General features: G+C 33.9%; 6 protein-coding genes across 6 annotated transcripts; 3 read left to right on the top strand and 3 right to left on the bottom strand.

The window, feature by feature from the left end:
* The first annotated feature begins 14,452 nt into the window (after positions 1 to 14,452).
* LOC116109827 lies at positions 14,453 to 19,541 on the top strand. Its single transcript, XM_031396062.1, has 6 exons — positions 14,453 to 15,001; positions 15,317 to 15,537; positions 17,420 to 17,699; positions 17,833 to 17,918; positions 18,008 to 18,099; positions 18,613 to 19,541. Exons 1-6 carry the CDS (start codon positions 14,690 to 14,692, stop codon positions 18,843 to 18,845), a joined length of 1,224 nt encoding a protein of 407 aa, XP_031251922.1. The 5' UTR covers positions 14,453 to 14,689; the 3' UTR covers positions 18,846 to 19,541.
* A 377-nt stretch (positions 19,542 to 19,918) lies between these two features.
* On the bottom strand, positions 19,919 to 22,167 carry LOC116109835 (putative glutamine amidotransferase GAT1_2.1). Its single transcript, XM_031396070.1, has 4 exons — positions 21,957 to 22,167; positions 20,724 to 21,454; positions 20,429 to 20,635; positions 19,919 to 20,318 (listed from the first exon to the last, which is right to left on the bottom strand). The coding sequence occupies exons 1-4, from the start codon at positions 22,045 to 22,047 to the stop codon at positions 20,058 to 20,060; spliced, it is 1,290 nt and encodes a 429-aa protein (XP_031251930.1). The 5' UTR covers positions 22,048 to 22,167; the 3' UTR covers positions 19,919 to 20,057.
* A 3,506-nt stretch (positions 22,168 to 25,673) lies between these two features.
* On the top strand, positions 25,674 to 28,183 carry LOC116109843. Its single transcript, XM_031396081.1, has 3 exons — positions 25,674 to 25,840; positions 25,937 to 26,145; positions 27,709 to 28,183. The coding sequence occupies exons 1-3, from the start codon at positions 25,748 to 25,750 to the stop codon at positions 28,004 to 28,006; spliced, it is 600 nt and encodes a 199-aa protein (XP_031251941.1). The 5' UTR covers positions 25,674 to 25,747; the 3' UTR covers positions 28,007 to 28,183.
* Positions 28,184 to 30,693: 2,510 nt separating this feature from the next.
* On the bottom strand, positions 30,694 to 32,300 carry LOC116109844 (DNA-directed RNA polymerases II, IV and V subunit 12). The gene is made up of 3 exons (XM_031396082.1): positions 32,162 to 32,300; positions 31,969 to 32,061; positions 30,694 to 31,002 (listed from the first exon to the last, which is right to left on the bottom strand). The coding sequence occupies exons 1-3, from the start codon at positions 32,199 to 32,201 to the stop codon at positions 30,980 to 30,982; spliced, it is 156 nt and encodes a 51-aa protein (XP_031251942.1). The 5' UTR covers positions 32,202 to 32,300; the 3' UTR covers positions 30,694 to 30,979.
* A 401-nt stretch (positions 32,301 to 32,701) lies between these two features.
* Positions 32,702 to 33,693, top strand: LOC116109776 (reticulon-like protein B14). Its single transcript, XM_031395998.1, has 5 exons — positions 32,702 to 32,762; positions 32,806 to 32,868; positions 33,085 to 33,290; positions 33,368 to 33,437; positions 33,530 to 33,693. Exons 1-5 carry the CDS (start codon positions 32,702 to 32,704, stop codon positions 33,691 to 33,693), a joined length of 564 nt encoding a protein of 187 aa, XP_031251858.1.
* A 456-nt stretch (positions 33,694 to 34,149) lies between these two features.
* LOC116109775 (transcription factor PHYTOCHROME INTERACTING FACTOR-LIKE 13-like) lies at positions 34,150 to 35,725 on the bottom strand. The gene is made up of 6 exons (XM_031395997.1): positions 35,372 to 35,725; positions 35,192 to 35,281; positions 35,031 to 35,096; positions 34,886 to 34,945; positions 34,375 to 34,779; positions 34,150 to 34,242 (listed from the first exon to the last, which is right to left on the bottom strand). The coding sequence occupies exons 1-6, from the start codon at positions 35,723 to 35,725 to the stop codon at positions 34,150 to 34,152; spliced, it is 1,068 nt and encodes a 355-aa protein (XP_031251857.1).
* Between the last annotated feature and the right edge of the window lie 15,170 nt (positions 35,726 to 50,895).

Genomic DNA, 50,895 nt, shown 5'->3' with positions numbered 1-50,895 from the left:
TGAACGTTTAAAGTTGAGACCGTTCTGAGTGGAATAATCAAAGATTCCAGAAATATGGCCCCCATTCCGGGTAGACAAGGTGAGCACTACCGACCTTATCTCAGAATGAAAGTATGATTCACGTAAACATGTCTACTTTGATGAACAACCAAGAACTAATAAATTAGTCTTAGTTAAAAATAATGTAAAAGCATAATCGGTAATGACACACCACACAAAGAGAGAAATTTACTAATAATCTATTAACATAGATATACAATAGTACAAACAATAACTCGATATCTAACAGAATCTTGAATAAACCTAATAAGAGACTAACGTAGCAATCCATTGCCACAATCCCCTACTTAAATCGTGAATGTTCAAATAGGGAATTGAACATAAAACCGTACATCGATCTATACTATCTACAATTTGCCCGCTACCCACGGATGGGTATTGAAGTTGAAGTTGTTACATGGTCAACCATAAATTAAGGCATTCTAAGTTTAATTTATTTTTCTCTCAACTAATCAAATCCTTATTTTATTAGGACTATTTAAACTTTATATGTATAAGCAACTCTATGTTCCAAAGCCTGGCAACCATAATATAATACAAACAAAACCAAAGGACAAACAAGGTCAAAGCTAATCCGCTAATGACATTACACAGTCTACATTTTCGATTATAATAGAGACTAATTTTCTATTGATCAAATGTTATGACCTCAAGAATAAGGATAAAATAGTGTACACTTGGGTAATAAACAAGTAACATTCAAATGCTCCTAAGGTCAAACTATTGAAGATTTTTATTATTATTATTATTTTATTTTAATAACTGAGGCCTCAACTAATTTTTAAAGGGAGTTATCCAAAAGCAACTCATTGTCATAGCCTCTTGAGTAAATTATAAGCAAAGATATTACCTTTGCGCCCAACAGAAAATCAAACCTGGAACTGTGGATTCTACACATTTGTGATTCCCCTGGTTCGCACTTACGGCCAGGTTACCCATGGTCAAAGATTTTTATTATTAAGTTGTTCCAACTATAAAAGAAACTATATGATATTTTAATTTAATATTGGGTGGACACAGTCTCAATATTTTACAGCCTGTGGTTAGTAATTTAAGCTAAAATTATAATAAAATAATTCCCAATTTGAATATTGATAATAGATGACAATTAATCAATCTATAATCAAGGATCAGAAAACTATATATATATAAAGACAAAATTTTACTATAAATTATAAATACGAAATTACCCAAAAATAAATAAAAAAAGATGAAAGTCTAAATGGGATTCATTGTTCTAAGTTAGTTTACCTATATTGTGTGCTAAATATTTCTTAGTCTATTTTAATAAGAATGTTGTCTACTTAACTTTGATTAATTAGATAAACTCATGGGAGTGTTCAGACTTCAAAGTCAATTAATATTATGAAAATATAATAATAATAATTTCTATTCATCGAAACTATACATTAAAATTTCATTATATTATCCTGCAATCGTACCTTAATTAAACAAAATAAATTGACAGCCGACATCAAACTTGGGGCTTCTAGGAAATCACATGGAACTTGCGACATGGGACCTAAAACTTAATTAATGTGCCTTATTATTATTGTAATTTCTAAGTTGATATTTCGTATAAATATAGAAGCTACCAAGTGGGGCAACAAGACTTATTATAGGTAGGTCGTAGTCCATTCAAGATTGATGTGCCATAACGCTACCAAAATTAATATATGACATAGATATCTAACAAAATTTATGGCATATAGGTTCTAACTATATATCTAAGTTTTCTAATGTAGACGTTTTGAATTTTTTAAAATTTTGATCATATCTTTCACTTGCAAAAAATTATCGTCAGGTAATACATGATAACCTCCAATATTGCAACTAATTATAACCCGTTTGTAGATGTCTTCCACCCAAAGATCAGACTAATCTTCAAATGCCACCAAATTTGCCAAAATTTGGTGAGTCCAACCAAGGTAGATACCGATGGATAAATGAAACTAATTAAACTACGCGAGTGGTGCATAAAATTTTGCAGCAAATTAAGCCAAAAGCAGGGCAGCTGTTGTGTCTTCGCCCACTCTCAAAACGAGTGGACAAAATCACCCGAGCATGGCCTCCCATGTGTCCAGTAGCGAGCAATATCCATACACACAGACTGACCCTTTTGCTTTAAATTGATTAATCAAAAGTTTCATAAACGATGCAGTAACCCAGATGAAAAAAATATCTAAAAGGAAGAATTTTGATAATTAAGATCAATCGTGAATTCCTGAAAAACATACCTGGATGGGCTGGATCACACTGCTGAGCATGAGGCCTATCCGTGCAGAAACACTTGAAATGATAAGTGGAAGCATTGAACCCACACTTGCCACCACTTTCTTCACAAACACTGCAATTACTTGCTGTCCAGTTAAGCAAAAATCCTCTTTTTATCACCTCTCCAATCCCAAAACCACCACCATTTCCGGCATACACGTCCACCGGAGCCACCACCCGATCACCGCTACATACCCGGGAAGCATTTTCCAGGTTAGGATCATTCCTAACCAGCGCCAAAACTGTCCCTGCAGTTTTGTTCTTATTTTCACAGATACCAGCTCTGTACCGTAAAAGTTCTCCAGGCAATGAAGAGTTACAATTGTATAGCAAAACGAGTTCACTTTGGTTAGAAAGAAGCGCAAAGCGGTCCTCAGGAAGAGACACGTTTTGGATTCGGTGACTGGAGAGATTTATACAAGAAGCGTTAGCGTTATTTGCTTCGGAAACTGCGGCGTTTGACACGCGAACAAACTGGTTGTTGTAGGAGATTTCGTGGATAATGTAGTCGATATTGTGTAAGTTCAGAACTGGGTTTCCGTTGCTATTGCAGGAGAGCTCAAATCCAGGATAGCCACAGAAGGGTTGTTGTTTTCCCCGGATATAAAATGGGAAGGTTATCGTCTGTCCATCGGCACAAGTTTCGCGCACACTGCAGGCTTTGTAAAAGTCGTCCACTTTTGCTGAAACTATTCTGGAAAGAACACAAAGAATGAAAACACAGAAGCATGAAACTTGATTCTTCATCTGGAGATGATGAAATTGTGAAGAAGAAAGAGAGAGAGATTGTAATGATTTATATATAATTTAGATATGAATAGAGAGTGAGAGTTGCCAGGATGTGTTTGTTTGACTTGTAATTGTTTAATTGTTGAGGGGTTAATTCCTAGACACCCCCGAGGTTTAGTAGATTTCATTATCTCCCCCGAGGTTTAGGAAACTAAGATGACACCCCATCGTAATATGAATAAGGGTATATTAGTCATTTAGTCCATGTGACAATTGAAAAAACCTAGTAAAACCCAATAATTCTTTCTTTTCCCCAAATCAAATTTCTCACTTTCTAAAATATCTAGTATTTTTAAATGAAATCTTCAAATTCCAAATTAATTTAAGAGGAGATTCAAAAGTTCAAAATTAATATTCTTTGGAAAATCAGTTGAAACAGAAAAAGTAAATTGAAATACCCCAACTCATTGCCAATATATTATCTATTATAGACTCATTATTCTTACGGTTTTGCATTCTTGATAACTTAAGAATTCACAAATATTTAACTAGCTTTCACGTCTCTTTTCCAAGCAATATTAGATGTTAAATAATTATGCCAGTCCAACCATCACGATGAGTATTGTGCCATCGTTGGTTTCCTTTCTCATTTGAGTTGCACTCAAATGGGTAAAATCAATTGTCTAACTAGTCAACAAGAATTAGGATAGATAGAAACTAAGGATGGGGGGTATCATCGTTAGTTTCCTGAAATTTGGGGGTGGGTAGAAATTAACCCAATTAGTGGGTCTATTTTGTGTGCCAGATAGAGTAGAAAAGACGGTACAAATCAGCCCCACATCTTGGACTGTTGAATAGAAGGCAATGACCCAAATGGGGTCAGAATTAAAAAAAAAAAGTAATGCAAGTTGACCAACTTGTTTAATTAATGAATCTTGGTTACTTGTTACAATGAATTAAAAAAAAAAAAAAAAAAGTCTGGACACAGTTCTTTTGAACCTTCAATATTGAATGATTATACTTGTTTTAGAGAAAGAGGTTTAGTTTGAATACAGGGTGCAAGAATTGACAGCTTCACAATAATAGTTGACAAAATATATTGAGAAGTTTATCAATATTTTCTCTACTTTGTCATATGGAAAGTCACATGACTGTAAGGGAATGATAAGGACAATTCCCAAGAAAAATCAACTCACAAGGGCTTAGTCAAGCGATACTCAAAGAAGGGTTAGTCGAGCCATATTCGGGTCTATAAAGTGAATTCATAAATAAAGTCACGAAACATATTTACATGTTTATATAGATGAAAAGAGATATAAGAGCTTTTTCACGATTAAGAATTAGTCAAATGGTAAAGACGAACCAAGGGAGCTGCAAATGAGTAGAACTCACAATCCCACGTTCGATTATTTATTGGGTGCGAAGTTAATACATTTGTTCATGATTTACCTAATAAGGGCATGGCAGTGGATTGTTGTTGGATAGCTCTCCTGAGGATTAGTTGATGATTTAATTAGTAGGTCAAAATGTGCGTAAACTGATCCAAACAACTCAATTACTAAAAAAAATATATACATGAGAGGTCATGACGATGGATTATTATAGAATAACTTCCCATAAGAATTAATCGATGTGCGCATAAACTGGTTCGGATAACTCAGTTATTAAAAAAAAAAAAATTCACACTAAACCAGATAGATAAATTTTAGCCCTTGCTTTTGATTTTCAATTCAAGATATAATGAAGCTTTTTCAAGCTTCATGCATGGTGTCTTTGTAATTAAATAAACAAACAATGGGCAGCATTTTGAGATTGATTAATGGAGATTTCAGAAATTCAACCTCTTNTGTTTGTTTGACTTGTAATTGTTTAATTGTTGAGGGGTTAATTCCTAGACACCCCCGAGGTTTAGTAGATTTCATTATCTCCCCCGAGGTTTAGGAAACTAAGATGACACCCCATCGTAATATGAATAAAGGTATATTAGTCATTTAGTCCATGTGACAATTGAAAAAACTTAGCAAAACCCAATAATTCTTTCTTTTCCTCGAATCAAATTTCTCACTTTCTAAAATATCTAGTATTTTTAAATGAAATCTTCAAATTCCAAATTAATTTAAGAGGAGATTCAAAAGTTCAAAATTAATATTCTTTGGAAAATCAGTTGAAACAGAAAAAGTAAATTGAAATACCCCAACTCATTGCCAATATATTATCTATTATAGACTCATTATTCTTACGGTTTTGCATTCTTGATAACTTAAGAATTCACAAATATTTAACTAGCTTTCACGTCTCTTTTCCAAGCAATATTAGATGTTAAATAATTATGCCAGTCCAACCATCACGATGAGTATTGTGCCATCGTTGGTTTCCTTTCTCATTTGAGTTGAACTCAAATGGGTAAAATCAATTGTCTAACTAGTCAACAAGAATTGGGATAGATAGAAACTAAGGATGGGGGATATCATCGTTAGTTTCCTGAACTTTGGGGGTGGATAGTAACTCACCCAATTATTAGGTCTTTTTGGTGTGACAGATAGAGTAGAAAAGACTGTACAAATCAGCCCCACATCTTGGACTGTTGAATAGAAAGCAATGACCCAAATGGGGTCAGAATTAAAAAAAAGTAATGCAAGTTGACCAACTTGTTTAATTAATAAATCTTGGTTACTTCGTTACAATGAATTTAAAAAAAAAAAAAAAAGTTCTGGACACAGTTCATTTGAACCTTCAATATTGAATGATTATACTTGTTTTAGAGAAAGAGGTTTAGTTTGAATACAGTGGTGCAAGAATTGACAGCTTCACAATAATAATAAAAAAAAGGTTCATCATAGTTGACAAAATATGTATATTGAGAAGTTTACAATATTTTCTCTACTTTGTCATATGGAAAGTCACATGACTATAAGGGAATGATAAAGACAATTCCCAAGAAAAATCAACTCATAAGCGCTTAGTCGAGCGATACTCAAAGAAGGATTAGTCGAGCCATAATCGGGTCAATAAAGTGAATTTATAAATAAAGTCATGAACATATTGAACGAAATAAAGACAACAATAAGAAAAAAATATAATAGTAAAACAAATCAAACAGTAAACAAAGAAAATAATACGCGCGATTTATCCTGGTTTACTCAATGTAGGCTACGTCCAGCTGAGTTAATATTATTGCAATATGTCTCACATCTCTCGTTTACAATGAATGAATTGCTCTTACATACATAACAAGAGAAAAATATGTATATATACTAAGTTTAAAAGATTAAACCTAGTTTTACAAGGATTCTTATTCCTAAGCCCAACCCAAAAAGGAATTAGTAACTTAAAAGAAATCCTACAACGGTTATACATGGAAAAGCCCAAAACCGCCTACAGGCTCGGGGGCGCTGGACCCCCGCCCGCTCACCAGGGAGCAGGGCACCCGCCCGCTGACCGGTCAGCAGGACCCCCGAGTGCGTCTCCGTTACCCATTAATGCTGAAGTAGCCGACAAATTCAACACATATTTACATGCTTATATAGATGAAAAGAGATATAAGAGCTTTTTCACGATTAAGAATTAGAATTTACATACTCAAAAATTCAAGTAGTTATCCATCCCGTGAGCAGTCCAATGGTAAAGACGAACCAAGGGAGCTGCAAACGAGTAGAACCCAAAATCCCACATTCAATTCTCTATTGGGTGTGAAGATTATATATTTGTTCATGATTTACTTATAAGGGGTCATGGCGGTGGGTTGTTGTGGGATACCTCATTTGAGGATTAGTTGATGATTTAACTGGTAGGTCAAGGTGTGTATAAACTGACCCAAACAACTCAATTATTAAAAAAATATACATGGAGGGTCATGGCGATGTGTTATTGTGGTATAACTTTCCGTAAGAATTAATCGATGTACGCATAAGCTGGTCCATATAACTCAGTTATTTAAAAAAAAAAAAAAAAAAAAAAATCTCACGCTAGACCAGATTGATAAATTTTAGCCCTTACTTTTGATTTTCAAGCTTCATGCATGGTGTCTTTGTAATTAAATAAACAAACAATGGGCAGCATTTTGAGATTGATTAATGGAGATTTCAGAAATTCAACCTCTTATCCTTATCTATAAGCTGTGCCATTATAAGAAGGATTGTCAATTCAATTCTTTTTCCGAAGGGAAAATTTTTCAAGAGGGAATAGACTCTGTCAAATTACACATGATGTAATTCAGGAAATTAATCAAGAAAGTCAGTTGATTAACCGAAATCGTGACTACGTCTTTGAATTTCATCTCCCCTTTAATCTTGAATTTTCTTTACCTTTTTTAGTCAGTAATTCTTATAATGAATCTTTGATTGTTCCATAAAGGGTCACCAAATTGGAGTTTGTATACCTAAATTATTCATTTTATGGCATGTTTAAATTATGATATAATGTTTAAACGCTCTAAAATTTTCATCCATAATATATTTACAATAATTTTGTTTACAACTGAGTCATACAACCAGACAAGCATTGCACAAAATTATGTAAAATTACTACTCTATCCTTTATTTTTTGCATGGTTTTATGACTCAGTTATAAACATAACACTGCTTATATATTATCACGTCATCGATTACGGATTTAATTAATCGTGTCAAATATTTAAACCCTATTTATTTAATTGGGCTGTTGAATGGTGGTTGAAGCTACCCTTTTGACCATAGTTTTCTCATTATGGCTTTACGTAATAGTGATATCCGAATATTTGATGGGCTTGACCCAAGCACAATTGTTTATTGCCAAAAATCTATTTGTCAAGTGTGGTCAAAAGTGATCTTCTTTTAGAAATGTTCCATTTTTCAAAGTGTAAAAAGTATTTCCATAACTTATGGTAGAAAATATTGCTCTAGATAGTCCTCAAAAATTCATAGCGGGGCTTAGAGCGATTGAGCTATTAACCTGATTTGTACTCTTAATTCGTTTCGAGGATATCCAACAAGATTACATCACAAATTGTAACGACAAGACAACAAAAGCTATATGTTATCCGTAGGTATAATCCAAAGCCAAAACATACTTTTGAAAACATACTTTTGAAAATCTCTAGATTTATAGATATTCTTATCTGATACCTAGACTTTAATTGATTCAAAAGAAAACAACTCATTGATTGAAAAAAAAAAAAAAAAAGTGAAACAACTCATCAACCTCACCAAGGCCCAGTTCAGTCTTTGCCACTAGCCTTTGGTGAGATGGTATATTACGTCTGCAAAGACGAGCTATATTCCTGTCGGTATGGGGTAAACCCTCTTCATACCCATTTTTCTCAAAAAAAAAAAAAAAAACTCATTGATTGAAAGAAGAGATCTTTGCATATGCATATCTAGCTTGCGGTGTTGAATGACTTGCCTTAAATTTGTCAATTTATGCAATTTGATATATCTATTATACAAATACAAATTTTTTTAAGAGAATATATAATTCCATTCACGAGCATTACAGTTTAAAAGACACCAATTTGCTAATAATTTAGCCAAGAAACAAGGTTGGAAAGCACTTGTTTAAAGAAAAATCTTGCTGAAATTGTCTTCAATTTGATTGCTTAAGTCCAAGAGAAAATTCATTTCAAATTTAACCAAAGAATAGCCAAAAAAATGTATACACTTATGAATATCGTGATTGGACAAATACATATAGACTCTCGCCCCTTAAAAGAATTTTTGTATAATTTAGATTGATTTCATAACTTTTCAAACAACTGAACTTGACTTCAAATTTTGCTCTTATGCTTCTATATTTTTTTGTTCAATTAGTTGGTACACTTTGACAATTTAGCCACAACTATTCTGACCAATTAAGCTTTATAAATTAATTTAGTGTTGTTTGTTAATTAAATCCAAATGGGTTAATAACAATTATCCCCCTTAGTTTACTATTATATAAAATTCCCTGTAATTAAAAAAAATATAGAAATCCTCTTGTGGTCAATTTTTTGTTGTGAAGGAAACAATAGAGAACTAACAAGAGGAAAACACATATATAATATATATATATATATAGATATATATATATATATATATAATATATATATTATATACACATAAAAATTCTAATCCTAATTTAGGATAGTTAAATTATAATTTTTCTAATTTCTATCTTAAAAGTTGTTTCTATATAGTAATAATTATTTGTATATACAAAAAAAAAAATATATATATATAATGTTGTGTGTGTGTGTGTGTTGTGTTATGTACAAAATGTTTAAAATAAAATAAATTTTATCTAAAATGTTTTGGATAATAATTTACACTTTAGAGTTGTTACCATGTCTTATAATTGTGGGTACATATTAACTCGAGTATGAATATCTTTTATTGAAGTAAAATATATACACTTCTCAAACATATTTAAAGCTTCTTATACGAAATTTTTTATTTTCATACTATTATCTTCAAAATTATTTATTACTCTTTGGTCTAAATTGTAATAATGACTACTAAAATAATGAATTAAAACCTTAATACTATTATTAAATATAAATTATAAAATCAAAATCAAACAGTAATAATCTTCTTAAAATAATAATTAGTTTGATGTTATCTCGAGATTATAGGGGTATTTTAGTTTTTATTATTATTATTATTATTATTATAAAGAAACAAAAACATTTGAATGAAGGCTTCCCAGACATTGAAATTGAAATTATGCTTTACTCGTTGCCCAAAAAAGTCAAATTTTGTGTTTTTGTTGCCACTTTTTTGCTACCGAAAGGAAAATTAAATGTCATGCTCAACGACCAACCTCATCTTTAATTTTGGGGCCTTTCATGCCCATCACTTCCTAAAAAATAATATAAAAATGTTTTATTAATTTATCAACATTGTTTTTTTTTTTTTCATAATTTATAAACACATTTTGTGGATTGTTTAATTTATTTTTTTAGTTACCTTTTGATTGTTAACATCAAATTTTGTATCACATTGAAAACGTCTTGACATAAATTACAAAATAAATATCACTCGGATAACATTTTATTTTTCGGGTAAACGGACGTATATAAATTATTTGCTTCTTATACCATTTTTTTTTTTTTTATATTTTTATCTTTTTGTTATGTTTTTATCCTTACATTTTGATCATAAGGTATTCAATACAATTATTTAAGAAAATAAATCAAATTTTCAAATTCCCCCAAATAAAATATTGTTGTCAATCCAATTATTTTCACAAATCAATGCCAATTTTCTATATAATAAATAAATAAACCATTATTGACGTGGACATAAAATAATACATTATATGTATATGGAGACCATGTTAAGAAAAATAATTAAATAAAAAATTCAAGATTGAATTAAATTAATTAAAAATATATATAATGAAATACTTGATAATAACTCAAAGTAAACATTTTAATCCATCAAAAACCACACAAATAATAAATTTGTATCCAATAAAGTATAATTAGCCTTAATTAATAACAAAATTAACTTTATTATTATTGTTGTTGTTGTTACGAAAATTTGTAACAACTTGTGATACTCAAAATTGAGTAGGATGTGAGCGTGATTAATAATAATTAATAGTAAATATATTAAATTATGAAAAAAAAAAAAAAAAAAGAGGAACCAAATAAGGTTTTTAAAGTGATTGGAGGAGCTCAAATTAAGCCTGCTTCCGGTGTTTTTGCTGTCTTATAATAATAATCTCTCCTCTCAAGAGTTTCCAACTCCCTTACAATGCTTTTTAGGGGTTTTTATATTATGAAATTGCAACAGTTACAAGAAAAAATTTATGGATAATAACATGATTTTCAAAAGCTAATCTCATGATCCATGACATAATTAACTAATTAAAATTGTATAGAATGTTCCCGTGATCTTCTCCTTTATTTAGAAGATAATGTTTATCCGTGATCTGAAAGATAACTATCTTACAATTGAGTCTAATTTGATCGTCGCTTCACTATGTGCCTGCGATAGCTTTGAGTTGATCGCGTATCCTTGCATAATAATAATAATTATTATTATTAGTATTATTAAAAAATAGGTAAAAAAATTGTGATTGCACGTGAGAGATCTTTTTCTGTTCTTCACAAACACCCCATATTTATTTATTTATTTGTTAATTTAATTTCTTAAATATTTAACATGTGACCGACTGGCGTGTTATCTTGCCGTGACGTGCTGAAGGTCGGCCTTTTGTTCCTCTTGAATATAATTAAATATAAAATAATTGCTAATTAATTTATAATTAATACTAACTTACAAGAAGGATATGGAATATAATAATAAATTAAGCGTAAGGTTAGATATATTTAAAGCGTTACTGGTACTTTATCATAAAATAATCTAACAAATTATCGTAAATATCTTATAATCACCAATAAATATTACACCAAAAATCCTCTCTCACAAACTTTTTCTCACAATCCTGACGTAAGAGCTCGCAATTGGTTAATTCACAATGAGTCTCACATGAGTCCTACTAATTAATTGTAAGCTGACCAATTATAAACTGACACATTATGGTTGTGAGAGAAAATTTGTGAGAAAGTGTTGTTGGTGTAGTATTACTTTATAATCATATGGGTATGTTTTTAACTCAAGGATTAAAATCATTATATTATATGGTTTTTGCCCAACTATAATATCACATTTCTAATTTATTTCATAATAAGTTAATCATAATTAATTAGTTTGAACTTGTTATCTAATTAATCACACATGTTAAGGATCAAGATTTATAAATATAAACGTCTTACTTGGATGTAAAGGGAGTTCATATTTATTTAGATACGTCTTAAAAAAAATATTTAATTAATAAATTAAACTATTGTAATATAAAATTTTAACTCTCTAATTATTGGATTGCGTTAAAATAAACATTATGATTAATTAATAATTTCAATAGGGAGCCAGAGTTGAGAATTTTTTTTTTTTTTTTGGTAACCAGGTTGTTCAGTCAGTTTGCGTACATCTTAACTAATCGTTGATTTTTTTTTTTTTTAATAATCAGGATGTCTGGACCAGTTTACACGCATCTCAACTGATCCTTATGACCTATTGAACACTCTATAAACTTAACAAACCAGGTAAATCACAAATATAGTAGGTGACCACTTTGTAGGATTTGAATACAAAAACTCTTGCTCACTCAAAGTCTTGCCATAACCACACACCAAGTGGTTAATCGAGAGTTGGTGTTGGTTACTTGCTCATCTGCTATCAAGCTTCGTCGATTTGATAATTATTCTTAACTTGACTTATTACCGTAAAAACGACCTACTATTAAAATGAAAGACGCCTTATGAAATACTTGATAAATTAATTTCTAAATAATAAATGTGGTTGAAGAAAATAAATTTTCTTACATTAACAATCCATTATTACTTTAATGACTAATCATCTAATTCCCTTTTCAAAATGATTTGAATTTTCTTCTTTTATCATTTATTTTCTTTGAAAATGAGTGAACCAAGGTGCACAAATAGGTGAGCATGCAATTTAGGGACCCATGAGATTTCAATTTTGTAGCCACAAATCTACTTGTCCATCTCCCAACTTCTTCATGAGTCCAAGTCTATTCAATAATGATCATCCCCCTCTTTGAGTAGGTGATAGTTGTGGCCTTATTAATATCACTACGAGAAAATTTTATATCTAACGAATGGACATACAATTGGTCGATGAATAAAAAAGTATACCACATTATACAATTTTTTTTTTCTTTTTAAAATAGAGTGTTAAGATAAATTTACGCGCATTTTGACTAATCCTGTAGTTGACTAGTACAACATTCCACCGTCATAATCACTATTTAGAATTATATATTATTAGATGGAATGATAAATGGTGAGTAATGTTACACCAATAACCTATCCTCACAAACTTTTCTTACAACCTTTGACTTGACAGTTGAGTTGGTGTTATCACATCAAAATAATTTTGAATAAACCAAAGAAACCATCGTTTCTTCATAGAGAACGACAATTTTTTTATAAAGAAATGATTGTTTCTCATAGAAGGAATAATCGTTCCTTATGAAAGAACAATCAAATAAATTACTATTTATAAATAAGGAATAATCATTTTTAATAGAGGAAACAACCATTCCTTATAAAAAGAATAACTTTTACTTTGGTGGTTCCTTAAAGAACAATAATTCTTTATAAATGAATAACTACTCCTTCGTGAGAAATAATTATTTGTTTTTAGTAATGTTTTTTATGTCTTATGTATAATGAAAGTTAATATAACAGCATTAATCTATTGATTCATTAAAATTATAAGAGAAGTTGTGAAATTAAGTTATAATCGTATTACTTTTCATAGACTATCTGAGGTTGATTATTTAGGAAAAACAAAATATCTACACTAAGCGTACACGACTCAACTACTGTATAATTAATTAATTAAATAATTAAGGATAAGTGAGAGAGAAGCTATTGTGACTAGGCAGGCAAGCGTCAAACGTGGCGATGTGGCCCCACGATTTCCCCAAGCGTTGGCGCGTGGAACTCAAATTCAAAAAAGCGCGTTCGTGGAAGCAACACTTCTTACCCGGGAAAACTATTAAAATTTCTCGATGAAATCGAATGGGATAAGAAAAAGACAGCCAAACCATGTCTCAAATCTGACCATACACGTGTCTCTCACCATCTCTCCTCACATGGCGACACGTCGTTTCTGACCCCTCAATAACTAATCCGTATTTTCCATTTTCCTCCAATCACAGCCCGATTTAGTCAAATCTATTTTTTATACTTACATTAAAAAAAAAAATTATTAAATTCTTTTTAAATTATTTAATTATGAAGAAAAAAAGTGAACTTTTATTTATCCCCAAATATTTGAGATATTCATAAGAACCCTATATTTTTAAAAGTTTTAATATATACATCTTTTTATCATTTATTATTAATGTATATAACGAATTTGTAAAGACAAGAAAAAAAGAAAAGAGAAAGATAATTAAAGACACATTTTATTTAATATTTAAATATAGTTTTTGGTTCTTGAAAATAAAAGATAAATTGAATTTCACGAATCTCATTTGGTTTAAATGTTCGGAAATAGTAATGAAATGAGAAAAATAGTCTTACTTATTTTTTTTATAAATTTTAAATGGTAACTACGATCTTTAGATATTTCAAGTATTTGTTTTAAAATATTAAATTATTTTGATAAAGCTCTGAATTTCAGATTGATTTTTGAGACAAACAAATTTTTCTCAAGTATTAAAATCAAGTGAATTTACTTAATTATCCTTGCTCGTTTGAAAATATTTGGGAATAAATTATTAACAAATACCAAGGGGGTGTTTCTAATTCTTTTTAAAGTTACAGGGTTCCTATAAAATACTCAAAACTCAAGGGGCTAATTTATTTAAAGAATAATTGTTTTCTTTTCTTCTTCCTCTGCCCATCATTCATTTATTCAGAGTCTGGTTTTTGAATCTCGATTTCTTTTCCTTCTGCTGAACTGATTTTACCATTGTGCCCTTCACCATCTCCATTATAACCACTAGGGTTTTATTTGACGGAACTCTTATTCGTTCCTTCTGATCTATTTCACTTCTCACCAAATTCTTATTCAATCCGTACCAAAACAACCAGATTAGGTTTATCTTTTTCTTCTCGTTTGGTTGTGTAGAGATGTTCGGGACAGGTTTGCCGTTTACGCGTCATCGCGGTGAGGATCGGTTTTACAATCCGGCCAAGGCACGCAGAGCGCAGCAGAATTCGATAAACGAGCAACTCCGTAGAGCTAAGAGCGACGTGACGCCGAGTCAATCGTCGGTAAAACAACCGCAAGAGTCGGTGGTAGTTAGAGAGCCGGAGGACCGTACCGGTTCAAACGACGTTCCCAAAATTGTTGCGGAACCGGCATTTGAACCGGTTTTGAGTAATGTGGAACGGTTTTTGGAGTCGATCACGCCGTCTGTGCCGGCTCAATATCTGTCCAAGGTTCGTTTTTGGATTGAATACTAATACACTGCTCTGGTAACGTTACTTCGTGGCAAATAATATTAAATTTTTTAGAATTAATTTCTAACTTGATGTTGGATTGATCTCGGTATCGGTACTGGAATTTGAATCTCAGCCGCTTATCATTTACTTTATGTTTTTATTTTCTATTTTTAAAGAATTTGATCTCTGTAATGGTACTGGGGTTTGGATACCTATTGCTTAGCATTTATTTTAGTTTAGTGATTGATTGCTTCGTATTTGTTTCTGAAAATATAATTTTTTTGTTTTGTTTTGTTTTGAAATTGGTGGCAGACTACGATGTCGATGAGGGGGAGGAGGACGTGTGACGTGGAGTATCGGCCGTACTTTGTGCTTGGTGATTTGTGGGAGTCGTTCTGGGAGTGGAGTGCTTATGGTGCAGGGGTTCCTCTGGTATTGAACGACAGTGATTGTGTTGTTCAGTATTATGTTCCGTATTTGTCTGGCATTCAAATATACGTTGATTCTACGAACTCATCTGTTGCGAAATCTAGGTAATAACTATGTTACTGGCATCAAATACTGTTGGGTTTATTTTTATTCCGTAGGTTGATTTGCCTGTTTCTATAGATTTATTATTTGAATATTAGTACAAATCTGGACTGAACAAGTTGATTACCATGGAAAACTTACTGACCAGATGGATAATTAGGATTAAAGATATAATGTGATGTCAAGAGATTGTTTGAACAAGGAATAACCTCTTGTGATTGGGGAAATGTAGTTTGGAGAGGGGGCAGAGGATTGTAAACGTGGAGTTATAGGAGTTTTGTGTAAATGCCAACTTGATGTTGGTATTTTGTTTTAGAGACTGATATCTTACCGTCTACAGTTATTCTAAATGTAGATTAGAAGATCGGGGTGATCCGCTATTGGCTTTTATCCTCCTAGGTGAGTAGAGTAAATCTTGATGTGGGAGCAATTTATTGCCTTACAAGGTGACAGTGTCCTTGAATGAATAAGGGATAATGCGTCCATGGGGTGTAGTTGAGGGTTAGGGATGATATATTGGCCTATGCTTTCTTTTAGAGGATTGATGCTGTACTCTTAGCTGACTTGTGGCTTTGAGCTATTGTTTAAAATAATTGCCTATAGAGGTTGGTTAAAGCTGGTGCTGAGCTCTACTGGCTCAAGTGCAACTNGATCTCGGTATCGGTACTGGAATTTGAATCTCAGCCGCTTATCATTTACTTTATGTTTTTATTTTCTATTTTTAAAGAATTTGATCTCTGTAATGGTACTGTGGTTTGGATACCTATTGCTTAGCATTTATTTTAGTTTAGTGATTGATTGCTTCGTATTTGTTTCTGAAAATATAATTTTTTTGTTTTGTTTTGTTTTGAAATTGGTGGCAGACTACGATGTCGATGAGGGGGAGGAGGACGTGTGACGTGGAGTATCGGCCGTACTTTGTGCTTGGTGATTTGTGGGAGTCGTTCTGGGAGTGGAGTGCTTATGGTGCAGGGGTTCCTCTGGTATTGAACGACAGTGATTGTGTTGTTCAGTATTATGTTCCGTATTTGTCTGGCATTCAAATATACGTTGATTCTACGAACTCATCTGTTGCGAAATCTAGGTAATAACTATGTTACTGGCATCAAATACTGTTGGGTTTATTTTTATTCCGTAGGTTGATTTGCCTGTTTCTATAGATTTATTATTTGAATATTAGTACAAATCTGGACTGAACAAGTTGATTACCATGGAAAACTTACTGACCAGATGGATAATTAGGATTAAAGATATAATGTGATGTCAAGAGATTGTTTGAACAAGGAATAACCTCTTGTGATTGGGGAAATGTAGTTTGGAGAGGGGGCAGAGGATTGTAAACGTGGAGTTATAGGAGTTTTGTGTAAATGCCAACTTGATGTTGGTATTTTGTTCTAGAGAATGATATCTTACCGTCTACAGTTATTCTAAATGTAGATTAGAAGATCGGGGTGATCCGCTATTGGATTTTATCCTCCTAGGTGAGTAGAGTAAATCTTGATGTGGGAGCAATTTATTGCCTTACAAGGTGACAGTGTCCTTGAATGAATAAGGGATAATGCGTCCATGGGGTGTAGTTGAGGGTTAGGGATGATATATTGGCCTATGCTTTCTTTTAGAGGATTGATGCTGTACTCTTAGCTGACTTGTGGCTTTGAGCTATTGTTTAAAATAATTGCCTATAGAGGTTGGTTAAAGCTGGTGCTGAGCTCTACTGGCTCAAGTGCAACTTAAGGCAACTCTTTAGTTATTGATAGCCTCAGAATTTTTTTTCCCCTTAGCTTGTATGTTTTGCTACTTTTTCTTTGATGCCAGTTTGATTCTCATATTACTATGCAGAGAGAGATGCTATCGTTTTGTTTTAACAGTTAACTTATGTGGCAGGCAATTAGGTGAGGATAGCGACAGTGATTTTAGGGACTCAAGTAGTGATGGTAGCAGTGACTGTGAACCTGAAAGAGGAATGAAATGCTCAAGGGAGCAATGGAGTCATCATTGTAAAGAAAACAAGATTAGGATGGATAGATTGTCGTTGAGAGATCAGCATAGTGTTCAAGAAGACTTTTCTAGTGATGAGGGCGAATCTACAAACTTTCAAGGTTGTTTGTTATTTGAATATCTTGAACGAGATGCTCCTTATAGCCGGGAACCTTTAGCTAACAAGGCAATTACTTCTTCTTTTTTTCTTATGTGTGTTCTAAAAGAAATAGAAACCCATGCTATTTAGGGATCTTTGTTCACCCAATTTTTAGCCTTAATCCGTTCTGATTTTTTCCTGAATCTTTTTGTCATCACAGATATCAGTTCTCGCCTCCCATTTCCCTAAGCTGAAAACACTAAGAAGTTGTGACCTACTGCCTTCTAGCTGGATTTCTGTGGCCTGGTATTGTTGTTTAACATAATTTATGCCTCTACCTCTATGATTCTCCTTTATTTATATTTAAACTAATGGTCCTGATTGAAAAATTGTAGGTATCCGATTTACAGAATACCAACAGGACCAACATTAAAAGATCTGGATGCATGCTTTTTGACGTATCATTCTCTTCATACACCAATGGGAGGTAACGGAAAAGCTGCCATTGATTTTTTGTGCCTAATTTTTCTTTGTCGGTGTTATTTATATTCTGAGAATACTGTGGATCTTTATGCCAATTATTGTGCACTACTTGGGTATTATGTGTGTTGATTTGTTTAGATGGAGTAATTGTGTGGGTCTAGGTAAATATTTGAAGCCAAAAATTGTTACAGGCCTTTTCATGAAATTCAATAACGCAAGTGTTGTATTGTGGCATGTAATCATTAACCTTATGTTTGGAAATCTATATCTATATGGACTTGAATCCATTAGTATGGAACATTTTCTTTCCGAGTCCTCTATTATGAGAAAGAGTGAAAAAGTGTTGTAGTTGGGGTGGAATAAAAGCTCTTTAACTGTAAGGCATGTATTTGAACTACTCATGGCTATTTTTTTTTTTTTTTTGGTTCTATGTTTAGTGTGATGATTTATTTCTGTTACATTACTGTCAAATGAAGATTTTGTAATCTTTCTGATTTATCATACCGAACTTTTGCAGTTCCACAAAGTGCACAAGCTCCAGCTGTGACATATCCCAACAAGATTGATGGTGTTGCTAAGATGTCCTTACCTGTTTTTGGTCTCGCTTCATACAAGTTTAAGGGATCGGTATGGACCTCTAATGGGGGTTGTGAGCGCAAATTGACAAACTCCCTCTTGCAGGCTGCTGATAATTGGTTAAGACTACTTCAAGTTGAGCACCCAGATTTTATATTTTTCTGCCGTAGGTGATGCTGGGATATGACTGCAATTGTAATGCTGCAACCATTCTGGAAACCACCATCCAACCATATCTTGTTCCTGAAGAGGTTACTGTGAGTTGAAGTTACCTTAATTTGTTGTAGTTTTAAGATCACAAGTCGAGTTTGGAGTGATTATGGTGTTTGATATCCTGTTAGTTATAAATGACTTAAATGAAAATGAGGAAGGGAAAAAAAAAAAAAAAAAGGATGAGAGAAGAAAAGAATGCATTACACGGTATGAACACTTTGAAATGGAATGAGATCAACTGCAATAAGTCTCGATTTTATAGTGTAGAGAAGCTGCTGAAGTGCTGAGCTACTAGTAAGCGAGGTGAAGATGTGTTTGGCTTGCTGTATCAGTGTGAGCAAGTTTCAGTTTGTTCTTTTCTACATCTATATCCATACCCATATCCATATCGACAAATGGTTTGTATTAAAAAAAAAAAACAGGCTCTTTTTTTATGCCCTGATGATCAGTACTTAGGATGTAATAATTTATTTGCTGTCGTTTTAAGGGGATTCTGATTTTTGATAGGGAGGTTGTGTAAGTGTCAAGTTTGAGCAACCCCATGTTTGTACTAGTTACTAACTCTTAAAAAGTCTTTACGTTTTGTCAACTCCATCTGAAGAACAGTTTGTTAAAAGGAATACTTCTATTTATATGAATTGATGATAAGGTTCGTTACACGGCTCTCTTGATGCTTTATTTTTTTTGTTTTTTCAATCCCTTGTTGCGTGATTCACATATTTGAAGTGCCCATGTTTCTACTGAATTTGTTAGTTTTGATTCTTTTGAACACAAAATAGAGAACTTTTTTCTTTTTTTAAACCAAAGTGTACTTCAGTATAATTCAGTTTACGCGTATTTTGATTAATTTTTGGGAAGTAAGTGCATTAACTCATTGTCATGACTTTCCACTTAAATTTTGAGACCTAGGGGGATTTGAATGTAAGACCGTGTGTTTTAATTATATATCTAATTATATATCTTAGCGTTAGTTTTATCATTTGAGTTGTCTTATCACTTGAGTTGATGGTTCACAAAAAAGAGACTTAGGATTTGAAAATCATAAGTGATCGTACATCACTTCAATTTTGCATATATTAGATCAAACTCAGATAAAACAACCGCTAATTTGAACAAACATTGCATAAGGATTACAATTGATCCACAACAAATTGAGGGAAACATAAATTTAAGTTATTCGGTGATTTCTTCATTGACCAGAACTAGATCGTGAAGCTTTTTCTCCAAGGCTTCGGAACAAATTTGACCCATCAAATGGTAGAAAGAGTTGAGTTCAGATAATTGCTCTATCGACATCTTCCCCATTATGTTTCTTGCCACTCTCTCCCTCTCTTCATTCTTCTTCAATCTTTGTATGTATGAAGATGCATTCCTTACTGTTGCCCCCATTTGCTTCAGCCTCTTCTCTTGCTGTAAACTCAACGCAGTATTTGCCTGCATAACCATGCATTAGGATTAGGATTACTGATACAGTACCATGTCGGGAAATTTAAATGATTGAAAGCATGAAAATTGTTTGAAACTCATTTAGGTTTAGGGTTAACCTCGAGGAACTCTGCTCCGACTTGCAAGTCGGATTCTTGACCTGAAACCTTCCCGCCTCCTGAACTGTACATGTTTCTTGCAATTGAGAAACTCCGAACAAGTACTTTCCTCTTCTTCTCCATTTCCTGGTTAAACGTGACAGACTTCGGTGTTCTTGCCGAGCTACTCAGCTTCTTCTCATAAGCAATCACTGCCTTCACAAATTCCTGCACAAAGACTCTTTAAAACTTAGATTCTTCGAAAGGATCAATGTATCTTCTTCATACTCGACCTTAAAAATGTTTCTTATATTACCTCATAAGCGGATCGGCATCCAGGATAATCAAAATCATCAGAATCAGGATTGCGCATCCGCTCAGGATGAAACTGAAGGCCCATAATGAACTTACCCTCTTCAGGATTATAAGCGTCAGGATCATAAAACCCTTCAATCAAACCATCCGGGGCAAAAGCCATTGGTACAAATCTCTGAGCCAGCTTCTTTACACCTTGATGGTGATAACTATTCACCATAATCTCCATTCTATTCTCCTCCAAAGAATCTCTAAACCAGTCATGCAATGGCGTCTCCTCCAGCACCTTCACCAAATGCCTGTGCCCATCATAATTTTCATAGTTCATATGCACAACTCTCTGCAAATTCCCTTTCATCTTTGAAAGTTCCTTCTCGACATCCTGATAAAGCGTGCCTCCACAGGCGACATTGAGCACCTGTGAGCCTCTGCAAATTCCGAGATATGGAATGTTTCTTTCCAGGCAAAGCTTTGCAAGTCTCAACTCGATTGTGTCTTTCTCTCTGTCGATTGCGGTATCACTGGCGTGGAGTTCTCTGATTTCTTCGAGCTCTTGAGTGGAAAATCCTGAGAGTTCTGATTCGTAGTGGGAGGGATCTATGTCTTCTCCTTCGCAGAGAAGAACTCCATGAATCGGTTCAAAGCTGTCTAAGAGCATGTGAACTCCACTGACTCTTGGGACGATCACAGGCACAGCTCCATAGCTCACAATTAGATCTAGATGATATTCTCCTGTTCACACAATAATAAAAAAAAAAACATTACACATATAAAGTTGTAATCCAAAACTCATCTTATAGTTGATTTGGTAAGTTAATTTTGTTATTCCATCATCCATCTTTCTCAATGATTTACTCATACGTCCACCAGTTGTCGTGTTTCATTATGCATCTACCCTACTGTCGAAATTCTATAATTTTATATTGAATTATTAAAGATATTAAAGTTTCATGAAGAAGAAGAGTCACTCCGTTTAATATATTAAAACCCTAACTGAAAAAAATATACATATATTAATGTACACATATCGATCCATTAGCATAACATAGAACAAAAAATTCCCAGATCATGTTATGTATGACTGGTTCTAATATTTACAGATTTGTTACTAATTATAAACATCAAGAAAAATACAGAAAAATCACGTGAAAACACTATAAAAAGAACGTAAAATATATGCCATATACATAAATCTACAAAACAAACGCAGAAAGAGAAGACAAGAGAAACGAACCCACAAAATCCACAAACTTGTTCTTGCGAAGGGTTCTTCGAGAGACGATAAGAACCCTAGGAAGTATCATAGAGAGATCAGAGGAAGCCATTTTCAAACGATCGTCAAGATATATACAGGGCAATCTTATCTGAAAGCAAGTTTAAAGGCAATGCCAGTTCCTGTACATTGAGAGAATATATGAAGATCGTAACACTTTGATCTTCTTCTTTCATATATGGTAAGTTGGGTTTTGTTACGAGTTTTTGGATATAATTAATTAATTAATTTTATTTAATTTAAAGGGATTTTTGTGCACATGCCTAATTTGATAAGTTTGGTCAGGTCAAAACTTACTTTGATTAGAATTTCTCATATGGCTGATGTGTTGATTAATATATGGATAATAATTTAGATAAACATAAAATAATTATTATTTCAATTTATTTATATATTTAATTAATTTACAAAGGAGTAAGACCATACTGAATGGACATCCTGACCGACGTGGAATGCGACATGGCCGTGATAAGGACTATCTACCTCGCATTTCATGTTAGTCGAGACTCACGATATCCATTTAATATGCATAATAAGTAAGTTTAGTATTTCCCTTTAAAAAATACTTCTCCATATAATATATATGTTCTAGCTAAAATTCTATTTAGAAAAATAAATAAATACTATTGGAACAGTTGTACCAAACAAAATAAATTAGATTTTATAAGTTTAATTTATTATTGTTAATTCAATCATAGTTTATCTTGTTTGATATTTGACGTATGCATATATATATAAGAACATGCAAATATAATATAGAAGCATATTCTGATTTGTAAGATAAGAATGATACCTCAGATTATGCCAGATCCTAATATTCATAATCCACATTATTAGTTTCATAATTTATGTTAAAAGTTAAATTTATCCCACATCGTCAAATTAATGATATATACGTGGTTAGACTGACTCCTCCTTTGAATTAGCTTTTGAAAGCGAGTTCTACCCAAACTCATTTATCATAGTATCAAAGTCATTATAAGTAATATTCGTGACCTCCATTCCCACAAGTGTAGAGATAAAGAACTCGAGGTTTTTAAGGTTGTGCTAGTCAAGGCCGAGGAAGTGGAAGATAATAATTGTTAAGTTACATAACAAACTCATATATCTTTTCATGAATAATAGTGTATATTATGAGATAATATACACTATTATTCATTAGTATTATTTTGATATATGTGGATGCTAATGTTGAGTTGTCAAATACATATAACAAAATATATAAATGTTGACTAAGATGGAATAATTTGATATAAGGCATATGCTTTGTATATAACCTCAATTTGATCAATGTGATAACATTTATAATTATGTTTCATGAGTTACTTATTTAAATATGAAATTGGATAAGGTTNAATAAATACTATTGGAACAGTTGTACCAAACGAAATAAATTAGATTTTATAAGTTTAATTTATTATTGTTAATTCAATCATAGTTTATCTTGTTTGATATTTGACGTATGCATATATATATAAGAACATGCAAATATAATATAGAAGCATATTCTAATTTGTAAGATAAGAATGATGCCTCAGATTATGCCAGATCCTAATATTCATAATCCACATTATTAGTTTCATAATTTATGTTAAAAGTTAAATTTATCCCACATCGTCAAATTAATGATATATACGTGGTTAGACTGACTCCTCCTTTGAATTAGCTTTTGAAAGCGAGTTCTACCCAAACTCATTTATCATAGTATCAAAGTCATTATAAGTAATATTCGTGACCTCCATTCCCACAAGTGTAGAGATAAAGAACTCGAGGTTTTTAAGGTTGTGCTAGTCAAGGCCGAGGAAGTGGAAGATAATAATTGTTAAGTTACATAACAAACTCATATATCTTTTCATGAATAATAGTGTATATTATGAGATAATATACACTATTATTCATTAGTATTATTTTGATATATGTGGATGTTAATGTTGAGTTGTCAAATACATATAACAAAATATATAAATGTTGACTAAGATGGAATAATGTGATATAAGGCATATGCTTTGTATATAACCTCAATTTGATCAATGTGATAACATTTATAATTATGTTTCATGAGTTACTTATTTAAATATGAAATTGGATAAGGTTAGGCAAGAAATAACATCTCAACTAATCATCAAATTAAGGATCTTATTATACACTATATTTTTCTTCATACTTTATCCTCTTCAAATACATTTATACAAATAAGTATTTTCCGAAATAGGTCAAACCCGTATGGATATCTTTCTCCAATATACACCTATCTACCTAGTTAAGATGATTTCCCACTTATAAGTTATCTTAATCTCTCATTCATTGACAAATGGGATGTGACAGTATTATTAATATTAATATTGTATATATAATACTAAACGTAAAAATTGTAATAGATGAAAAATGTTCTTATATCATTTTTATCGGTATCAATAGCGATTGAATAATATTACACTTACAAATTTTGGCATACAAAACTGATGTGGAAAAAGATGGTTGGATGATTTTAAATTAAAAATAAACTTTCATCTAATTGTCTTTTACGGCATATAAAAATTGATAATAGTAATATTACTCATAACGATATGACATTATGGAATTCCAGTGAAGCCAATAAGGGCCAACTTATCAGGACATGAGCCATATGGGTCAGGCTATCAGCCCATCTCACGCCTTGGGCCAGGATTCAAGCCCAAATCACAATGGGCCAGCTGCAGCCCAATTTCATTCCTACCCAAGAGATCGTTACCGGCTATAACCGGTGAACTTACCTGGAAACAGGTGTCCCGACAAGCCAACCGGGGTCCAGCTATTTGGGCAGACCTATTTGTCAATAAGTCTGACTGTTGTCGGGTCCCACTTCACTTGTTTGATAAAATCAGCTACTCCCGAAACCAGACACGAAGCCTACAACCCTATCTCTTTTCCAATCACGTTCTGCAACGTGTATCCTGATATCATAATCTCTTTGACATCATGAAATAATGTCAATAATTCTGAATAAATTTATGTAAATCTAAGTAATTTTTTGAAAACAATTGAATTTCTTCAATTTAATTTGAAGTAATATATAAATAATTAGATTCTTTTTCTATACTTTAAAAAATAATATATATCTAACATAATAAATAGAAAAATAAATATATATGTTGTCGAATTCAATTAGACTAATATATATATACGTTCTAAGGTACCTTATGATGTCTAAACCAATTAATTCTATAATACCGATGTAAATTTGAGTTTTTATGATTCCACTAAAACCATAATATTTGACTTTTCTATATAAATTAAGATCGAGAAAAGAAAGTTTTCTTTCTATTCAAGAAAATATGAAGATACTTATGACAGAACGGGAGAATATGATCTTTCACTTATTCCTAACTCTGTATCAATAAATACATCACTTGAAATAAAAAAAATTCCGAATATGGTTTCTGATTTAGAGATGTTGCATAGAGTTATGGTGGTCAGTGGACCACCGAATCCAAACCTCTCAAAATATCAAATAAGACAATAATTGAAAGACCGATCCGGATCCGGTTCATACCTTTGAAACAAATATCCACGAAACAGGAATCCCAAAAAGCAGCCTGATAAATAATTAAATACAAAAAACAATTTCACGCTCTCAAAAGCAGAGTCCTTTTCATCCTATTTCTTTATTAGTTAAATTTATTTTTATATTTGTCGTTTTATATTTATCTATCAGCTCTCCTTCTCCTCAAAATATAACAAAAAACAGAAAAAGAAAAAAAGAAAAGAAAACCATGGCTATGTCAGTTTCCATTTTAGCTGTCGTCACTTCTCTTCATCTCATCGCCTTTGTCTTCGCCGTCGGAGCCGAACGACGTCGCAGCACTGTACTCTCTCTTGATGGCTGGATGCTGCTTCTTTTTTTTTTTTTTTTAAATGCATTTTTTGAGTTTTTTAAGTGTTTTCTTGGGTGGTTTTTGAAGGCTAAGGTGGTGCCGGATGAGTACGATGAGCAGACTTACTGTGTGTACGGAACGGACGCGTCGACGGTGTACGGATTGTCGGCGTTTGGTTTGCTGTTATTGAGTCAAGCTGTGTTGAACGGCTTTACTAGGTGTCTTTGCTTTGGTAAAGGCCTTGTTACTGGCAGCTCTTCTACCACTTGCGCCATCGTCTTCTTCATCGTTTCCTGGTAAATTTACCGTTCTATCCCTTTTTCTTGTACTCTTCTAGATTCATTCGCTAGTTGGCTGAAGTTAAGTAAAGTTTTGATTTTTATCACTATTTTTGGAAATGAAAAGGACAGGGTTGTTTATGATAGAAAGTTGAAATTTGTGTACTTGTTAGAACTGAGTAAAAACGCGGGGTGTTTTTTTTGAAGTTGTCACTAATCATTTGTTGAAAGGTCACTGATAATTATACTCAAGAGCTTAGAAAATTTACTTGCAAATTTTAGGAAACAAAGTGATGTGACACATAACACATAATGACTAGAAGAAGAACGTGATACCACACCAGTGTAGATGTGAAATTTAACAACACTATTTAAGTTCTAGCACAGATTGTAGGTTCAAGCACAAGTACAACTTTAAGCTTTAACATAAGTGGCTTATCATTTCAGAGTTTCATTATATTATGTTTCTTTCTTTCTTTGATATGTATTTTAATGTGGGAAATGGAAGTAGCTAGGTGGGTAGAGGTTTGACAATTTGAATATGGTTTACACCTTTTTGACTGAGAGTACCTTACTTTTGGCTTATTGCTATTAGCTGTTTTTTGAATCTCATTTTGGGGAATAGTGGTTGTCTAGAAGGATGATGAGAATAGGTTTGGTGAAGCTAATTGGAAAAACACTTGATGAAGGATTTTGGAAATAACAACGTTTTTTATTTTAGAAGAATCGAAATGGATCTTTTTGTGAATGTGAATGCCCTGTTGGAAGTGTTTTGTACATTATCAAAGGTTTTTCTGTGGATTTGATCTAAAAAAAGGGTTTTATTTCAGTTGACATTATGACATAAACACCAAAGTACTGACTGATAAATCCTCATTCAGAAAGTACTAGATCTTGTAGGTAGACAAGCAGTATGGAATTTATTGTGGTAAATAGTTTTACTTTGCATTACTTTTTAGATTTCTTTTAGTTGAAAATATTAATAAAATGCATGTGGTTTTGTGTGATAAAAGATCCATCTTTTCAACTACTCTTTGACTTGCTTGGTTTACCAATCTTCCCTAAGACCCTGCTGATATGTCCTGTAACACAATGAAAAGGAAAAGTAACCGAGTTTACGGTAAACTGTGCTAATGTATTTCCCTAAGATTTGATTTATCGTTTATAATGCTTCTTTTCTACTTTATGCTGTCTTATGTAAGTGTAGTGTAAATGGAGTAGTATTAGCGATATGAGTTTTTTTTTTTCCCTTAAATAATGCAACTAAAAATTAGTTAAATATCAAAAGTTTATTAGGTATAGAAATGGAAACTTTATTTCTATGAAAAGTTATTGAGTAGTTTTCACAATAAGATCAAATTGTCAGCCAAAGTTTAGTTCCTTCAACTGCCAAAAAACTGTAGACTCTTCGAAGTACTATGGTTAGTTTAGGTCCATGAGATGAATTCTTGAATCTTTATGGCAGATTTTACCGTATGAAAATGTTGTTTCTTTAGTTTATTTCTTGCCAGATTGTGGAGAGTGTGTATAAAGAAAGACTGACTTAAAATTACTAACCAAAAATTTGAACAATGACAACAGGATTAGCTTTCTGGGAGCTGAAGCATGCTTATTGGCAGGATCAGCGAAAAATGCATATCACACCAAGTACCGAGGAATCTTTGGTGGAAATGAGCTATCCTGTGCCACTCTTCGCAAAGGCGTCTTTGCTGCAGGGGCAGCTTTAACATTGTTGTCACTGATAGGATCAATCCTCTATTACTGGGCTCACTCCAGGGCCGACACCGGTGGATGGCAGAAGCACCACAACGAAGGCCTTGGCATGACTACTCAGCCTCACCCTCATCCTCACCCTCCCAGTGAATACGAGAAAGCTTAATCATCTTCTGGGTTGATTAATTTCCACCATTTTGGTGGTTTTGTTGAGAAAACAGAAAAAAGATAGAGATTAATTTAAACCATATGGTCTTTTATTGGGAGTAGCTGCATGTTGTATATTTGTTATGGTGGTGGTTATATTTTAGAAATGAAATATAGTGTCATGTTTGAACTGTTACATTTTTTCCTTCCCGAATCTTATGTTATAAGAAGAGATTGATAATCCCTGGAAAATTAAAATACATATGCTACCAAAGTTATTTATATGTTATGCTAATAAACCATATAATATAACCAACTTAAAAAAGTAAAAACTCTACCCATTACAATTCAAGAAAATCAAAGGCAAAATCCACATCCAAATTGACCCATAAAACAAACTTACTACCAACCCATCAAATAAAAGAAAAAAAACACAAGACTCTAGCTTTAGCAAGTGGGAAAAGGGGAGCCACAAGTGGTGGCCACTTTTCTAGCATTAGGAGAATTTATAAGCTTTTGAAGGTTAGGGTCCTTCACATATTGGCAAAGACAAGACCTTTGCTCCTTCAATTTGCTGCAACAAATGGGTGTGGGAGAGCTTGCTGAAGTGATTGCATTGGCACATGGGCTCAGCTCCAATGGATTGCAATTCACATCTTGAGCCATTGCCACACTCAAAAGAAGCACAAAACACAGAGCTAAAATTGACACTTTGATGGCCATTTTCAAGGGAAAAAATGGAACCCAAATGAGCAAAGAGAAAGAAAAATCAATGGATTGACTTGGGGTAGGGAAGGCTCAATTCACTTGCCCAATTTATAGGAGGAATTTGCTCATTTTTATAAAAATAAATTATGATTACTCATGAATTTGTGAAAGTGTGTGGGGCTATCAATTTGTCATGCCAAACTTTGTTTATTTTGGCTTTGCTTTAATTATAAATCAATAATTATTAGTAGTAGTAAACTACGAACCAAAGTTTGTGTCACTACTAATTTCCATTTCCAATTTGTAGTGTTATAAGATGGTAGTGGTCAAATATAAAAACATTCCATTAATCACCACTAATATTTATTGGATTTAAATGCTTTATTAATTTATTATATTCATTAAATATCATGTGAAATTTTAACACCTATGGATAACCAAACAGTGAGGACGAACCAAGGGGGCTGCAAATAGTTCAACCCATAATCTTAGGTTCAAATCCATGTTGGGTGCAAAGGTAACCCCTTACAGGCCTTATCTCATGATTTACTTGAAGGACCGTGACAGTGGGTTGCTATAAGATAACTCCCCCTAAGGATTAAGATTAGTTGAGGTTAGTGATGGTGGATTGATGGCTAGCTCGGACATCTTAGTTAATAAAAAAAAAAAAAAATTAAAGTTAATTTTTTCATTATTTTATTTTACTTTAGTGAGAGGTTTTGTGGGTATTATTATTAATCATCACTAAGATAATTAATGTAAAGCTTAAAATGATTAGAGTGGTATGTATTCTAATCTTGAATTAGACTAATTACTTTTTATCCATCTTAAATTATATCAAACTCCAACTACCTTAATCATGACCAAACTATCTCAATTTCAAATTTCCATACACCCATACACGATAAACTAAGCTTATAAATGAACCTGAAACACTTTTTATGATTACAAAATACCCAATTAAAAAGTTAAGAAAAAGATTTAAATGAAATAAACGTAACATATCTTCTATAAGTCTACCCAATAAAATTATATCACATATATATTTTAGTAATATTATGCTTATAAATGAGTCATATAATCAAATAAAAAACAAAGGGCAAAATAATCATTTTACATAAATTTTGTGTAATTTTTATCTAGTTGTATGACTCAATTATAAACAAAACATTATTAATAAAATAATATATTAAATGTATATATAATTGATGTAATACGCCTATATCAATAAAAAAATTTCAAATTTTGCATCCGAAATAAATCCCATCCAAATTGTTCTCCAGAGGCCAAAAAGTTCTTGGCGTGGATAGAAAATAGAGCCAATTCAAACTACTTTTGAGATTGGCATGCTCTTATGGGGCCAAAGTAAAATGTTTTTTTCATTGTAGAATTAACCAAGATAATTATTGTTTATTCTATTTTATTAGTCAAAGATAAGCAAATGCTGATCATCTTTCGGTGATGTGATGTGTAACTCAATTAGTAAGTGGATATAAAGCTTCACATAACACTTAATTTGATGAGTAAATGACAATTTAAAAGGGAGATTAAAGTAAGGTTTAGGCATTAGCATACTTGATAATGATCCCACCATCTGCTTTTGATGATTAGCTGGGATCAGGCTCAATTTAATCACATCACCTTAATGATAACTTAATTTATGATAAATTCATTAATGTATTTAGTGGATTGGATCTATATGCACCTAACAAAACTTTCAGATTGTTGTGCCAACAGATGCTTTAGGTCTACCTGAATGAATGATTTGAAGGGGGCTGGTAGGGTTGAAATTGTGAGGTTGAATCCACTAGGGATGAAATAAAAGCAAATTTCAAGAGGGGGTTTAAAGGATATTATACCTTGAAAGAACTAATGAATGGGGAAAGAAAGAGAAAGGAGATGAGTTAGATTTCTGGATTGTAAAGATGGACAGTGAAAGAAATAGGAAGGGAAGCCAGGGCTGGATTGAAAGAGGAAGAGGAAGTCTATGGAGTTTAATGGAGATCACAACACAAAATTGCAGATAAACTTCTATAACTGTTGTTTCGACGAAGTTTCGGAATTACATTGTTCCATTAACACCACACATTTGCATCATGGAACACAAATGAAAGTAGTTATACTGATTCACCATTGAACCAGTGAAAGTAAGTCTTAATGCTAGTAGGAACAAGTTCGTTCAAACACTATAGACATACTACAAAACATCTGCGACTTTCAACAGGACATGGAATGCTTCAATACTTCAGGACACAAGCAATAACATGTCCACTCCATCCATCTACTAGCGTGCCTCATATTGGACAACTGCAATGAGCAACACGTTTAATGTCAAATCAATATGCAATGCAAGCAATACAAGAGGTTAAATTAGAACAAAAAGCACCACAGATGTTGCACCAAAAAATTAAGAGAGCTAGATCATTAATTACACAAGACCAACACAAACAGGAGAGACTGTGGGTTAAAATTCCAACATTCTATCCAAAGATATCCCAGTTAGTTAAAGCTTTTCTCACAGTATGAATCCACAAATTCACTCAACAAATAGAACAATTCAAAAGCCCACATGCTGTACACCAAGTACTGGAAGTTTAAACTTCAAAACCACGTAGTACACGTAAGTTACACAACGGCTTGCTTGCACTACAACAAGGCAAATACTTATATATCATAGTTCATCAACCGTATCTAAACCATATCGCAAGCCAAGCATTTGACGACAAATATATAAACTCTAAACTCTTTCAAAACATACTGAAATACTAAGTCCACAAATTCTTCCTTAATATATCCTCATCACAGAAAACATAAGCAAAGACAGCAATCTATCTCTGTCACTAGGCAGTCATCAACTAAGTTCAACTCCAGCAACTCCAGCATGCGTAGCGTCTCTCTTTAAAGCCACATAGTATAGCATCCATTAACTCATTTTACAATATAAACCGTTGCCTCAACGGACTGCATTACTTCTTATAACAATAAAAATATACAAAATGGAGAACCGGTAACCCAAAACAAAACTCAAAAATAAACAAAAGAGCATAAAAATTAGCCACTACAGAATTCCAATCTCCAAAAATGAAGAAAAAAACAGCACCCTGAAATAAAGAAGCGTAAAATCAAAACAATCAAGTTTGATACTTTAAAACCCTAATTAGGCTCAAACCTCTTAATTCTTAGTTCATCTAAACGTTATCGCAAGCACTTACAAGATACCCCCAAAAACAAAAAAACCCAAAAAAACCCAAAAATCTTAATATTAACACTTACTGCGACGGGTACGCTTCTTGTACAAGATACGATAACCGCATTCGCGGCACTGAATAACATCACCTGGCTTCAACGTGTTCTCCATTCCACAATCTACACCCAAAAAAAAGAAGAAAAATTAGTCTCCTTAGCATCAATTTTTGTTCATCAACATCGCAAAAAGTTAACTTCTTTATCAAGTTAAGTACGGTACCTCCGCAGATGTAGCTGACTGGTTCTGGCTGAGGATCCATTGCGATTGCTTTGCGAGTTTCTGAGTCAAAAGAATGACTTTTTTAGGGTTTTCAACGACTTAAACCCTGATTTATTAAGTCCAACCGGGTCAGCCCGATTTGTATTTCTTGGTTCTACGAAAATAAAATGGGTCTTTATTTTTTAAAAGATTATGTGGGACATCCGTGATCCACGTGGTATGTTTCACTGCCAGATCAGTTGCCACGTAATTTTCCATTTAAAAAATAATTTGTAAAAAAATATTCCTTATTTGCATAAAGCATGAAGATCTGCCTCCATGTCTACCAGTCCATGCATGAATGAACAAACTTTTTTATTGAATTGGCATGTGCAGCAAACCTTTGAAGCCATGCCAAAGCCATTCCTTTCTTCATATTAATTTGGTTTCTTAGCTTCAAAGCTTTGAATTAACCACAATCCTTATATACCCAGTTCATTAGACTACTTTCACCACTAAAACTGATTAATTTACAGTAACTTTCAACATAAATAATTGATCATGTCTCGTGAATCCGCCGCTCCTGGAAGATTTTTCGATATCCTCGGTGGAGGAGGAAATGGTATTCATCTTTCTATCTCTTACAAATATTTTAAACTGTTCAGTTATTGAATTAGAGATGAACAATGGGTTGTGTCCTGAGTTTCAGACAATTCTCACATGGTTGGGTAAATATTTCAGTGGCTAACATTGTATTATGGAAGAACAAGGCTTTATCAGCTGGAATCCTAATCGGGGTGACAATTATTTGGTTACTTTTGAAGTTGTGGAGTTCCATTTCATTACTCTAGTTTGTCACTTCTTAACCATCATGATGATCATCCTCTTAATCTGGTCTAAATCTTCAAGCCTAATCCAAATGTGATTTGCTTCTTGATTTCAAATCCTTACAGTTTCACCAGGCAGCCTAGAAATTCTGAATTCAGCTAACTGTGATTACTTGTTCTTCATTTTCAGAAGAACACCTCACAGAATTGATGAATTTAACTTGTCAGAATCCACCTGTGCATTTCTCTTCGGAAACCTCAGCTGGTTACTGATAAAATTCTATGATATTTCATCTGGGAATGATTTCAGGCTCTTTTTTCTGGTATAAAAAGTTTCATTTTCGAGTCAATTTGTTGATGGTTTAGTGAGATTTATAAGCACTTAATTTCTTGTCATCAGACACTGGTTTTGCTCTGGATTCTTTCTGTTATTGGGGAATATTTCAGCTCTCCGAGTCTCCTATATTTCGGTAAGACGACGAACCTTTCTTCCCTGCTCTGTTATTTTCTTTTCTGTGGAATGAGCCTAATTGGGATTGTGTTTTCGTTTCCGGAATCAAAGTCTTTCTCTGCCTGGAAACATTGCCAGCTATCTGTGTGAGGTTCCAAGGAGAGGTAGATTATCTTGCTGGTAAAAGCACTCAAGACATGAAGAAATTGTTTCAGGATTTCAATTCCAAAGTTCTTGACAGGATTCCAAGGGCACCCACCAAAGAAAAGAAATAAATACATGTAACCCTGGAAATAGCATTCCAGAATTGTACAAAATAGATACATCTCCAGGAACTTCCAAGAAATATAATTTTTTCACAGATAATTTGAGCTCTTTCAGCATTCAATTAGTGTAGTGCTTGAACTTATTCAATTAGCTAACTTTTGTGAATTGACGAATTGAAAAGACTAAAGAAGCCAAATTCAAGCTGCTGAAACTTTCTTTTTATTAATTTATTCAACAGTTAACGGGACAAATTGCTTCAGGATTGGACTCTGGTCAGGTTTAGTCCAGGTATTCCGCTTGAACAAGAATCTAGGAAAGGATGCAAATAAATTAACTTTCTGGTGTAAGAGTTGATTCCAAAATATCACTTTTCCTAGAGATAAACTCAACAAGAAGTTGAAACTAAGATACAGAAACTGGCACTTTAACTTTGTTGAACAACTGGAGCTTGTTTGGGAGTCGAATTAAGAAGCTTTAGAGACTATATTCTCAGTCATGGAAGGAGTTGTCTTCTGACTCAATGGCATCTTAGAACTTGAAACAGATGGCAGAGTTTCCTGCAGAAAAATTCAATAACTCAGAATAAATTTATAAAATCAAATTACAAGTTCAGGGCAATCATGACCTAAAACAATAGGCACCTGGTTTATCTGAAGTTATTGGTGATCAATAGCAGTGCTACGCATTGCCTGAGAACTATACTCTCTTTGGCTTGAGAAGTTGAATGGAGAAGAAAACCCTGTAAAAGGATTCGGCTGCCTGGGCGATGTTTCGACAGACGGAGGCAACGTTTCTGAATGAATAAGCGGCACTTGAACTTGAGGAAGCATAAGATTTCCGGGCGGAGACACCAGAGGGAAGCCTACAGCTGCTGCTGGTAATGAAGGATGAAGGCCAGCCGAGGGAACTGATACCATAGAAACACCTGGAGAATAACACATGCCAGCTGCCACTCCCATTCCGAACCCATTAGCCATTCTTAGTTCTTGCCTCATGGGCAAAAATTGGGAAAGTTGTGAAACTTGTGCACTTTGAACCCCACTTGGTGACATGAATGAGGCTTGTAATATAGCTCCTCTTGCAGCCGACATAATCTGATGCATTTTACCAAGAAAAGTATCAGCACAGTAGTTTCAGGAGTGTGAGTGAATGGAATAGTGTATATAAATATATATAGAGATATATGATTCTTGCTTCAACTTGAGACTTCAAGGCTTTAAGATAATTCACTGCATCATCCAACACAGAAGCTCTATCTGACTGAAATTGAGAAAAAACTTAATAAAAAATCAGAATAAATAATATGATATAAAACGAGGAATATATAGATAGAAGCAACTGTGACCTTGTTACAATTGGGTACTAATTCCTGCAAAGTTCTCAGGCTTTTGTTTATCCTGTCCCTTCTCCTCTGTTTACCAAAACATACATATTGAAAATTATTTGAAATGAAAAGATTAGAAAGAAGACACCATAAAAGTATATGAAGCTTTCCCATTCTCTTACCCTCTCAGACATATTATGAACTTCAGCTGACCGGGTTCGTTTTGGCCGATTATTTTGCTCTTTCTTCCGCTCTTCTGATGCGTCTATTACCTGCAGCCATACAATATAACTGTCAGCATAAAAATCTACCAATATTCTACCAGTCTCCAGGTGAGTCTCAGCCCAAACCAGTGAACTCACATCACTGTGCAGACACTTCTGAAGAACCATATCTTCAGGTTTCCTTGAACTAGTCTCACTTGTTTTTGCCTTATCAGGTTCACAGGAAGTCTCCAGCTTAACCCCTATGCCAACACTGCCGGTAGATGTTCCAGAACCTGAAGCATTCATGAAGGCCTCAAAAATATCAGGGAAACTATCCATTTCTGATGACACAGTTTCGATTGAACGAGAAGTTTGAAGCCAAGAACTTAGCTGAGTGATACTGTCATAGGACTCATGTAAATCAAAGCTATTTTCATTTCTAGAGGACTTCCCCACTTCAGTTTCTCCACAAGTGACACTAAAATTCCAAAGCGACTCCTGGCTGCTCATGTTTAAAGTTTAAACCCAATATCTGCACAACATACACTGAACGAAGAGGGGATTTAAAGCAATGCATTTTCAAACGGTGGAGGTCCTTATTACATATATTTGTGGCCAAGAAAAGATGGGGCAGTTTTTAAATATATAAAACAGCGGGAACCAACAGATTAACGACTTGTGCAGCGTTGGGAATTGGAGGAAAATGCAATTATTGTGTAGAGAAGATTTTTGTTTGTGTAGAGAAGATTTTCGTTTGAGTTTTTGGCGGTACTCTCTTGGAGGCATTTGGTTTGCTTCAGGTTTTTGGTATTTGGATAATGGGATACATAAGTTACCTTGTCTTTTTTATTTTTTTTATTTTTTCTGAACTGGATTTTCATGACATCCTTATTCCGGAACAAGATACCCCTATATTTTGTGTCTATTTTTGAGGGGTACATGTTTTACATTCATCAATACACGTGGACTTTGATGACTCATCTCTTCTTTCTTTTTTTATTTTCATTATATTTTCTTTTATTAACTTGTGATGATATAATATGACATAAGATATAAATGTTGACGTTTTTGCTCAGTTGAAAACTTATCAATATCATAACAATTAACAGTCTCAGTTTGACCTTATCTTACAAGAGATAATTTAAAAAAAAAAAAAATTAGTTTGACCGTTAACTTACTAAAAAAATAATTTAAACAAGTTTGAGAAAGTGTATGATACCACCAGATATCACATCAGCAATTAGGAGTGTGCAGTGATTTAGGAGAGAACTGGAACTGACAGGTAATTGAGGTTAAGGTTCCTACTCGGAACAAGCCCTCATAGAATTAGTTCTGCTTCTCAAAAATTGGAATAGGCATTGTGCGGTTCTAATTCTGGTTCCACCACTTCAGGAATAGGAACCAGAATCGAAATTGAGAATCGGGGGTTAGTTTGTGGGGTTTTGGAGGGGGATGTTGGTGGTTCAATTGGTGGCGTTAGGGGTGATTTCTAGTGTAGGGATAAACCAGAATTAGGTTGGGAAGGTGCGACAATCGCACGAAACTCAAAGGGGGTGGTGATGGCGATCGATGGGCGAGGTTGGGGGTTTTGGTGGGGGGATGCTGGTGAGTTGATTGGTTGGGTCGGAGGTAATTTCTGATGTTGCGATCAATTGAAAAAGCTTGAAACATGCGGACCAAAATAGTGGGCAATGGCCCACGATTGGTGGTGCAATCAGGTGGGGGGTGATAGGGGTTTTGTTGTGTAGGTTGAGTGGAGAGTGTTGGTGGTGTCGGAAGCAACCAACAACGCCAAAATCAAGCCGGATTGGCCTAAGACAAAGTCACTATAGGGTGTATTTGTAATTTTACATCGTATTTTGTCATTTTGGTGAATTGTAAAGGTATTTGCAATTTTTTCAAGTATCCAAAACCGGAACAGAAACCTTTATTCAGTTCCAAATCAGTTTCAAATCCGGTTCCAAATCCAAATCCTAGGAATTGGCCAATTCCGATTTCGATTCCAGTTTCATGGGTGAGCGGGTAGGTACCTAAACCTGCTCACCCCTATCAGCAACATTACGAGTTAATGCATATCTCATTAATTAATACCTAATAAATTTAACAACTTTAAAGATATATAATAAGAAAATATTTACCCTATAGCATTTTAGATATTATTTTGATGATAAACCACCGTGGTGGAAGACGAAAATTTGGGGATTCAACCCTCCTTGAAGTCTTCACAATATACTTTTAACTGTGCGACAAATATTTCTAATAACAAAGTCCAATTTTCATATATATATATATTTCGCCAAGATGGGTTTGGATTTCCTAGATCTCAAATGGTGAGTATCTCCAACTTTTGATCAATTCTCTCTTATTGTTTGATAATTTAGATTGGTGAGATATCCTCTTTGAAGTGAACAGTTTTGGTGGTGAAAAGGAAAAAAAGAAAAAAAGTAAAAGAAAGAGCTAGTTTTTAATGGAAAATAGAGCAGGAATCAGCTGAATAACGACTTGTGCCTTCGAAAATGGAGGTTACCTGTTATATAACTATGTGTAATGTTAATTAGATTTTTGTAGTATCTTTTTGCATGTTCTTTCTTGGAGGAGCCAAGGGTTTGTTCCAGTGACGGAGCTAGAATTTGTCTCAATGGTGGCAACTGAAAAAATTTGAAATATCATCATCCATGAAATTTGACTTTGTAATTCGTTAAGTTTAAGTAATAAATCTTCAAACAAAATAATTTAATTTGTATTTATTTTATGTATTTGATTGATAATAAACTAAACGAATTAAAATATAATTGATATTTAATAAGAACAAAATAAAATAAAAATGGTGATGATGCTTAAATTTAGGCTATTTTAATTAAATAAAAAAAAGGAGGTGTTAATGTTAAAACATAAAGGTATAATTAGAAAATTGGAAGATTTCCAAGGCTTCTGTTCCTGATTTTTTCAGTTTTTTGGTATTTGAATACGGGATTCAGAATTTTATCGACATGACTGGACTTCCAATTCCATTACATCCTTTCCTTAATCCTGGAAAAGATTCACATGAGATCTGTCCGTTTCTTTGGTCTACATGTTAGAATCTTAGTCAACATACGTGGACATCGACGACGACACATGTCAAATTTCTTCATGCTCTTTGGTTCAATGCTGCTTCAATATATATATATATTGTACAATGGTTACATCCGAAGGCCTTCTATGTTTAATCTGAGTCAGATGATGACCTCAAAGAACACATGAACTGTAAGAATCTTTTGGAGCAATCTTAATCTGTCATGTTCAAGACTCTAATAATTCAGTTCTGTCACTACAACGCAAGTGGTTATATTTTATTCAAGCCCGCCTGATAATTTTAAGCGTTTGAATTACAACTTATCCGCCGAATTTTCATGAAATGGATCAAGCACGTACGTCCATATACATGAATTTCAGGCTGCTGCAGTAAATTTTTGGCTCTCTCTTTAGCAGACACTTGAATTTCAAGATGTAAAAAATCACCAGTAGTAATCCGATTCTGCAGAAGTTAACCAGAGCTACCTGCCAAGTAATATATTGATACACAAATATCCTAATATCCTTTTTTCATATAAGAGGCAACGTACAGAAATGTTGATAGGGGTTGAAGAAGAAGGCTCATCTGCTTGATTAGATAGTTAACCTTGAATAGTGGTAATATATAAATCAGAAACTTTACAGAAAAGATAGAGAGATTACCTCTTTTTATTGCATTTCATTTCTTTTCTATTTGCCACACCTTTTGTCAACAAACTGGCCTTTATCATTTGTATAGTATTGGATATCATTTGTATAGTATTGGATTTACATTTGGTTCTTTCCTGTCTTCCCATTATTGGCTTTCCAAGTCATTGTACTATAGCCACAAATCCGATATTGTCCATTGTGATTCCACCACAAAATTTAGAGCACTTACCCCAAGTAGCTCTTCATGTTTCGAAGCGGCAAATCAAGTATAATGGCACCCTCCTTTAATTCTGACCTTCCAAAAACAAAGAACAAAAAAATAAAAAAAATTACAAATTAAAAATCCTTCCTAATCTACTATAAATTCTGAGTAATGTGACTAAAAGCTTCACTACCATTAAGCTCATTAGCCTCCGAGGCTCATAATAGAGTTTATATATAGAGGCCGTAGATGGTGAGAGGATGGAAAGAGATGATGATAAGAGGGGAAGGAGGAGGAAGCAGTGAAGGCTTAAGTTTAAGCAATGCAGTTCTCTTTTTCTGGGCAGTTATAGTGACTCTATCTGTCATTTCAGCTGTTATTTTCTCTTGTGCTGGTGGTGCATCCAAAGATGAAGCCTCTAATAGTCATGCTGAAACTTACAGCTCCACATGTGTAGCTGGCTGCGGTGCAGCCTGCGGCGGATAATGGATCTCATTTCTGCACTATCTTGTTCAGTCTTGACATGGAGACACCAGAATTAAATTCAACAATCTAATGCATATATTCCTTTCAATTTATTTCTGTTTCTTTCAGGTTTTGACTTCATGATACAGAATGGTACTATAGTTAATTAATTGGTAGCCTTTATACACATACTTCAAAATTCAAAGCTTAGTTTTTTCATGATTGAGGGGCCTTGAGATTAGAATTTTGATGATATGGATAAAAACTAAATGATCAACTACTTTATGATGCAAACTTTAATGAGCTTACTCTGATCAATTAACTTATATATAGCCTAAAAAAGCCTGCTTCTAACTAATAAGTAAACCTTCTAACCTTAATATTTGAAACTGTGTGAAATAGAAAAAGTATCCAAAAGCAATCTCTCCTGCATACACAGAATAAACTATCAATTATACACCAACCAATTAAGGACAGTTTTGGTGCATTGAGAATTGGAGTTGAATAAAATCTGTAGTCTTGTCTACGTTCTAATTTTCGTTGGAGTTTTGGATTCTCTGTTCGAGCCATTTGGGGTGTTCAAATTTTTGGTATTTGGATACAGGATTCTGAATTTTCTGTCCCTTTTCTACCCATATATATGAATTGGGCATTTCCATGAGTTCCTAACCCTTTTTGGAAAAGGATTCCCATGAGATTATTAATGTCCATCTGTCGATCCTTGCAGCCACACATTTGCTACATGTTGGACATTTAACAATACACGTGGACAATGATGACTCATGTCATCAAGCCCTGCAGGCCTAGCTACCTCTTTGCTTCAAGCTGAGAAGTGGGGGCTGCTATGTAACTAGCTAAGGGTAAAATAGTGTTAAAATTAATGCTAGTTATGTCGAGTCTTACTATTTTGGTTTTCGAGTCTTACATTATTCTTATTTGAGAAGATTCAATGTCTTTATTTTTATCCAAAGTATTATTAGGGGGATTTAATTGAATACTAGTAAATCCTAAATCCCAAAAAGCAACAAATAATGAATAAAGGATACAAAATAACCACACACACAAACACAAAATTTATAGGGGTTTACTCTCCGTATGAGAGCTACATTTACTTTACTGTTGCAGAATTTCACTATGAAGAAGAAGAAAAATTACAAGAATTTCTCAAGCCTCACAAATTGACTCACTCACTAAACCCTATTTGGTGGCTCTCACTCTGATTGTGGCTTTGTCTTCTATTCAATTTGTGTTTTCTAACTCTAGGGCTTAACCTCTTTTTATAGGTAATACATATGACACAATTCCTAATGGGATTCAAATCTTATATCCTAATAGGAATTATATTTTAATTCCTAATACAATTATAATCTTATTTCCAATTGTATTCCTAGAAGAAAACAATTATACTTAAACATAAATTAGGAAAACCCATGTCCTAATCCAACTCTAATTTGGATTGAATTTGGCTCCACAATCTCAACAATCTCCCACTTGGAGACTAATTCAACATGTCTTCAATTCTTCACTTTCATCAGCAGCGACATCAACTTCTCTTTCTTCAAGCGAGAAGTCCAACTGAAGTTGTACACAACTTCAGTTTCTCAAGTGTAACCACATTCGTAAACATATCAGCTGGATTTTTACTCCCTTGAATATTCTCGAGAGCTATAACTCCTTCTTTCAAAACTGATCGTATGAAATGGTAACAAACTTTTATGTGTTTTGTCCTAGCATGGTAGACTGAGTTCTTTGCCAGGTGAATTACACTTTGACTATCACAATACAAAGCGCTCTTCTCATAATTCTGACCCAATTCTTCTAGGAACCATTATAACCATATTAGCTCCTTACTAGCTTCTATCATAGCAACTGCCTCTGTAGTAGAAAGAGCAACAATCTTCTGTAACTTTGAAACCCAACTAACTGTTGTACCACCTAATGTAAAGACATAACCTATGGTACTCTTGCGGTTATCAATGTCATTGGCCAATTAGCATCCAAATAACCTTGTAACTCTAAGTCTGACTTCCTAAAGCATAATATTGAATCTGTAGTAGTTTTCAAATATTTGAGAATCCACTTCACTGCTTCCCAATGTTGCTTTCCTGGATTGCTCATATACCTACTCCTAACTCCCACTGTATGTGCTATGTCTAGCCTTGTACACACCATGACATACATAAGACTGCCAATCGCTAATGTATAGGGTACCTTGGCCATATAGTCTCGCTCATGTTCTGTTGTAGGTGACTGATATTTGGATAGTTTAAAATAACTAGCCAAAGGGGTAGTTATTGGCTTTGCTCCACCTATGTTGAACCTATTGAGTACTTTTTTCACATACTCTTCTTGTGGCAGCTTTAAGAAACTGTTGGCTCTATCTCTGGTAATCCTTATACCAAAGACTTCATTTTGCAGCTGCCAAATCCTTCATAGAAAACTCCTTTGACAATTGCCTTTTTAGCTTGTCTATTTCCTGTTTACAAGCCCCTACAATCAACATGTCATCTACATATAATAATAGGATGATATAGGAGTTACCAAGTTTCTTGAAATAACAGCAATGGTCTGCTTGGCATTTGAGGAAACCATTACTACACATAAACCCATCAAACTTCTTGTACCATTGTCTAGGTGCCCGTTTTAGCCCATATAGTCTCTTTTGAAGTTTGCACACCATTCTCTCCTTTCCTTGTACTTTAAAACCTTGTGGTTGTATATAAATTTCTTCATCTAGTTCTCCATGAAGAAATGATGTCTTTACATCTAACTGCTCAAGATGAAGGTCTTCTTTTGCCACTAACCCAAATATTGTTCTTATTGTAATCAACTTGACAACTGGAGAGAAAATTTCAGTGTAGTCAATGCCTTCTTTTTGCTGAAATCCTTTCACAACCAATCTTGCTTTATATTGTTTGCTACCATCATGTTCATCTTTCACCCGATAAACTCACTTGTTTTGCAATGCATTCTTCCCTTGTGGTAGCTCTGTCAACTGCCAGGTTTGATTTGTTAATAATAAGTTCATCTCATCCTTCATAGCTAGCTCCCACTTGATTGAGTCATCAACTTACATTGCTTCCTCGTAACACTCTAGTTCACCACCATCAGTTAGTAAAATATAGTGCAAAGAAATGGATACCTCTGTGGTGGTCTTATAGTCCTGGAAGATCTTCTAGGTTCAAACACGGGCGTTTGTGGTTCAACTTCTTGAGCTCTATTATCTTGATCTTCTTGGTCATTGTCTTGCATGCCATTCATTGGGAAGTCTTTCAAAAGGAACTACCTCTTGCTTCTTCACTTCAGTGTTTGGACTTTCTAACTTCATGTTGAGTCTATCCTTGTACATCATTTCTTTATTGAATATGACATCTCTGCTTCTGATAATCTTGCGGTTTTGGTCATCCTAGAAATGATAACCAAACTCGGCGTCACCATAACAAATGAAAAAACATTTGTTAGATTTAGCATCAAACTTGCTTCTAAGAGTAGAGTCAATGTGAACATATGCTAAACAACCAAACACTCTCAAAAAAGAATAATTTACCTTTTTACCGCTCCAAACTTCTTTTGGGATCTTGCAATTTAGTGGTACAAAGGGTCCTCTATTGAGCAAGTAGGCTACAGTATTGATTGCATCAACCCAAAACGTATGTGGTAGTCCAACATGCAATCTCATGCTTCTTGCACCTCATTTAGGGTTCTGTTCATCCTTTCGGCGACACCATTTTGTTTAAGAGTTGTAGGAATAGTCTTCTCCATCTTGATCCCATTATTGGCACAATATTCCTTGAACCCTTGATCAATATACTCTCCCTCATTATCGGATCGCAAGCACTTCACCCTTAGGTTTGTCTCATTTTCAACCATGGCTATCCACTTTTTAAAAGTATCAAAAACATTAGATTTATTTTTTAGAAAATAAACCCATACCTTTCTACTTGTGTCATCAATGAATGTCACATAGTACTTTGAGCCTCCAAGGGATGACATGGGAGTGGGTCCCCACACGTCTGTATGAACCAACTCCAACTTCTTTACCTTTGGTTCCCTTGCTACTTTGGACAAACTTACTCTTCTTTGTTTGCCAAAGATGCAACCTTCACACAAACTGTGATCAATCAACTTCAACTCTAGTAGTTTTCTCTTTGATTGAAGCTCATTCATTCCTTTCACGCTCATATGCCGAAGTCTACAATGCCACAAACTCAAGGTAACTTTAGCATCTACAACCGCAACTGAATCTCTGCAACTAGAAGTCATGTAAAGAGTTCTAGTTTTATTTCCACGAGCAACAACCATGGCTTCTTTAGTAACTTTCCATACACTACCTAGAAAGGACACACTATGCCCTTTATTGTCAAGTTGCCCAACTGATATTAGATTGCGCATTCCACATAGATCCATTTGTCATCTTCAACCAAACATCACCCATCCTGTAATATCCAAAGGTTCTCCATCTGCTAGCTACACCTTTCCATGATTTCCAGCCACATAATTTTCTAGAATTTCACAATGTGTAGTGGTATGGAATGAAGCTTCTAAATCTAAAACCCAAGAGTCAATAGAATTATTAATAGATAAAAGTAAAGCATCTTGTACCTCTTCAGTTACAGCATTAGTGGCGGCATCATTGTTGTTCACCTCTTTCTTTGGTGCTTTGCAATTCCTCTGTATGTGGCCTTTCTTGCCACAATTCCAACACTCTATTTTTTTCCCAAACCTAGACTTGCTTTTTTCGTTCCTTGATTTTGACCTTCCTCTGCCTCATTTGAATTCCTATCGTAGCCCTTGTCTCTTGTTTTAACATTCAACGCATTCGACGTTATCTTACCTGAATCTTTCTTGTGAACCTCCTCAGCAAGAATTTTATCTCTAACATTTGTGAGTTTTAATTTCGCACCACCTGTTGAATTACTAATTGCTGCTCTTATAGGCTCCTAACTATTTGGTAGGGAGGTCATAAGAATTAGGGCACGAACTTTTTCATCAAAATCAATTTTTACAGACGACAATTGATTAATGATTGTATTAAAATCATTCATATGCTTTGTCACGAAAGCACCTTCTCTCATCTTAAGATTAAATAATTTTTTCATAAGATGTACCTTGTTATTTACATAAGGCTTCTCATACATATCGAACAAGATCTTCATTAACCTTGTTGTGATTGTCTCCTTCCATGTTACTTGCCACGTTCTTGGTCAATGTTAATCAAATGACTCCTAATACTTGTCTATCAAGGAGTACCCATTCTTCATCTGACATCTTTTCGGGTTTTTCTCCTAAGAGAGGTAGATGTAATTTTCTGCCATACAGATGATCTTCAATTTGCATCTTCCAGAATGTGTAATCTGTTCTATCAAACTTGTTGATCCTAGGTGCAGATCCTTCTTCTTCTCCAACCATCGCTTTCTTCCTTGAACCTTGCTCTAATACCAGTTGTTAAGGGGATTTAATTGAATACTAGTAAATCCTAAATCCCTAAAAGCAAAAAATAATGCGAACAAAGGACACAAAATAACCACACACACAAACACAAGATTTATAGTGGCTCACTCTCAGTATGAGAGCTACGTCCATTTTGTTGCTGTGGAATTTCACTATGAAGAAGAAGAAAAATTACAAGAATCTCTCAAGCCTCACAAATTGCTCACTCACTAAACCCTATTTGGTGCTCTCACTCTGATTGTGGCTTTGCCTTCTATTCAATTTGTGTTTTCTAACTCTAGGACTTAACCCTTTTTATAAGGTAATACATGAGACATAATTCCTAATAGAACTCAAATCCCATATCCTAATAGGAATTATATTTTAATTCCTAATACAATTATAATCCTATTTCCAATTGTATTCCTAAAAGATAACAATTATACTTAAACACAAATTAGGAAAACCCATGTCCTAATCTAACTCTAATTTGGATTGAATTTGACTCCACAATCTCAACAAGTATATCGTTACGGAGTTGTTAATAAGTGTTTAAAAGATCTCTTCATATAAATATTATTAGCAGCCGGATAAGAGTTTCAGTAGCCACCTCTATTGGGGATGGTGGACATTCGAACTTGGGAAACAATGTTAAATCCCCTTTTTGCTTTTTTACTATCAAGGGAACTCGAATTTAGAAGCCCATGTTAGATACTCCTCTTGTTCTTTTACCATTAAGGAGACTCAAACTTAGAAGACTATGTTAGATCCTCATTTCCTCTTTACCATCAGACCACCAGTGATGGTTGAATTATAGTTTCATTGTTTTTTACCTCTCTCATCCTAACAGGTGCCTAGAGAAGTTTCTTTATTTGATATTTATTGTTAATCATTCTCCACAATAACAATTTATGAAGGGACAGTATATGTGCATACATCTTCGGGGCAGCACAAGAGAAGAGATCACAAGAGGAGATGAAGAAGGAGTAGTGAATGAAGGTCATAACTAGTAAGGTTTTGACTTCACAAATATAGGGCATAAATTGAAACAAAATTATATAGTTATAGAGATATATGAAGACAGTAGTTAATTAAATTTATGCGATAGTTAGAGATACAAAAAACTGAGTGTCCTTTTAATCTCTCACAACATGCATGATTTGTATTCTTCGTATTAAAATACACCAACTTCTGTTTATAACAACATTCATTAGTATCATTAATTTCCCTCACAACATGCATGATTTGTATTCTTCGTATTAAAATACACCAACTTCTGTTTATATCAACATTCATTAGTATCATTAAAAATTAAAAGGGAATGGAAATGGCAGACCAGATCTTTCTTAATTACCCTTATTTTCTTCCATATTTAGTGGTGTTTAAGTTAATACTTTAGGGCAATTGTATATTATGCTCTTTAATCATAAAATTAAGTTAGAGGGTATTAGTGATTAGCAATGTATCCCACCATCATAATCACTCGCTTAAATCTTGGGAGTCATAGTATTTGAACCTGAGACTGTACATCTTAACCACATATCCTAGCACTCGTCCTATCATTTGAGCTACCTGTGGCTTCTCTAAATCAACTTGATTAATACTGTAAATCTTGTGATGTTGGAATATTTAATTATTTTCCCAGTTATGTTGTGTACATTGAATCTGTTTCATAGATCTTTTTTACATCCTTTAATTCATCAAACACAAAAACTATCCTAATTATTATGCAAATTAATTCCTCAACAAAGCAAACCGTTCATAGTACTCATGAAGATAAGAGAATCTGTAGTCTTCTTCTCGGTCAAATTTAGAAGCCGAATACATTGGAGCCTCGCTCATATATTGAAGTTAATTACCATATACGACTGAAGTGTAACATGGAGAGCTTGATCAAACAGATGGGCAACCTTTAGAGCATAGGGTATTGATGTGAATGACTAAATGGCGTTTGCACTTGAGGGAGTACTACATGATTTTCACAGGAGCCAAAAATCGGAAACAAGCCTATATTTTCCGGAAGTGAAGGATGAAGCCTTGGTAATGGAACTTGTGTCAAGGGAATATTATTAAGAGCAGTGGAATGACACATACTGTTGGATTAGATGATGATGGACGACGTAGTGAATGGAAACAAGAGCATAAATAATAATACTTTTTAAAGAGGATTGAACTGCACAATCAATACAATAATAAATGAGAAAAGACATTGCCTTTTATAGGCTTATAGGCTACACACGTAGCCATGACTCCTACTTTTACTAAAGCACTACATAAATAGTTACTTGCACCCTACTTCTATCATCACGTCACCTAAATAGTAGCAACTAAACACTTGGACTATTTCAACTCCAACAAAAGACTTATTTGCCCTTAAAGACTTTGAATCACTCTTCAATACTCCCATTTGATTCAAATCTGCAAACACCCATGTGTAATCTGAAGTAATCATGCTTGGCCTAAGAGAGAGACTTGGTCAGAACATCTACGACCTGTTCATTTGTATCACAAGTCTTTAATGAAATCATTCCATTTGTTACCAGACTTCGAATGAAGTGATAACGGAGGTCCATATGTTTGGTTCTATTATGGAAGGCAAGATTTTTTGTCATTGCAATAGTTGCTCTGTTGCCACAAAAGAATTTTGTTGCGCTAGCTTGCTCTTGATGAAAATTAGCAAGAAGTCTTCTTAACCATACTGCTTGACAAGCTAATGAAGTTGCTGCAATGTACTCTGCCTCTAAAGTTGATAATGCTACAACTTCCTGCTTCTTTGAACTCCATGAAATTGCCCCAGAACCAAGGCTGAATAAATGACCTGAAGTACTTTTTCTGTCATCTAAACAACCTGCCCAATCACTATCAGTATAACCAATTAATTTGAAATCTTACACTTTTGAGTACCAAATTCCAAATTCAATAGTCCCTGCAACATATCTCAATATTTTTTTAGCAGCGCCAAGATGAAGCTTGGTTGGATTGTGCATAAATCTAGACACTACACCAATAGAGAAGCTAATATTTGGCCTTGTATGACACAAATAATTCAAACCACCAACAAGACTTCTAAAATATTTTGCATTAGCCATTTCAGTGCCATCATCAAGATTCAGCTTTTCATTTACATTCATTGGTGTGGCTGCCACTTTGCAATTCATCATATTAAATCTCTTTAAAAGATCCATAGCATATTTCCTTTGTGAAATAAAAATTCAATCTACATCTTGTTTCACCTCAGGACCAAGAAAATAATGCAATAGACCCAAATCTGACATCTCAAATTTCTTCATGATGCAAGATTTAAATTCAGCAACAATAGACTCACATGATCCCATATATATTATATCATCAACATAAAGACACACCACCAAAAAGTCATTTTCACCTTCTTTATTCAAATAAAGAGTTGGCTCATTGTCACTCTTTTCAAATTCATTTTCTTTGAAATAGGAGTCAATTGTTGCATATCATGCCCGTGGAGCTTGCTTCAAACCGTAAAGTGCCTTTTTCAACCTGTAGACTTTATTTTCATTGCCACCAACTATAAAACCTTCATGTTGTGAGACATAAACTTCTTCTTCCAATTCACCATTCAAAAAAGCAGACTTAACATCAAATTGATAGATAGGCCAATTAAGTTGAGCAGCCAAGGCTAGAAAGGTTCTCACCATTTCAAAGCATGCAACAGGGGAGAACATTTCTTCAAAACCAATTCCTTGCTGTTGAGAATATCCCTTCGCAACCAGCCGAGCCTTGTGCTTTTGTATACTTCCATCGACATGGTATTTGGTTCGGTATACCCATTTGAGCCTAATGACATTTTTTTCTTTAGGTAAATTCACCAAATCCCAAGTCTGATTTTTTTGAATTGCCAGTAGCTCTTCTTCCATTGCATTACACCATTATGACTTTTTCATAGCTTCCCCAAAACATATTGGATCTGAAGTAAATAGAGCAAATGTGCAGGTTTCATAAATGTCCCTCAAGGATTTGGTTTTTCTTGGAGTAGTTTCAATGGAAGAGTCAGAAGATGAATCAAAATTTGTTGGTGTTGAACCCATTGATGGATCATCATAATCTTCTGGAACTTGAATCTGCTGTCTTTTATCTTCATTCCAGGCCCAACTTGCATCTTCATTAAACACCACATCCCTACTAATAATCATCTTGCCACTGACAGGGTTATACAGTGTATATGCTTTGGATTGTGGACTACAACCAATAAAAATGCATTTTTCGGATTTTTTTTATCAAGTTTTTGAGACTGTGATTTTACCAAAGCATAAGCTATACAACCGAAAACTTTTAAATGGCTTACCCGTGGCTTTCCACCTTTCAAAGCTTCATATGGTGTTTGGTTCAAGACATCTTTTGTAGGAGAAATATTGAGGATGTACACTACGGTTGCAACTACTTCTCCCCAAAATTATCCGAAAGATTTTTTGCTTTCAACCACTGTCTGGTTCTTCCTTTCAGCAACACGGTTTTGCTCCAGTGTGTGTGGTTTAGCAAGTTCCCTGTGAATTCCATTTTCCTCACAAAAAGCATTAAATTCAGTTGAAAGAAATTCACCTCCTTTGTCTGTATGAAGTGTCTGAATGAAACACTTGTTTTGCTTCTCAACAAGTGCTTTGAATTTCTTGAAATTATCAAAAGCTTCAGATTTGAATTTCAAGAAAAAAAACCCAACTCATCCGACTGAAATCATCTGTGATCAACAAAAAATATTGACTCCCACCAAAATACTTAATACTCATAGGCCCACATAAGTCAGCATGCAATAATTCAAGACAACTGGAGGCTCTCCAAGATTTTCCTATAGGAAAACTCTTTCTATTTTGCTTTCCATAGACACACCCTTCACAAAAGTCAAGATTATCAATTCTAGGCAGCCCAAAAACCATTTCTTTTTTACTCAACAATTTCAACCCATTTATATTTAAGTGTCCATAATGCAAATGCCACAATTTAGCCTCACTACATCCTTTAGCAATCAAAGCAGAATCTTCAATAGTTGAAACTTCAAGTGGAAACATTTTATTACTAGCCATTTTAACAGTAGCAAAATTTGGCCTGATTTTTTTATCCTTAATAACACACGACCCATCATCAAACACAATACAATATACACTAACCATTAGTTGCCCAATACTCAGCAGGTTATGAGTCAAACTAGGAACAAACAATACATTAGGCAATAGTTTGACTTTACGATGGCTAGTGATGGAAATTGTACCTTTTCCTTCAACTTGAATCTGCTTGTTATCTTCTAACCTCACTTCTGACTTTTGTGACTCATCAAGTTCCTTGAACAATGATCTTGTTCTCGTCATATGATTAGAACATCCACTGTCCAAGAACCAAACATCATCAAAGACTACATTATTACAAAAATGGGCCATGAATAGCTTACTGTCTTCATCTGCCTTCTCAGTGAAACTTGCTTGATTATTAACATTCTTTTGCTTAGCCCAACAATCAGCTTCTTTGTGGCCAAGTTTGTTGCAATAGTGGCACCGAATTGAACTCTTATTATGCCTGTATTCACCAGATTGTCCTCTTTCTCCGCCTTTGCCATGTCCTCTACCGCGAAAACCACCATAATTATTGCCTTTGCCTTGTTTCTTCTCAGAGAAATTTTCTGCCTTGCCTTTATGAGATGACTCCACCTTCACTTGAAATGTTTTTTCCTCATTTTTGTCATGCGATCTATTCAGCCTTTCTTCATGAGCTTGCAAAGAACTCATTAATTCATCAAAAGAGAAATCAGATAAATCATGAGATTCCTCAATTGCAGCATCCACATGTTCAAATTTTGGAGTGAGACTCCGCAAGATGTTTGCAACTACGATTTCATCAGTGATTTTTTCACCATACA

Source organism: Pistacia vera, unplaced genomic scaffold (assembly GCF_008641045.1).
Source record: "Pistacia vera cultivar Batoury unplaced genomic scaffold, PisVer_v2 Contig59, whole genome shotgun sequence".
NCBI lineage: Eukaryota > Viridiplantae > Streptophyta > Magnoliopsida > Sapindales > Anacardiaceae > Pistacia > Pistacia vera.
The sequence above is the reverse complement of the archived record's forward strand: the minus strand, read 5'-3'. Positions and strand labels throughout refer to the sequence as shown.

Excerpts from the sequence above, each read along its gene's own strand:
- LOC116109843 (XM_031396081.1), top strand. The coding sequence starts at position 25,748 with ATGGCTATGTCAGTTTCCATTTTAGCTGTCGTCACTTCTCTTCATCTC. Across the intron at positions 25,841-25,936 it reads CCGAACGACGTCGCAGCACT|GCTAAGGTGGTGCCGGATGA; the intron begins GTACTCTCTCTT and ends TGGTTTTTGAAG. Across the intron at positions 26,146-27,708 it reads GTCTTCTTCATCGTTTCCTG|GATTAGCTTTCTGGGAGCTG; the intron begins GTAAATTTACCG and ends CAATGACAACAG.
- LOC116109775 (XM_031395997.1), bottom strand. The coding sequence starts at position 35,725 with ATGAGCAGCCAGGAGTCGCTTTGGAATTTTAGTGTCACTTGTGGAGAA. Across the intron at positions 35,282-35,371 it reads AGAAGTGTCTGCACAGTGAT|GTAATAGACGCATCAGAAGA; the intron begins GTGAGTTCACTG and ends GTATGGCTGCAG. Across the intron at positions 34,243-34,374 it reads AAAGAGAGTATAGTTCTCAG|GAAACTCTGCCATCTGTTTC; the intron begins GCAATGCGTAGC and ends ATTTTTCTGCAG.
- LOC116109776 (XM_031395998.1), top strand. The coding sequence starts at position 32,702 with ATGTCTCGTGAATCCGCCGCTCCTGGAAGATTTTTCGATATCCTCGGT. Across the intron at positions 32,763-32,805 it reads CCTCGGTGGAGGAGGAAATG|TTATTGAATTAGAGATGAAC; the intron begins GTATTCATCTTT and ends TAAACTGTTCAG. Across the intron at positions 33,291-33,367 it reads ATTTCAGGCTCTTTTTTCTG|ACACTGGTTTTGCTCTGGAT; the intron begins GTATAAAAAGTT and ends TCTTGTCATCAG.
- LOC116109844 (XM_031396082.1), bottom strand. The coding sequence starts at position 32,201 with ATGGATCCTCAGCCAGAACCAGTCAGCTACATCTGCGGAG. Across the intron at positions 32,062-32,161 it reads AGTCAGCTACATCTGCGGAG|ATTGTGGAATGGAGAACACG; the intron begins GTACCGTACTTA and ends TTTTGGGTGTAG. Across the intron at positions 31,003-31,968 it reads CAAGAAGCGTACCCGTCGCA|TTGTCCAATATGAGGCACGC; the intron begins GTAAGTGTTAAT and ends TGCTCATTGCAG.
- LOC116109835 (XM_031396070.1), bottom strand. The coding sequence starts at position 22,047 with ATGGCTTCCTCTGATCTCTCTATGATACTTCCTAGGGTTCTTATCGTC. Across the intron at positions 20,636-20,723 it reads GATGCCGATCCGCTTATGAG|GAATTTGTGAAGGCAGTGAT; the intron begins GTAATATAAGAA and ends GTCTTTGTGCAG. Across the intron at positions 20,319-20,428 it reads TCGGAGCAGAGTTCCTCGAG|GCAAATACTGCGTTGAGTTT; the intron begins GTTAACCCTAAA and ends ATGGTTATGCAG.
- LOC116109827 (XM_031396062.1), top strand. The coding sequence starts at position 14,690 with ATGTTCGGGACAGGTTTGCCGTTTACGCGTCATCGCGGTGAGGATCGG. Across the intron at positions 15,002-15,316 it reads CGGCTCAATATCTGTCCAAG|ACTACGATGTCGATGAGGGG; the intron begins GTTCGTTTTTGG and ends AATTGGTGGCAG. Across the intron at positions 18,100-18,612 it reads TCTTCATACACCAATGGGAG|TTCCACAAAGTGCACAAGCT; the intron begins GTAACGGAAAAG and ends GAACTTTTGCAG.